The sequence below is a fragment of the Xiphophorus maculatus genome, chromosome 9 (genome assembly GCF_002775205.1).
Source record: "Xiphophorus maculatus strain JP 163 A chromosome 9, X_maculatus-5.0-male, whole genome shotgun sequence".
Taxonomy (NCBI): Eukaryota; Metazoa; Chordata; class Actinopteri; order Cyprinodontiformes; family Poeciliidae; genus Xiphophorus; species Xiphophorus maculatus.
The window spans coordinates 26,674,449-26,746,537 of NC_036451.1; the positions used below are offsets into that span (position 1 = coordinate 26,674,449).

The 72,089-nt window shown below is 41.0% G+C and overlaps 3 protein-coding genes across 4 annotated transcripts; 2 read left to right on the forward strand and 1 right to left on the reverse strand.

The window, feature by feature from the left end:
* Nucleotides 1-9,219: 9,219 nt before the first annotated feature.
* kyat3 (kynurenine aminotransferase 3) lies at nucleotides 9,220-17,185 on the reverse strand. Of its 2 annotated transcripts, none has more exons than XM_014474584.2 (14): nucleotides 17,081-17,185; nucleotides 15,408-15,495; nucleotides 15,111-15,172; nucleotides 14,406-14,550; nucleotides 13,442-13,591; nucleotides 13,276-13,362; nucleotides 12,549-12,671; nucleotides 12,354-12,474; nucleotides 12,162-12,238; nucleotides 11,991-12,080; nucleotides 10,193-10,379; nucleotides 9,973-10,046; nucleotides 9,809-9,895; nucleotides 9,220-9,553 (listed from the first exon to the last, which is right to left on the reverse strand). In XM_014474584.2, the coding sequence occupies exons 2-14, from the start codon at nucleotides 15,492-15,494 to the stop codon at nucleotides 9,497-9,499; spliced, it is 1,347 nt and encodes a 448-aa protein (XP_014330070.2). In that variant the 5' UTR covers nucleotide 15,495; nucleotides 17,081-17,185; the 3' UTR covers nucleotides 9,220-9,496. The 2 variants fall into 2 exon arrangements, with proteins under 2 accessions (XP_014330070.2, XP_023194863.1); XM_023339095.1 differs by having other exon boundaries at nucleotides 17,077-17,157.
* A 1,201-nt stretch (nucleotides 17,186-18,386) lies between these two features.
* LOC102235522 (volume-regulated anion channel subunit LRRC8C-like) lies at nucleotides 18,387-32,405 on the forward strand. Its single transcript, XM_005814154.2, has 3 exons — nucleotides 18,387-18,506; nucleotides 25,816-25,961; nucleotides 28,362-32,405. The coding sequence occupies exons 2-3, from the start codon at nucleotides 25,824-25,826 to the stop codon at nucleotides 30,606-30,608; spliced, it is 2,385 nt and encodes a 794-aa protein (XP_005814211.1). The 5' UTR covers nucleotides 18,387-18,506; nucleotides 25,816-25,823; the 3' UTR covers nucleotides 30,609-32,405.
* A 1,020-nt stretch (nucleotides 32,406-33,425) lies between these two features.
* LOC102235774 (volume-regulated anion channel subunit LRRC8D-like) lies at nucleotides 33,426-39,102 on the forward strand. The gene is made up of 2 exons (XM_005814155.2): nucleotides 33,426-33,917; nucleotides 35,964-39,102. Exon 2 carries the CDS (start codon nucleotides 35,966-35,968, stop codon nucleotides 38,519-38,521), a length of 2,556 nt encoding a protein of 851 aa, XP_005814212.1. The 5' UTR covers nucleotides 33,426-33,917; nucleotides 35,964-35,965; the 3' UTR covers nucleotides 38,522-39,102.
* Nucleotides 39,103-72,089: the final 32,987 nt, after the last annotated feature.

A 72,089-nucleotide genomic window follows, 5' to 3' on the forward strand; every position in this document is an offset into this window, starting at 1 on the left:
AGAATAAACTCAGACAATTCATCTCCAAAATATAAGAATATGTCAACAAAATACTTCAGCCTCCAGTTAAAATACGTTAACAAACTAAAAATAATTGCACTGAATTTATTAGTTTAGCTATATCCTTTAAAGGCTAACATACAGTACAAACAGGCACCAATAGCTGCTCGAGCTAAATTTGCTATTGCTAACTCCAGATTAGCCTCATATATATAAGCTTGCGGCAAAAACGAATTATTTTTACTCCAAATAAATGACAAAACCTCTTAACAATTAAAAACTATTAACTAATAAATGAACTAGATTTTACTGTGTTTTTAACACATGCTTCTAGCATGCTTATCCACACACTTGCAATTACTAATGCAATGTGTAATAGAGTTAGCATTTAGTAACTATATTAATGGAGTTAGCAAATACTATTACTAACTCCAGTAATAGCATTTATATTTTAGCCTCATTAGTCTGAAGTGAATATTTTAGACAGGGCTTCATGCTGTTACCAGCTAAAATAACAAACACAATTTAATACATTTTAAGAACTCGGGGGACCTATACTGTGGAGGTCTGAGGGGAAAAAAAGGGAAAGGAAACCAGAGCTAGCTTGCGTTTATTGTAGGGCTAAAATTACTCTTCATCAGTCATTAACCTTACAAAACAAATATCTGTACCTCACACAGATGGCATGTTTTCACTAAAGCAGTTTGAGCACCACACACATTGAAATACGCAATCAAAAGAAGAGCATTGAAGTTGTTTTATCCTAAACCAATTATATCTCTGCCCAGGCACTAGCTCTTACTTGAACTGTTCTTATCAACAGAAAATATTTTTAATGCAATAAAACACACACATTCCAAAAAGATTCAGTTTTGTCTTGTTTGTCCTCAGAATATTTTACCCGAGTTCTTGGGAGTCGTCAAGACATTTTGGGGCAAAAATGAGATGCAGCTTTGTGTTCTTTGATGCCCTTATGACCCGGTCTCTTTCTTATTGTTGAATTATGAACTTTGACCTTAACAGAGTCAAGTGAGGCTGGTAGTATTTTAGATGATGTTTTGGGTTCCTTTGTGACCTCCTGGATGAGTTGTTGATGCTCTCTTGGGCTAATTTTGGTTGCCCAGTCACTGTCCCATGTTTGCCCTTGTCCATGTGTGGATAATGTTTTTGTAACACTTTTAACACATTTATCAGCTTTGTCTGATATTTGAAATATCTAAGTGTGACAAAACAGCAACAGTGGAAGAAATCAGAAAGGAGGCAACTTTATCACAGCGCCGTGTCTCGACTGTGACGTAAAGAAGTCACTGAATAAACTGACACTGCCTAAACATTTCAGATCTTCCCCAGCTAATTATTTCACATGTGAGCATTCTGCCCGTTTTCATTATTCACAAAAGAAGAGCTGCATTAAACCTAATACAAACTGAAGACCTAGTTTATATTCAACATTTCTAATTAACAGTTTCTCTTGATGCACATTCTCTATCTCTCTGATCGCTCAGATAACAACTTTCATCATCATCTTTTGATGTTTACAAAACACAAAAACCAGGCATTGAGGAGATTTATGCCGCACGCTCGCCTTCCTGATAACATTTGCATTTACTAGTCAATTAAGTTGATTAAATTCATATTCCAAGTGTGATTCACCACAGTTATTGCTCGGCGAATTAAAAGAAGGGGGGGGGGGGGGAAGAAGAGACGCCACAGAGAAAAGCAAGGAACGGGGCTGTGTCAGCTTGCATTAAGCTGTAAACAACACAGGACAATAGAAATGACACGTTTTGACAGTGTAGCCTGGCATGTGAGCTCAAAGACGTGAGGCTCTCCTGCTCGGGCGCCGGGTCTCCTCCGAGTGATGATTCCCGTTTTAGTTCCCCGCCGCGCGGCCACGCCGAGTTCTGTCCTTGGCGTCCGTATTCCCACAAGCCAGCTCTATCTTGTAAATCCCATGCAATTAGCAGCCTTAACATACCCAGTAACATTCGCACGATGATCCGAACCTCCTTTGTCCAATTAACAAAATGTAGGTTGGAAAATAAATGGCAGACGCTGAGGCAAATTAATTATGTGTCCACCAAGCTGTTAGCCTGCGCGCAAGAGAGAAGGGGCTGGCAGTAGGAGCGGGGCACACACCCGCCATATGGCCTGTGTGAGAGAGGAGAGAGGACATCATTTGAGGATGGGGGTCGGGGGGGGGGGGGGGGGGGGGGTCGGCGTGGTGGTGCACCCTTGATATTCTCACAGATATTTACGTCTCTGTCACAATGGGGCGTAATGTGCTGGGCGACTCCGCATAATTAGTCTACCAGAAATGTTTTAATGATGACGGCTTACGCGATTAGCACTTTATTTTTGATCCGTCGGTAATCCCCTTGAGCGCATTTTATTTGTCCGTGGGAATTCTGCTGCTTTTGTTTCGGAAACGGCTCTCGACTCAATTTCGGTTTTTATCCGCAAGCTGCAACAAAAAGGCCTCTCAAGGCCCTTTACGGAGAGGAGAGCGAAATCAGTGTCCGGTTAAATGCTGTGCAGATCGCTCCAAAACACAATCCAAGCTCATAAGTCTGCTCCTTCAACCATCCCTTTAGCTTCCTTGGAACATTGGGTGTTTTTGAAGGGGGGGGGGCTGTGGAGGGACACTCCACCAAGTCTACAAATTGATTTCAGCTCGTGAAATCAGCCTTTTGCAGCTCCTGATCATGTTACAGTGATGATTGCCTTGGCCCAGGCTCTTTATAACACAGAGCTGAGGAGGCACCAAGGTCCTAATGAGGGATAGCAGAGTGCAACTCTGCCATTAAAGAGACAGATAATACTGGAGAGCTAATTGGGATGTGCAGGGTTAAGTCATTTTTTACCCATAGTGCCTTACCACAGATGGAAAATCAGGGTAACTGTACCTTTGCTGCAATAACTTCATTGGTTTTAAAACTGTAAGTTTGTTAAGCAACTATTGACCTTTTTATACTGAAATAAATTTTGGAGGACATTAAATATTAGCCATTGAAATTATTTTACCAATAATCAGCCATATCAGTTTGTAAATGTAATGATCGTTAAGTCCAACTATCTAAACGCTATGAACAGAATTTACCTGAAGATGTTGGATCAGTCAGTCAGTAGTTATCATGTCCAGGATACAACGCAGAATGATAAGGCTGATATATTTATATGGGTTGTGTTGCGCAAATGAATATATCGTCTAAGACAACTACCATAGTGGTTAAGAAAATTTTCTAATAGGAGTAACAATATATGTTTCTATCTGGGTTCAGCAAGGTTAGCAATATTACTAGCATACTGAACGTTTAATGCTTATTGTTCATTGCCTCTCAAATGGCGACTTGTGATAGAAAAGCCAGCACAGAACCTGTTACGACTTTGATTTTATTCGGCTGAAGCATTTCTGCAACATTCCATGCACAATGTGAGTGGCACTCACCAAATAGGAGAAGTAGCAGGGTGGAGTATTAATGCTAACATATAAAATATAATAAACTTGCTAGAATAACTTCTGTTTTAGCTTTTAGCATAGCTTTTATTGTGGCTTTTTGCTTTTGTGTAGTGGCTGCTGTTGATGCATTGCCTTAAAGTTAAAGCTTTGTTGACCATAGAAAGGCATGACAGAATATACACACAGATGGAATATTGAAAACAAAATGTTACATGCAATGCTGAAAAAAAACCCATCAACTAATACATAAGCTCAAGCTATAGTTGTATGAGCACTCCGGTCTTTATCTGCTACTAAATGTTGAATACAAGCAGATTTTCTTATCAGCGACACCTGCTGTTTAAAATAAGAACTGCAGTGGATGTCGTGCACCTCAAGTGGCAACATAAACTTCAGCACTGGGCTGTCAAACTCATTTTCCTCTCGGGCCACATCAAGATCATGAAAGTCCTTAGAGGACCGGTTGTGGCAGAATCTATTCATAAAACTAACTATTAACAAACTATTAAAATATTATGGCTATGGTTGCGTTTAATGACTACTTCTAAAAATAAATGAACATTCAACATTGAAGCAATTCGGCACGATCCAAATAAAAACCGATTTGATTTGAGTGATAAAGTAATACTGAAGCACACGACTTGTTATTTTCGACATTCTATTTCTGTGGCCCCAGCTGCAGTGGGCTGGGATTTGGCCTTGAGTTTGTTTCAGAGGGTTGATTTTGATGTTGGAATTCCCTCAAGACATCTGTTGCGCCCTGCGGCCGGCGTTGCTATGAGCAGCGATCTTTACTTTGCTCGGTGTTAAGTGCCACAAACAAAAACGTGTGCAGACGCTAACTTCAACATTCAATTCATAGCAGATCATTTCAATACCAAGATAATTCCATCGTTACTCATACACATAGCATAAAGTTGTGAGTTTTGTACACAGTTTGTGTCATGGCTCTATTAGACGACTCAAAGTAATACCCCCCTCTCTACTGGCTACATCAGACCCAGTATGATGAAAGGCGATCGGAAAGCATGACCAACAGAGCCACCTAGAGGCAACACGAGGTAGCACAAACATCTGGTGTGATTTTTAGGGCATCAGTAACCTAAATCCTCCTTCATAGCGGGATTGTGACATTAGATTATTGGCACGGCAATCGTAATTAACATAAATTATGTGATGGTGTTCCGCCTAATCCAGGGGAATCTGGGAAATGCACATTAAAAGATGTCTGATAACAGCAGCCCGCATTATAATCCCTCTCCGGATTTTTCTCCTGCAGTAGTTGTGTTTCCCAGCACCGGTTCTCACGCTGCATTAAGAGCGCAGGCCGTTATTTGTTTAGGCTGGAGGGGAAGTTCACCAACACGTCAAGCTGGCTGCAGGTACTGGGTAACCGTGAGGCCTTGGACTCGGGACTGAGAGGCAAAAGAAACAGATCTTTACGGCATGTGGTTATTTATACCCTCCCTTTGGTTTCCGGTTCACTCAGTCCCGACATGCTGATATTAATCTCAGGGGGGTCTGAAGCTGGGGCACCTCCTCACTTTCCAAACATTTGTCTAGCAGAACACAACACCTTCTTCCCTCCCAGCGGCACAATTTCACGCCAAGTAGCTTGGAACGCTAACTATTAACTCTGAAGCTACAATTAAAAGCATTTCATCAGATAACGCTTCCTCCACCAGATTAAGAGCAGCCATGCTGCTGCAGCTGCTGACTGTGACAGCTGGAAATGGCTTGAAGTTGGCTATTTACTACTGCAAATTTACAGAGCACACATTCCACGCTTCAGGCACAGAGCACCTTCGTTATTTGTCCGCGTTCCCGTCAGGTCACACAGGCCGCACGTCAAACAGAAAGATCCCTGTTGTTCATCGCTGACTGACAGAATGGAGCTTTTATTTGGGGCTGCTAATAAGATGTTAACATCTCGACGTCTACCGTACGTCCATTTTCAGTGCAATCACTGGGTCTTCAAAAACCGAACAGGACACTGGTTTACATCTTTCACTGTGGTTTGGATCAGGGATTCCTAAACTTTTTCAGGCCATGGGCTCTCAAACCAGCAGACAGTGCTACAAAATATGTAAAGAAACATCAACTTTTCACTTTCATTCACAATACAATAATTATCACATTCACTTAGCATAAATGCTGCCTCATGCTTTCTGATTTTAGTCACGAGTTCTTAGCATTTTCCGTAGCAGTGTCCTCAACAGCAGGACCGCTGGCAGGTTGTTTTCTGCTTGCTATGCCAGTTTTGTGAAGCAAGTAGACTAATGAATTTGACAGGCAGTCAATCAAAAAAAATGAGGATGGCAAATAGCATTGCAATCAATTATTTTCACTTATAATTGAAAAACAGATTAGAGTTTGTATATATGATTGTATTTATGAATATTCAAAAGTAAAATACTTTGAGTATATTTATTTGAGTACATTTTCTTTTTTTTCCTGGTCTTCCCTCCAGCTTTCTGTGGCCCCCCAGAGCCTCCTGGGGCCCGTTGCCTCCACTTTGAAAAACACCAGTTTGCATAACAATTGTAACCTTTGTCACTTACAGCGGCTTGATAAAGTGTGGATACCACGTCAACCTATTAGGATCCATCAGCGACAAACATTAATGTATTTTAATGGGATTTTATAGACAAGAGTAATTGACAGCGCTAAGACCCGCCTCCTGACTCTGATTGGTTGTTTCTAGTTAGCACTGGGGGAAGGAGGAGGAGCTCGATTTTTCACAGATTATTTGTCTCATTCCATATTGTCACGACATGACAGTTTTAACTAATATCTAAAAATATATATATTTTTGATAAAAGTTACATATTGCAGCTTTAAGAAAAAGAAACAAGATTAAAGCAATTCTGCAGTTGTACTTTGTGACAAGACATCTCTGTGATGACCCAAACATCGAGAATATTTTTGGCTGACATGCAAAATGCTACCCTACCCACCTTTGTGGCAAAACATGGTGGTGGCAGCATCATGCTGTGGGGTTGCTTACGTCAGCAGGGAAATGGCAGCTGGTCAGAATTGTTGGGATCATGGATGAAAAATAGGACAACTGCAGAGGAAGTCCTGTTAAAGGCGGCGAAAGACGAGAGACTGAGGCAGAGCAGGATGACAACAAGCAACAGCCAAAAAGCATATTGTGTTTGAATAATGAATCATGGCCTAAATCTAACTGATGTCCAAAGATATTCTCCATTCAGCCTGAGCTACTTTGGTGACAAGAATTTCCATGAATGTGCAAAGCTGGTAGAAACAATCCATCAATCCATCAATCCATCCATCCATCCATTTTCTTCCGCTTACCCAGGGACGGGTCATGGAGGTCGCAGCTTCAGAAGGGAGGTCCAGACTTCCCTCTCCTCGGTCACTTGTTCCAGCTCCTCCAGGGGAATCCCGAGGCGTTCCCAGGCCAGCCGAGAGACATAGTCCCTCCAGCGTGTCCTGGGTCTTCCCCAGGGCCTCCTCCCGGTGGGACGTGCCCGAAACACCTCACCAGGGAGGCGTCCAGGAGGCATCCTGACCAGATGCCCGAGCCACCTCAACTGGCTCCTCTCAACATGGAGGAGCAGTGGCTCTACTCTGAGTCCCTCCAGGATGACCGAGCTTCTCACCCTATCTCTAAGGGAGAGCCCAGACACCCTATGGAGAAAACCCATTTCTCCGTAGGGTGAAAAACCTCTCCATGGGCTGCCACCTTATCATGGTGGAGGGGTTTGCTGTCTGGAGCTTTATGCCCCTTGTAGGGTCACCCAAGGCAGACAGGTGAGGAACCAGACTAAGCGCAGCCTGAAGACCCCTTATGATGAGTTATAACAATGGACTTAGTGCTCCCTTGCCCGGACGCGGGTCACTGGGACCCCACTCTGGAGCCAGGCCTGGAAATGGGGCACGTTGGCGAGCGCCTGGTGGCCGGGCTTTTACCCATGGAACCCGACCGGGCTCAGTCTGAAGACGAAACATAGGTCCCCCTTCCAATGGGCTCACCACCTGTGGGAGGGGCCAAAGGGGTTAGGTGCAGTGTGTGATGGGTGGTGGCTGAGGGAGGGGGCCCTGGCGGTCCGATGCTCGGTTGCAGAAGCTGGCTCTTGGGACGTGGAATGACACTTGCTGCTGTAATTGGTGGCAAAGGTTGTCCTAAAAATTAACCCTTAAGCCTGAACACAAGCACATGCCACACTTTTCAGAAATGTATTTGTAAAATCTTGAATTATTTTCTTTCTCTTCACTATTATGCACTACTTTGGTTTTGCTCTGACACATAAAATTATAGTAAAATCATTTGTGACTGTAACATGACAAGTTGAGGAATACATTCTTTTGGCAATGTAATTTTAAACGACATATAATTTGTTAAATCTACATAATCTTAGTTCTAGTGTAAATTTGGAGCATCTTCTGCTGTAAACAAAGAGGTTTTTTTTCTCGTTAAGTCTCCCTGATGCTTCTGTACTGTTTTTCCTTCCAACAGCAGCAAACAGGAAAATGAATGCAAAAGTAGATTTCACAGTTTGTTTCAAATCCACTAAATGGTTTTTGTTCTGTTGTTTTCAAACTATTACTGCTGCAGAATTTCAGCAAAACAAGCTCTGTGACAGGACGAAAGTTCTGCCACTGAAGTCCTGTGTACTTTGTCTCCCTCTAGTGGTTCAACACAGCAGTTAACTTTGCACTAGCTCTGGTAGAAAATCTGACGGTATACATACATTTCTAATTCAGAAATGTTTAGATTTAATTTTATAAAAACATGATTTAGCTTCACAATATATTTCCTAGTTTAGTTTATTTATATAGTTTGGTGGTATAAGATATGCTTTTATTTGTATAATTAGCTCCTTTATTAGCTACTTCTCTTTAACCATATCAGTGATTTTTATTTCAACTTTTTCTTCAGTTATTTTCCCACCTACCAGTTTTTGACGCCCTTATGAATCTTTTAAATAATTATGCCTCCACTTGTAGCTTTTGGTTAGGACATTTAGAATTCTAATTATGAACCTTTTTATCTTCACCTTCAGCCTTTTCAACATTTTATGCACCACTAGCTTTTAAAATCTAGTTGCCGTTTTCTATACCAATCCTTAACTTATTTTTTACCCTTTGGGCTAATGTACCTCTGTATTTTTAACAGCCAACTTTTAAATGGCCGCATGCCATGTAAAGCAGAGCTTCCTACTGGTTCATGTTGAAGGTTTACTGGGCCTCTAAAATGAGCAATTTTCATACCTTCAAGTCAAATGTCGGTGGAAAACAAGCTCTGCAGCGTACAATAAAACTGCTTAGAGAAAGATATTTAAGAATCCAACTCACAGCACTTTGCTAACATTCTATGAACAGTTTTTCTCTTAACTTTTTTCAAGTGACAACCACATTTTACTGCATTTACAGCTGCACGTCTCAACCAGCTTCGCAAAATAGCACAAACTCAGAGTTAGTGGAGAGAACCTGTGACCATTGTTTTCCTAGTCTTGCCACAAGTGAGAAAAATGTTACAGAAAGCAACCTGCCCCTGAGAGAAAGTTATTTGCCTCTAAACCTAGTAACTGGTGATGCCACTATTTCTCTTTTTTTTTTTTTTACATTTAATGTCCTGAGTTTAAGTCATAAACTGAGGGTCGGCCATTCAGTTTGAAAGCCTACTTTATGTTGTCAGAAAGGTTCTACTTTATACATCTCTTAACCCAACAGGTCTGACAGTAATCACAGTGAAACTAAACTGAATTTTAAAAAACCACACACACACAGTATTATGATGTCATTGTAGTTAGAGTATTTTTTTCCTGAGGAGGAGCTTCTTGGTAAAAGCCGGTGACAAAAAAAAAAGTTTCTCCCAAAAGAATGGTTGCCACGGGAGATTCAAGGACCCCCCAAACAATCATGAAAGAATCAAAGCAACACTCCAAGTGTGTTTTCTATGATTGAATAACATTACACCATGATGCAAACTTGATTTTACATAATGCTGCTCCTTTAAAAATGTTCTTATTTCCGGTTAATTCCCATTTGTTCAAACTCTACGTGCTGCTAAACTTTCCTCCAGTTTTTTAAGATGTTCCCTGCTGCTTCCAGAGTGCTGTCTTCCTGTAAAACAAAGAGAACACAAATCTCAGCTTAGAAAACCTTCCACTGCTCTGTGGAATAACGCCGACCAGTCACATTCATAAAGTCACACATTTTATATTTTTTTAAAGATCCAGCAGTCTAGATCTAATCCTTCTATTGATCCACAGAACTGAATTTCTCATTTTAAAACGTAATAAGGTTTGTCTCCATGGTAGCAAACCAGAAAGAAATGAATGGTGGCACATTCTGCTCCATGGGCATTTTACGGCCTACCTTTATGAAGCACAGGCGAATATATTTCTCAAACTGCTCCTTGGACTCCTCTCCGACGAACGCTGTGACAGGAATAGCAGCTAATTTCTGTAAGAAGCCACTTATCAGGACTTTGATTTATGACAATTTCCAGCATGAGTAATCTCACCAATAACTATTCTTACCTTTTCTTTAATCATCCACTTAACAAACTTGTAGTCATAGGCTTCATCGTCGCCCATGTGGGACAGGTCCTGATCTAAAACAAATCCAATTCAGGGTTGGAAACGTGGCTCAGTGAACTAAGAACGAGGAAAAACTACAGCGTTGTAGTCTGTGACGAGAAACTCTGACTTCGTGTTATTGTGGCGACTGATGCTGGAGTCAGATTGGTCAGTAACTCACTGAGAGGCGTGACGTCCACCAGCATGAAGTAGCCTCCCTCTGGGATGACCGGAGTCATCCCGGCCTCCTGCAGGATGGCGGCCAGGCGGTCCCTCTTCCCCTCCAGCTCCTCAGCCAGTGAAGAGAAATAACAGTCGGGCTGACCCATCAGCTTATAGTTCAGCAGCAAACCCTGAGCCACTGCCTCCTGAACGGCACCACAGAAAAACTGTCAGGTCCTTCTAAAGTCTTGATATTATTTCGCATTTAGTCAAATTACATCCACAAACTTTCATTTTTCGTATTAGGACTTTATGTTCAACTGAGAACAAAACTGCTCTGGAGAGCAGAGAGGCAAGTAGCTCAGAGCCTGTGGTAGCCACCGCTAGCTAGAAAGTTAGAGTAACGCTTAAGTACTAATCAGAAATATTAAATCCGATAATGCTAAAATGCTATACCAACATGACACGAAGTGGAAGCTAATGCTAAAGAACGCTAATGTCAACCATTTTGATTAGCACCATGTGTCAATGACATAACGTGTTTGATATCACCCACGACAGGGTCAAATTTGGCACTGCACACCTACATGTACGGTTTAAACTTCTGGAAGTGATTCTTTGAACAGACCTTTCACTCATGGCTTCAGTTTTTAATTGTTGGGTTTGGCTAAACCTGTTGCTGATTTTGTCCAGTTGACCACAGCACACAGGTCGTCATCTTGAAACCCCACACTGCGTCCCTTGGATATAATTTTCCACCCTCATGTCTTTCTCATATAATGACAGGGCAGGGCCATGATGGCTGCAGGTCAGGCACCTGTGTTATTGTTCTTTTTGTCTTTTTTTTTTTCTTTAGTTGAGTGGTACTGAAACAAATTTGGTTGTGTTTCTGTACGACGACAACAAAGGCTGATTCTGACGTCGGAAAATGTACACGCTATAGCTCTACAGTGATGCATTCTGGGAACAAATAAACATAATTTGTTGCACCCAAAAAAATTCTCTCAAAATAATTCATACATGTTACGATTTGCATATTCATTTAGTTAACACCTCTGACTGATCTTTTATGTAAGTGTATTATTCTATGTACCTCATATGCTCACCACTTGCTCAATAAAAATAAAAAAAGAGAACTTCAGGAGAGGAAATTGAACTGTGCAAACAGTCTTCATCCACTTCCAAATAGGAGCAGCAATATAAATGTCTAACTACTTGAAGAATTTTTAACAGTCGATAACAAAAACTTCAACATAGATGTCAAACTTTATTCAACTGAAAGTTTACTTAACAGCCGGATAAATGAGTGCTTTAGTATGTATCCGGAAAAATTTTTTTGTTGGAAGCTCAGTCCACTAAATGTTTTCAAAGTTAGTAAAATGCTAAAAAATTAGCTTCACTATTAGCGGAAATGTGCCCACTATTCTCCCATCAGCTCTGAATCATGTTTATTAACCCTAATTCAACCTCATCTTCTTCTGTAAAACATACAGACACATATTTTTACAATAAATATTTAACGTTGGTATTTTCCACCACATTTTATATGCTTAAATATAAAATGTTAGAACATCGAGAGCAAACTGGAACCAAATTGAAAGTCTTTGCATTCACAAACTCGGTCAACAAAAGCAACAAAGATTTGCTTCTGGAAAACAAAGTTTCCATTTCCGTCCTCTGTGAGACTTTGCCCCACCGTGTGACGGCCAATCACAAAAAGTCCTCATAAAAAAACATCGAGGTTTGTTGTTGTAACCGACTAAATATGAAACAATTCAAGAGCCATGAGTTGTTGTCGTTGGCTGTGTGTGACGTACCTGTAGAGGTGTAGGGCAGGTGTACAGAGTGTTCTGCATGACCGTCTGCAGGTGTTTTATCAAGTGCTCAGGTCCTATAGACCAACCCAGCTGGAACAAACAGGCAAACAGTGCACAACATGAAAGAAAAGCTGACTAGGAAACCGAACTCTTGATGGAGCGTTTCCTCACCTTCCAGCCGGTAACACTAAAGGTCTTCCCTGCACTGCCGATGGTTATGGTTCTGTCCCACATTCCAGGCAGAGTGGCTGCAGAGAGACAACCCTGTTCCAGGTTATTATTTACTTTTATTATAAAGCATACACCCAATTACTTTTGTCTTTCCTAACTTCTGTCAGTAAGCGAACCAAAGTGGAAACGCACCGATCTTGACGTGCTGGTGTCCCTTAAAGACGAGCCACTCGTAAACCTCGTCGCTGAAGCACAGCGTGTCGTGTTTGATGCAGAGGTCTGCGATCACCTGCAGCTCGCCTCTGGTGAAAACCTGTAGGAGAAAAAGTACGGTTGGCGCAACAAGTACCACCAGTCCAGTGAGTGGTGGCCCGTGCGTGTACTCACCTTCCCTATAGGATTGTTGGGCGTATTGATGATGATTGCTTTCGTCTTGGAGCTGAACTTTGCAGAGAGCTCGTCTGGGTCGAGAAACCAGTCGCCACTTGAGACTGTCTTCTTTCCAGATTTCTGCAATATGGCAGAGAAAAACTTACATTATGAATCCAAACAACAACCCCAAGGAGTAATATGGATCAGTTACGCATTTATCAATGAATATATGCAAACTTTCCCCCCAAAATAAAGCATGTCTGCTGAAAAATTGTGGTAACTTTGGCGCAAGAGAAGAAAATTAGAAAAAAAAAAAACAACAACATACTGCTGCTGACTTTATATAGAAAAGGGCTAAAGATAAATCTGAATTTCACCTTTGTTTTAAACTTTTGGGCTTATGTACCCTTTTAGTACAGATCCTACACAATGTTTTATAAATGAGACACCAGGACTATCACAAAACATAGAACTGGTTCCCTCCTCCAGTGATGCTGTCGACCCCATTTCTCTTCCAAAAGCTCTTTGAAACGTGTGATGACAACGTCCAAACACTGAGGGATTAGTAGAATAATTCTCAAAAACATGATCGAAATCAACATTCATATGTTTATCTGACCCAAAATGCACCTGGGTTATCAGTCCCCAAAACTACATTTTAAATTCCTGTTTGGTGGGACAGAGAAGAGAGCAATTTCTAATTTTCTACACTTTCTGGGATCGACTTCCAGATGAAACTTACAGGCCGTAATGGGATCAACACAGGCTTGGCTCCGGCCATTCTGACCATCGGTACGTAGCAATCAAAGAAAGGTTCCACTATGATCACCTGTGGAAAGATTAGATGATGAATAAATCTATTATATTGTCACACATACGTGGTTATAAATGTACATATGGAAGTTCACCTCATCTCCTTCATCCACCAGGCCCTGCATGGTGCTAAATAAGGAACCATAACCCCCGACTGTGACCAGGATTTCTTTAAGAGGGTCAACCTGGCGACCGTAAACCTTCCCATACACCTGAGAAAGGGCCTTCACTAAGGATGGGTGACCCTGTTGAATCAGTGGAGAGGAGACAGTTAATATTGAATCTGTCGATATCAATAACTGATAACACAAAGAGTAAGGAGTTTTACCATAAAATATGTCCTGCCTGCAAAATCAGTGTACCTGCAGCTTTCTACAAATCAAATTTAAGGCTTATTAATGCCACCGGGAATGAAATTTAAGACTGAAAAAACTAAATATGGAGAATGGTTGGGGGATCTTGCTGCATTACAATGAGGCATAGAAAATTCTATAAAATTTCTGGGGTCTGTTTGTGGATCTTGGCAGCAGCTTTGTTCTTCTCACACTGCATATGGCGCTAGACAGCCTTAACCCCCGTAGTGCTTAGCTTAAAAGGTTTTTTGTTCTCTTAACCTCGTACGTGTTGGCAGCTCAAGTGAGTCTGAGGCGAAAACAAATCTCATCCAGCCTACTGGAGATAAACTTGCACCGATGATAGATGCAAACAATGCTAGCAGAGGCATATTAGCAGCAAGTTAGCGGTAGCATCAACTGCCTCGAGCCACAGAATGGAATCAAGATGATTGTGGGCACTTCAGACCTTTCTCTGACAGAAAAGTCCCCAGAGGAAAAAAAAAACATTAAATACTCTTGCCACAACAAAAATCTGTGATTAACATACATAAGAACGACTTACAGTATATATATATATATAGATATATATATTTAAGACATTTTAAGACCTTAATTTTCTACACACAGTTTAATACTTTTTGAGGCGTCTTTGCGCCTCCGTTGTTTTAATTTTTTATGTGTGAGTTTCTCTGTGAGAAGGGTTGCAAGAGTTCTTTAAGCCTACAAAGCCTCTGGTGTACTGGTTCATGCGGTCCACTGACACGGCCTTCGCCAAAGCCTCCTTGACGTAAGAAGGAGGGGGGATGTCTGGAAAGCCCTGGCCGAGGTTGACGATGGATGGGTCGGCTGCTACTGACGTGAACGCCACCCTGTGGAGAAGAGGTGAACTGTTACCAGACAGAACAGAGCTAATATGCATTTAGGACTCTGGTTTAAGAGTAAAACACTGCGAAATACTGATGCTTTGAATCGAATGGAAATTCGATTGATTGAACTCTGTTTATTTTCTGTTTTAATGAAATTTGCAGAACCATCCTTATCTGTTTGACATCCATAGGATGGCATGTATTGTTTAGTGATACCAGTAACTAAAAATCACCAAATCCAGTTAAAAACCAGGCACATGAATATATCTGAAGCTGTGGAACTATCGACTTCCAGTGACAGACTTCTTCAGAGCTCGAGCAGCAACAGCAGCAACCACCTCTACTAAAAGGTCACAAACTGGGTGAAGGGGAGAGGAGTTTGCAGAAATAATCAGGCATCAGCCGACAGGGCTTTAGAAAACAAGAAAGAGGAAGATTTTAAACTGAAATCAAAACCAAACGGGTCAACGTATACCATAACAAGCTCTAGACATGCGTTTTACAATATGAACACAGTAAATAAATGTAAAGTTGCTTAAATGCCTTAATTCTTCTTCACTTACCAAACATTTTTGTCCAGTCCCTCAATTCTCCTAGCATGAGCGTGCCTTGACGCCATTACAGGCTGTAAAAGAGAAACAAAATGCATCTCACTGCTCAAAGTGCTAACTACGTTAATGTTTGGCACATTCCGCGTAGAGCGTCTTAGCCAGGCCACAGAGTGCACTCAGAGAGCAGCTCAAAGTGGGTTAGTCATCAACTGTAGGAGTTGGCTATGCCTACAGCTCTGAGGAGAGTTTATTCCATGTCAAACACCAATTGTGCGCTGCTTGTGTGAAGCTGTGTGAAGTGTTTTCTACCTGTGAAGCACAAAACCTCCGGCAGCTTGTGGGAGACGAACGACATGTGAACCTGACGGCGTTCAGGATCCGCCGCGTACAGCTCATCCTGGAGGAACAGAGAACAAAAGCTCAACACAAAAGCTGGAAAAATGAGGACTTCTTTTGGATAAATGTCCGGTTCTGATTAGATATTTCAAAACTTTTTTTTTTTTTTAGTTTACTTATTTTTTCACATTTCACAATAAATGGGAATACAAACAAAAACCTTCATTGACCTGGCTGCAAAACTACACCACATATTTAAAATCTGAATAGTTGCAGAGAGGTTGCACAGGTTTAGAAACATCACAAATAAGAAAGGTATCAATCTGAAGAAGGGAACAGAAAAAACTCAAAGGATTATTTATTAAAAATGACTCAGTAAATGCCGTCTCCAATAATTCAAAAAAATAAATAAATACGGGACAAGAAGATCATTAAAACAAGACATACTTGGACTACTAAAAGGTTTCCCCCAGAAAAGTTGCTAAGCCTGGTGTTTGGGTGCTAGAGCAGTCATTCATCCAGTGGTCCGTTGTGTTCTTGAGTTAAAAATTGTTTAAAGTTGACAGGAAATTTGAAAATATCACTTGATAATTATGTGCTACTGAAATATTGAAAGATTAACACCTAAACACAAACTATAAAGTCTTAAAAAGATGCAAACATTTTAGAAAGACAAATAAATAAGCAACACTTATCCTGGTGGGGGCACAAGTAAAGCCTGGTGGCCCGCCAGGGTTACGATACACCGGGGGAAACCCTGAACTAAGTTGTTGCGACGATTCTTCTTTGTTTTGTACAGCTTGTAACAGATATTTTGTTTTCAACAACTCTGTAAAGAATAAGTGCCCTGTTATATGTTGCAGAAATTTTAAAGGATTTAGCCTTCATTTCATTTATTTTAATTATAATTACCTGCCACTTTGAATTTGTAGCTTTTATTTGTGTATGGAATGAAACAGAAATTAAATGGCAAAAAAAGTAGCCTGAAGGCAACTTATTAAATTTCTGAACATACACAGCTAAATAAGGTGTAAAGTGTCAATTAAAGCTTTCTAGTGAGTTAATTTAATTATACATTTCATAAATTATTATTTATAAAAATGTGGTATTTGTGGGGAGCGCCATAAAAATTACATATAGATTAAGTGAATCAGTCATCTGTGGATAAATAATTATTTTATTTTATTTTTTTTACTAATAAAATATGTAACTATTGCAGTTTAAAGATGAATCCTTCTAGCGGGTCGAATCAACTGTCCCTTGGCTGTTGTTAAAATTTAAAACACAAGGTGGCGCCAATGTGAGGTTTAACATTCAAAGGGGGTTCATGAAATAGGGGCGAAGTGTCAAGTCATGTGCACTGAAATAAACCTTCAGGCTCACATAGATTAAAACTGTGGAGGTTTTCACCAACATGTTTGCAGCACAGCGGCGTTTTCCGTCACTGGCCAAGTCTTTGCCACAGACAGCTGCTGGAAGCTAGCTAGCACTGGCTAATGCTAGTTAATGTTATGGCTGCAGGATCTGACCTCTGTTCGCTATGCAACTCTGTGATAAATGCCTCTAACAACAGTCAGCCCATAAGATACGAGTTCTACGCTCTGAAAGAGCTTCAGCTAGCAGAGCAGCAGCGACAACTTACTTACTGTAGCTGTGCTGTTCAAACTGAGCTCCAGTTTTCCAGCAGGAGGACACTTACTTCTCTTCTCACACGCTGGAAAAGAGAATGCTGCGTTTGTAAACGTCGGAAGTGGCGTTTGGGGGGAGTAAGGGTGAGACATGGTCTCACGGGAGAAAAAAGAAATTATTTAATGATAAGATTGTAAAGCAAATAGAAAGACAGTCGTGTTGACCGTTAATGTCACCGTGCAATATTATAGGTCGCGTTTTTCCCTCGTCTTTTCATTTCTAAATGCAATATTGTACCTATTTCTGACATAGTGACCCGTGAAATAGAACCGAGAATAAAAGGTATCATACCAGTTAGTAACTGTAAGAGCGGTGAATCCTTTTTTGAAAAATAAGTATTTATTTTGACGTTCTAAAGGAGTCTAGGAGTTATTCTTTACGTACCGTCCATGAAGGCAACACTGCCCCGAACACTGACGCTCACTTCGTGTATTTTCGGAAAGACTCGGCGATGAACGCTTAAACCTACCAAAATGAATTTGTGTTGAGACGTAGTAATATCAGTTCTACTCTTGTTCTGTAATTAATAACAGTCCTGTGTTTCAATGCCTGTTTAAAAGTCAAACACCGCGGCAGTCCGATGAAAGTTTAATGGTGTTTCAAATTGACGTCTGGTTATGTTTAATGCTTCTGGTATACGGTCTCTTATTTTTATATTGTTTTACCTTTGTATGAATATGCATGCTCTTACTACGTTCTATTGTAAACCCGATTTCCCCCACTGTGGAATAATAAGGGTCGGTTTATTCAATTAAATTTAATTGAAATATACATTATTTATCCCATAGGAAAATTAAATTGTGCTGTAACTCATATAATTTTCTTCATTATTGTTGTAGATGCTGATTCCACAACACATTTATAGAATACATACACCATCTTGCCGCAATAAACCTTGAAGCAGGTGAGCTCTATTTACTAATATGTTGATATCCTATAAAGGCAACTGTGGTTGGAAAGCATTATATTCAAAGGTGTCAAAGGGAGCTGAATTAATGTGCATGCCACACTTCTCAGATTTTTTTATCTGTAAATAAAAAAAAGTTACAAAACGCCTACTTATGGCCCCTGATTTAAATGTGTATTTCTATTGTACGCATTTATTATTATTATTATTATTATTATTATTATTATTATTATTATTATTATTATTATTATTATTGTTAAGATAGATCGTATCCCCGCCCATCTGAGCGGTTCGTGCATCATAAACTGTAACCAGAGCTCGGTTTCTTTTGAAGCCCACGCCCCTGCAGCTGACGGTCCATGCCCGCGCGCTCTGTCGGGGCCGGGGATCCAGGAAGGCTCATTGGTCAGCGGGGACAGAGGGAGCCCGAAGCGCGTGAGGAACACACTGCGCTGAAGCTCGTTCCCAGAGAAAAGGTAAGCGTTTCAACCGCCGAACGACTATCATTTTCCCCCTCAGAAAGTCACCCTAAGCTGCTGTAGTGTTTGTTGCCGATGGAGTACGTGGCTGAACGGCGTTACCGTTAGTTTTCTCCTCATACATGTAGTGTAAGGGGGGGAAACAGCGCAGAGAAAAGTGGCCGCCTGTCAGCCGCAGCAGGGGTCTCTCCTATATTTATCCTCAATGCTTTAAAGACTACTACTAGTTCCCAACTCCCGAACTTTTCAGTGATTTCACTCTGAATCGCCGCTTCTTTCCAACTTACTCAGCACTTTCTGTGATGTCATTTTTTGTAACGATGTATTCCACTTAGAAAAGAAGAAGAGAAAAAAAAGAAAGTACTCCTGCATTGCGGCTTGTTTTTTTCCACCTCACTGGCGAGACAGTACTTTTGTAACGCTGGAAGTCTGGGTGTGTTCCTAACCATGTCTGTTTTTGGATATCTGGATATCTGGGATTCAGAGAAGTTTCCTGTCAGGAAGGGACCCGGATATGGCCTGGTCAGCTCAATTCAATGGCTGACTCATCCAACAGGACAGTGTTTTTCCTCTACTGCCTACCTGAAACAAGCTGCACAGTCTGCTCATTACACGACTGCACACACGTTCTGACTATTTACTGTTCCCATTATTTCAGCTATGCTCCCCTTCACTCATGTGAAGTTATTAATTTGACATAACCTGAACATGCCTTTGTCATGTTTCAATAAGCCTACTGATGTTACATGGAAATCTGAGTAGGTCTGACTTAGTAACAGTAATAAATCAGAGCAATGATGTACTTCAGACTGACAGGAAAATAACTGCAGAGTTCTGATTGGTGGTGCAGCTTCCCAGCTGACCAATAACAAAGACTCAGGGAAGTTAGAACGCATCATTTTCTGTATTTTAACAACAAAGTTGAGTCCGAAGTAAATGGCTGCATGTTTAATGACACTAAATGTACGGGTAAGATATTTAGCTTTTTACGTATAAAGCACCAAATCATAACAGAAAGTTATAGCTCAGGGCACTTTTAAAAATAAAAATGGTTCAGTTTAAATTCACGTGATCAGTTAGTTGAGTCACACCAGCTCTCTTCACATTAAGCTAAACAAAGCGAAGACTGAAATTTAAGCAAATTAAATTGTAATTCTAATTAATCTGATTCAGCCCGCTGAAAAAAACAGTTTTAGAGCTTTATTCACATGTAACCACTATATGAATCTGTTACAGTCTGTCACGCAAAGATGGAATACAAAATTAATAAAATCAGAATAAAGAATGAAAATGCTGGACAGCAAGGGCACCATTTAAACACTATATTAGGATATATTAGTGATTGATCTGAAACTTAGAGTTTGTTTGTTTAGTCTATGGAAATGTTGCCCCTCTGTTTCATATTTCACCCCCATGACTCATACTAAACCTTAAAAAGTTCCAGTTTCAAAACCACATAAATATTCTCTAATAGTGCTCTGAGGATAAAACGTTCCTCTACTGGGATGTCAGACAAAGTTCTGTTTTAAACAGAGTTTTCTCCAGTTGCAGGGAACCAGCCGCTTCTCCAAGTGTCACTAAGTGGTTGGGTTCTGCTCCAGTGTGGAATGTCTCCATTACGGTCTGTTCCTCACTGTTGTGGCCGTAAATGTGGGCTGGAACGTGGAAACGTGGGCGGGCCGTGAGCGCTCCTGATCCGTGGTCATTGCTCCGCTGATGCTTTTTGCAGCAACACTAAGCAATGGAAAACCTCGAACCTGTGGCTTTCATGGACTCAAATAAACCCAGATATTTCATTTTGTCTTCTAAAAATTCATTTCTGGCCCGTACATAATGGAAACAATTGAGAATCCGAATATATCGTTGCTTATATCGTGATATGTTTTTCAGCCTTATTGTCCAGCCCCAATTCCAAACAAAGAATAAAATGCACATTATGACAAAGGTAGTTCTTATCTCCAGGGACCGTTTGGCATGAGGTAATGTACAACCTGGTCACCAATGCATCACAGAGCATACAGGACAAATAATCATGCTCACACACTTACTGTACTTGTAAGAGCATTTTATAGAGACCAATTAACCTAACAGACATGTTTTTGGGCCATGTGAGGAAGCCAGAGTAGCAGGAAAGAACCAGGCCTACAGAGTGAAAACATGGCAATTCTATGCAGAAAGTCAAAACCTTCTTCCTGCAGGGCAACAGTGCTACCAACTGCACCAGCAGCCAGGGAGATCATATCACACATTTTTGCTGAGTGAAAATGTCACGCATGATGATATCATATTAGACAATTATCGCACTGTGAGACAGTGGGACTCATAGTCACAGTAGACCAGGCCTAGCAGCCTGCAGCCAAAAGTTTGTTCTTATTCCTGTTTACTGAGCGTTAATCGTACATTTTTATGAATGTCTTTCTATCTCATGGCCTCACATTCCAAAAATGTTGCCTCATTAAACTAGTGTGACGACAAACTAGTACTATTATGTCTTGTGCTTGTCGCAAGCAGTGACGTCTTCTTTTCCCCCAATCAATGGATTGTGTTGTGTGTGATGCTACTAGCTATGCCTCAACAGTACAGTACCATTGTCCTTTGGACTTACAACAAAAGTACTGAATTTAGCAGAAGTTTTTAAATAAGCGTCCTAATGACCCAAAGCATGCACACATCATGGGGTTCTGGACTTTATAGAGTAAAACTGGAAGCTTAACAATATTTGTTGGTTAATTGGTTGGCCCTTTGGCTTGTTTCCAGTGCATCCGGAAAGTGGGTAAGATCAGTTACAGATAAATATGTGCTTTTTGAGGCAGGTAGACACCGCATAGGTCATTTCCAATGGCGTAAAATAATCACAGCTCAAAATTGGAATGATATCTGGAGAACTGGATACTTACACCAAAAAATGATCCCAGGACAATTCATCCCTTATTTCATGCTAATCTGATCAAAGCAAAAAAAAAAAAAAAATCCAGTTGAAGACCCTGTAAAGTTTAACAAAATCTGCATGTCAACATTTGTGATGGTCGGACAGAAAAAAACAGGTTTTCTACTGGCATCTCTTCCAACCAACTAGTTGTAGATATTTTATAGGGTGTTATGAAGACATGGAGACCTCAAGTAAGAGAGAAAAGCATTTTTTGTTACTTGTTAGATCAGAAGGTATTCATAAGATCCAGAGTAAATGTGTACTGGCTTTGAACATACTACAACCATGTGTATCTTGATTGATGAGCAAATTGCTTCAAATCACTATTTAGAAAATTGTCCAAGTGTCATACTGGGAGGATGTTTGTATGAACCTGAATAATGTGAGGAAACTTGCAATGTAATTGTGGTGAGATAGCATCCTTGGCAAGCCAAACCTCCTCATGGCTATCTGCAGCAGGAGCTGTTAGACTTCCATGACCCATTACTGTGAGCCATCAGTGGACATTTGAGCACAAGCATCTTCGTAATAGCTTTTCTAAACCCCTGCTGTCATTGTGATGCTGGGATGGAAGAATCAATACTGGCTTTCTAAGAGAAATGCTAACTGATGTCTTTAGAGTAAGACCTCTGAGGTAGCCCTTATGCTTTTAGAAAGCTACTCGGCAGTTACAGCAAAAACATATAAATAATAATGGCTGTACCAGTCAAATAATGATTATTTCTATGACTTTTAAACTCTCAAACATGCACACACACACATAGTGTATTTTTCAGGCCTTTGCAGATTAAAAAAAACTCTGCTTCTGAGATCTAATCCACTGGCAGGAGGAAACAGGATACGTACAGCCGCAGCGCTTTCCCTGAAGTTGACCAGAGACTCAGTGCATCAGATGTGCACGTCGTGCTCACTCTCAACAAAGTCTTATTTTAACAGCCTCTAAAGAGACAAATAGCTCTGAGGCCACAGTTTGTGTACACAAGCAAAGTGCTGAGGTCTGGTTTCTGTCTATTTTCTTCATTATTGTGTTCCAGGTGCAAAGACTCTTTGCAAATAAGTGGGCTTCATAAGATATGGTGATAATAACTCATTACATCTTTCACTAGATCTCTAGGAAGAATTTTTACATTTTCTATTGATGACAATGAATTTCAAATGATTACATTAGCAATGTTCATGTGTATGAAGTCAATAGGTTTAACAAAAATGTAAATATCATTAGTAGGCATTAGTCGGTAAGAGAATTTTATGGCATTTGTTCTATTACTATAAAAATAAAAAATAAATTTTATGGTGCATTATTGCACTTCTGCATTCCAACTACATTTGCTTGAGTAAAGGCCAATTATCATATTAGAAATGTACCCCAGAAATGGGTTCCAGAAAAGAGGTAGTAATTTGTGTGGATGCGTGGCTTACGTCCAAGTAAGGAGGAATTGTAGAAGTGTTCTTCAGCCAGCTGTCTGGCAGAGCGCAGCTGCACACACTGAGCTCCATACCGGCAGCAAAAAATTGGGCCACTCTTGCACACTTTCCAGCATGTGATTAAGAAGATATTTGAACCATAGCAAGAGTAATATAATCTGTTTATGTTGTTTATGTATCTGTTATGTGTTTATGTATCTGTTTATGTTGCCAACTGCCCCTACTCATTGGCTTACCAGCCAGTCACACCTGCAGCCCATTTACCCACACCATACCCTAACCCTAACCCTAGAGCTGGACTCCTTGCTTTTTATGTATGGGGCAAATAGGTCACCAGATGATTTAATCAAAGTGGGACTTCCTCCTGCACCACCTCAACCACCCAGGATCCTGTTTGTGGACTTCAGTTAGATCTTCAAACCACCAACCCTGACATCCTCCACCAGAGGATATTCTTTTCCAACTTTTTTTCTCCCCTGTACACAAATGACTGCACCTCAGAGTTTTCAGCTATTAAACTCCTGCTATTTGCAGATGACACCACTGTCATTGGTCTGATCAATGATAGACCAATGGCAATTGGTCTGTCAGTTGTCATTGACAGACCAATCAGTAGACACCAACACTGTCTACTGATCACTTGCGTTTTCGTGAAACCATTCTATCTTGGGACCTCAGATGATTCTCACACATCGACAGAACAAGGCCCAACAGACACTGGACTTCCTGCGGCAACTCCAGATGTGCAACCATTCACAGGAACTGCTGGTTATCATCTACATGGCCATTTTTAGTTCATCCAGTACACATCCCTCAACATGTTGCTTGGCTCAGCCACAGAATGGAACAAGACCAGCCTGCAACAAACAATCAGGTCCGCAAAGGAGGTTAACAAGGCTGACCTTCCCTTTACCCAAGACTTGTACAGTAGCAGGGTCAGGAAAAGGGCAGCTAACATCTCTGTAGAACCCACACATCCTTGATACAAACGGTTTAGATGTTTACCTTTGTCAGTGTTAGAGAGCGCTATTTGCACGCTAGTTTCTTCCCCCTGGCTGTCTCTGTGATACAACACGATGAACACCTTACACAACTAAGGTGCTGTGAAACTAAGCACATTTCACCGTCACAACTTTCTTTCCTTTTTTGTTTTCCACTTTAAAAAAATTGGGTGTATATACACAAGTACGTGCTGATCTACTGTATTTTCTCTAAAGTTTATATGCTGTGATCGCTTGAAACTGAAGTCAAATTTTTTGTTGGCCCACATAATCTTGGCCAATAAAGCTAATTCTAATGAAGGGAAGCATTTGTTCCTTTTTTTGTCCTTGAGGTAGAGTGAAATCTAATTCCTCATTCCAACCCCAATAGCTGTGTATATTACAAAATAAATAAATACATAAAATAGGTTTTAATTTTTCCATTTCAGATATTAGGTCTGTGTGGCTCAAGATGTGGCATAGTGCTACTTTGGTATCTTGTTCTATAAAAACCCACTATTACTGTGTTAATACAATGAAAAGCATAATCTGTATTTGTAGATATATTTCTGCAGTTAACATGAACTATTTCATGAGGAATCTCATTTGAAATCTAGTAAAACTACAAGCTGAATCCTGGGAGGTGCAGACCATCTCCCTGAGGAGTATCATTAGGATTTCTCAAAGTCTTTCCACAGCATTTCTCTTGGATTACGTTTGGGACTTTGATGGGATAGTGGATTTGTAAACATGAGCATTCTTTTGTGATCTCGCCAAATGTTACATGCCTTCCTCTTAAGAGGCTTTTTGGTGGGTCACCACTATTAGGGGAGTTAGCAAAAGTCTCGGATTTCCTTTATTTGTTTATTGCACTGTTTGTAACTTTTTACGTCCTGTTGAACATGACTAGATCCTATTTTAAGGTCAACAGTAATTCACATTTTTCTTTTTATATTGCATTTCTGCTAACATAAGTAGTGAGGCCCACAGTTTGATTCATTACTGTTGTTTTCAGAGGACGGGCATGTAAGCTACAACAGTGAAGGAGACCTCCTGAAAGTTCTCACAGGGGGCGCTACCGATATTGATTTCAGAGGACAAAAGAACTCTCAGAATTCTTTTTTTTCTTTTCAGTAACCCTGATGCTCTTCCGTACATAACTAAGTGAAACACGTTATAAAGATTGATGTTACTAATGTTCCTAGGTGGGTCAAGATAACAAATTTTGCTGGGTGATAAATTGTCCCAGAAGTTATAGAGATTATATTGTTTTGAGACCATTTTCAAGTAATACAATGGTAATTTCATAATGATGAGCAGATTTTCTAGTTCTAATGTGCATTTAACACTGGGACTGGAAGACATTTTAAATATCAAAAATTAATAAACAATATAACAGAAACAACAAATGAAATTAATTGTGAGTCTGTAACCCCCCCCCCCCCCCCCCCCCCCCCACAAAACATGTCCTTCAAAATAAGGGCTATTTGAGACACAAGCACCAGACTGAAGGGCTTTGTCATCCAGTTTTTGGTAGAAAGAGAAAATGATAAATCATTCAAATGGAAATTATTGAGCTTGTTTTAATTTGTCATGCAGTTAACTGATTTATTATGACATTTGTAAATGTTACATCAGACCAATAAAAAAACAACACATTTCTAACACAGAAAATCTGGTCAATACCTAAGTAAAAGTTTTCATTTTCAAAAGCTACTTGTAATCTGACAAACCAGCCTCATCGGAATAAGATTATAATTTAGCAAATAAGACTATATTGGGATTTGAAGGTGGACTTTAATAATTCCACCTTCAAATAAACAGTTCATATATTCAAAAAGTTCATTTTTTTCCTGAATGAACCCTGAAGAAAGTTGCAAGCTATTGTAACAATCAAATGATGCCAGTCTCAATCAATAACGTCTTTTAAAATGTAAAATGATCAACTTTTTTCTTTGTTGTTTTCTTTCAGCAGGCATCATGATTCCTGTGATGGAATTCCGGCAGTTCTCTGAACAGCAGCCAGCGTTCAGAGTCCTGAAGCCGTGGTGGGATGTGTTCACAGAGTACCTGTCTGTCGTCATGCTGATGATTGGTGTGTTTGGATGCACTCTGCAGGTCAGTTAACACGTATTCATGTTGCCTCAATGTAAAGGTAGAACAGTTTCTCTTTTTTTTTCTTCCATTCCAGCTAGAATGAATGAATTCCCAGGTAAAACTATCAACTATTGGAACATAACTTCTCTGCCCTCTCCATTGGCACCAGCTCAAAAACACTGCTTGTGTTCTGCTCCAGTCTGGCCTGTGTACAGCAAGGGAAGCATTGAGCCCATCAGGGGTTTAGCTCTGGAAACATTTCCCCACCCTGCCTCTTTTAGTAAACAGAAGATTCCAAACCCCCGTGGCCTGGCCCTTGACTTCTCACTCTGTTTGGGATGAGGGACATTTCTTGGCTGCTATTTGTCACCATAGTGGAAATCCTGGAAATAGTACCAAGCTATTTGATGTAAATCTCCTAACAGGATATTTGTCTGATGGTGAGCAGCCATTGTCTTCCCTCTCCTTCCCCAACTGTTTGGATTCATTCGGAGGTTTTCCAAATTGAGTGGACAATTATTTGTATGGCCAAGTTTACTTTGTGGGTCGGAGCTGTATCAACATGCAGCTTTGCCTAATTACTTGTTATTACTATGCTTGTCAGTTAACTAACTCATTCAGACTTTGAAGTAGAAACACAGATTAAAAAAAAAATGGTGCATTTAATGACAGCTTGTCAGATTTTGTCTGACTTGACATTTCATGGCAGTATTTCATGTTTTGTTTTTGTTTTTTATCTACTGCAATACTTTCTCTATTATGCTGCACAGACGTCCCTGATTATCCGCATTTTAGAAGGCGAAGCAGAGTGCCCCATAGGCCCGCCTCTCCTTTTAAAAGCCTGCTACCAGTAATTTAAAGTGCCTATTTCCTGCTATTAGCATTGCAGTCCAACATCTGTTTTTTATTACTTGAACCTGAAGTAAACACCACAGACTTTTGTTCTGTTTACTGATGCTAGCAGCCATTCGGTACAGCACTAGAGAAACCATGTTAAAGTGATAAACTACCCGACACGGGTAACTAGGCGTTAATGCATGTTCAATGCTTTGCAAAGGTACTTTTACCTTTTCCACATTTTGTCACGTTACATTCATTTAATTCTAAAGGTTAAGTTAGGTTTTACTGTATTAATCCAGAGGGAGTTATGTGGTGGTCTGTAGCACACATGGATACGTAACCATGCAATAACATGCTAAACTAAAATGCATTAAAACATAACGTAATGCTGCAAAAAAGAATAAAAGCTACAACAAAGACAATACAGGGAAATAAGTGACAACATAGGAACATGTGTTTAGTATTAACCAGTGCTATTCACTTTTAACACATGACCCACTAATAGGGCTTCTGGTAACATGACATATCAAATTCTATATAAATTATGAAACGCCAAACAAAACAAGAGACAAATAAACTTCTTATTTTGTCCCTTTCTGAGAATAAATTAGACTAAACCTTTCTTGTTTTTAGAACATCTAGAATTAAAAATAAATTCTATTTAATATATATAGTAAGTATGAATAAATATTTGAAGAGGATTTATTTAGATCATTTTTGCTTCCTTTCATTTTGAATTTGACATACATGTCCTTAGTATTTGATCTATTCAGATCTGCCCAAACATTTTCCGCTAAACTGGGCTTTATTATAGCGAGTACAAAACATCGACTGTTTCTTCCATAAGTCACTATGTAATAGAAGTGGGTAAAATATCTATTCCTCAATGCATTGCAAATGATTTTTTTGCAATTTAATATCAATTCAGAAAGCCATACGAACTGATTAGATTCCCTGGTCAGTGAGTAAGCAACACATTTGAGAGCCGTGCTCACTGTCCAGAGACATTTGAGATGTCACAGTTGAGCATACAGTCTCCTACAGTACCCACTATTTCTGCCAGTGGGATGAAGAAGGGGACTGGATAGTTACAAGCTTAACAAGCTAGTGTAGCACCTAGCACCATTTCCTCTCCACCAGGCAGCCATTGCACATCTGTTAGTGCGGCGCAGAGTGTCTGTTCACGATTGCCCACTCTGTGAAGCACACTGTTTCAGCTTGGTTTCACATATGAAACACCTGGATGTGAATTTATCATCGTCTTCTTCTTCTTCTTGAGTATACTGGCGGTTGGCAAACAGCTAATATGTGTGCATTACCACCATCAACTGGTGAGGAGTGTGGCTCAGAATGGCAATATTGTTGAAATATGCCTAAAATGATTCAATTATCTCAGTTTCCACAAGGAGAATTATTCATGTTTACATACACTTTATTTCAACTCTTAACACAGTACTTTCATGTTTTAACTGTTGGTAGCAGAACTATTACCGTAATAACAAACACTTTTAGTTGTATTTATATATTTGTGTATGTTTTTAAGTGCTTACATGTACCCCGTTCTCTTACATCTTGTTGCAGGTAATGCAAGACAAAATCATATGCCTTCCTCACAAAGTATCATCTGGCTCAGAGAACATTTGTGAAGTGAACAGGAGCATCTTCCTACATTTGCAGTCCAATTTCTCAAATGGAGAAATGAGAGGGGTGAAAAATAATCTGGATCTTCAGCAGTACAGTTTTATCAATCAGATGTGTTATGAGAAGGCTCTACATTGGTATGCCAAGTACTTTCCGTATTTGGTTCTCATCCACACACTGGTTTTCATGGTGTGTAGCAATTTCTGGTTTAAATTCCCTGGCTCAAGTTCAAAAATAGAGCATTTCATCTCAATGCTCAGCAAGTGCTTTGACTCCCCATGGACCACACGGGCATTGTCTGAGGTGTCCGGAGAGAATCCAGAGGAAAAAGACCAGAAAAAGAGCGGAACATCTAGGTCCACTACTCCATTGTCTCCTGAAGAAAGCAGTCTGGAGAAGACGCAGTCCCTCAGGTCTATTCCGGAAAAGATTGTGGTGGACAAGCCGTCAGCAAGTGTCCTTGATAAAAAAGAGGGGGAGCAAGCCAAGGCTCTGTTTGAAAAGGTAAAGAAGTTTCGACTACATGTGGAAGAGGGAGATATTCTTTACCTTATGTATGTTCGTCAGACTGTGTTTAAGGTCCTGAAATTTCTTGTGATCATTGCCTACAACAGCTTTCTAGTAAATAAAGTGCATAACAGAGTTTGTTGTGAAGTCAAGGAAATTCAAGACGTTACAGGATATACGGTGTTTGAATGTAATCACACCATGGCTCATCTGTTTTCCAAGCTGTCTTACTGTTACCTGTTTTTGGTGGCTATCTATGGATTAACAAGCCTCTACACTTCCTATTGGCTGTTTTACCGCTCACTTAAAGAGTATTCCTTTGAGTATGTGCGTCACGAAACCGGCATCAGTGACATCCCAGATGTTAAAAACGACTTTGCTTTCATGTTGCACATGATTGATCAGTATGACCCGCTGTATTCCAAGAGGTTTGCTGTTTTCCTCTCAGAAGTCAGTGAGAACAAGCTGAAACAGCTCAATCTGAACCACGAGTGGACCCCAGATAAACTGCGTCAGAGACTTCAGACAAACCAAAACAATAGACTTGAACTTCAGCTCTTCATGCTCCCTGGTCTACCCGATACCGTCTTTGAGTTGACGGAGCTGCAGTCACTCAAGCTTGAGATCATCAACAATGTCACCATCCCTGCATCAGTCTCTCAGCTGGAAGACCTCCAGGAGCTGTCTCTCTACCAGTGCTCTTTGAAGCTGCACACAACTGCTACTTCTTTCCTAAAAGAGAACCTGAAAGTGCTTCGTGTCAAGTTTGACGACAATAAGGAACTTCCGAATTGGATGTACGTTCTGCGGAACCTAGAAGAGCTCTACTTGTCTGGATCCCTCGGTCCTGATGCTTCAAAGAATATCGTTCTTGAGTCTCTTCGTGAGCTTAAGTGTCTGAAAACTCTCTATCTTAAGAGCAATTTGACCAAAATCCCACAGTCAATCGTGGACGTGTCAAGTCATCTGCAGAGGCTGTACTTGCACAATGATGGAACAAAGCTTGTAATGCTCAACAATCTGAAAAAGATGACGAGCCTGATTGAGTTGGAGCTTGTGCGTTGTGATCTTGAACGCATTCCACATGCAATCTTCAGCCTGACAAGCCTACAGGAACTTGACCTGAAAGAAAACAACCTTCGCTCCATCGAGGAGATTGTCAGCTTCCAGCATCTCCGAAAGCTCATTTGTCTCAAGCTGTGGCACAACGGCATCATGTACATCCCAGAGCATATCAAAAAGCTCAGCAGCCTGGAGCGCCTTTACTTCAGCCACAATAAGATTGAAATCTTACCCTCACATCTATTCTTGTGCAACAAGCTGCGCTACCTTGATGTATCCCACAATGACATCCGATTCATCCCTCCCGAAATCGGAGTACTTCAGAGTCTGCAGTACTTCTCCGTCACATGTAACAAACTTGAAAACCTTCCAGATGAACTGTTCTTTTGCAAAAAGCTCAAAACAGTAAAGCTGGGCAAGAACTCACTCTCCATCCTCTCACCAAAGATTTCTTACCTCACTCTGCTGACCCACTTGGAGCTCAAAGGCAACCACTTTGAGTTCCTGCCACAAGAGCTGGGTTGCTGTAGTGCTTTGAAGCGTAGTGGCCTTATAGTGGAAGAGACACTGTTTGAGACTCTGCCTTCAGATGTAAGGGACCAAATGAAGGCTGAGTGAGGTGCCTTTCTATAGCCCCAGTGCCTGTTGTTTGCTCTATCAATTCAGAGCATTTGTTTTATATGAAACCATTCTAAACCCTAACTATTACACTACTTGTAAGGAACATATATCGCTGTATTAGTGTGGCAGCTACAGGGATTTTTCAGCCACCTGACATGGAAATAAGGGAAAAATAAATGTACTTCTTTTGCTGCAGTGGGAAATGTATGAATAATGTTGCTGTACATTGAACATTGATTAGTCACTAAAAGGGCTTGTGGTTTGCAGGTCAAGCAAACCCTCTAGTGTCTTATACCTGTGTTATTCCGATATTTATCTTCTGATTTGTATCATTGACTGAATTGAGCATATTTCATTATGTTGTTCTGCTATTGTCATGTCCACGTATAGTTTTTGATAAGGAAATGTAAATCTAAAATGAAGAAATAATTTACTGCAAATGGAGTAAATGGAAGCTAGAAGTCCATGGTCCTTCAACTATTTTGTAACTTTTGGAAAATGATTGTGTTCAATTTAAGTATTTTTCAGCGCATGATAAGTATGGAAAAAGAAAGTTGATGAAAACAAATATTTTAAGACATTTTCTTTGTGCCATGTTCTAGATGATAAATATCCAAACCATTTTATTGTTAAATTTTAAGTAAAAGATGCACATCCATCAACCTATAAGTTTGTCTATTTATTTAAAAAAAAAACATTCATGCACCCATCAGTCTCTTCATTAGTTTTTCAACCCATTCATTCATTTAACCATGCATAAACTCATCAGTTATTATATTCATTCATAGACTCATTATTCTATCAATAATGATACTTTGAACTGCATATTCGTCAACCTACATGTCCATCCATTCATTCATCTACCCATTAGTCAGGTCCGTCTGCCCTCTATTGACCTTCAGTTTGTCCATCTGTTGGATTGTCCATTTATCAGTCTATTACTCCATCTATCTGTCCATATAACCATTTCTACATATTCATCTTGCTGTCCATACGCTCATCTATCTGTCCATTCACTGACCCTTAAATACATCCAACTTTCTCTCTGTCCATCAAACCATCCATCCATGAGTCAGTCTGTCCATTCATGAAAAAAAAAAAACTTTGGAAATATTGCAAATTTGAATTAAAGATGTACAAGAGCCCTGGTAGCCTTACACCTTCATGTGTATGCAATATCCCAACCCCATTTCCAGAACATTTTGTAATAAAAACCTACATTTAACTTTTGTTAAATCGATCATGTCAGCTACTAATACTGAATAACCACAGGACTTAAGGTCACATGAATTTGTACAAAACATTAATTAATGATTAGATAAAGTCTTTATTTATAATACTTACACTTACACTTGCTTAGTGATCTGTTGACTGCATAACTTTCCAAAACAGTCTTAACTCTATGTTGTATAGATATTTACCTTTTGCCTTCACCCTCTGAGTTTTTCCACTAGGTTTTTTTGGGCTGATTTGCTGGCATCCATTTCTAAATGTATTTATGTTTTCTATTGTGAATAGAAAAAAAGGAGATGATTAATAAAGGTTAAAGTGAATTCTTTTGCTGTTGTCTCTGTTACAGCAAGACTAAAACGGCTTGATATTAAGATAATCCCATTTTAGGTCATTGCTGCTTTTCTGGAAATGGGGTTGGTCTATTACACATCTTTCAAGAGACTTATTTCACACTGGAGTAAAGCAAAGAAAATGGCAGAAACTAGTCAGGACTTGGCTTCCCTTTTCTGCAATGTAGAAATTTGTCATTTAAAGTGCATTAAACTTGGCAAATTACACTGATGTCTTATTTTGTCTTCCTTGTTTTGTAAATATGCACTAGTTTCTACAAAACTAAAACAATAATGCAAATTAAAATATCACAAGAGCAAAACTATATCGGCTCAGTTCAAATAGTAAAACCCACTCATCCAGTTTCATTAAAGTGTTTCATTTCAGCTTTATTTCTGTTCATTTTGATGCTCATGGCTTACAGCTAATGAAAACCTCTAATGTAATTTCTTTGTATATTTTAATAAATATAAATATTGCAGTTATCCATGTAACTTGAAACTTGTGCAAACGTTTTTCTTCCACTAAACATTCAAATATGCTTACGCTGTAACTGTGAGGTTTTCCATGTTATCGCAATAACATAGCTGTTCTGTGTAAAAAATACAAAACATTTTTTTTTATTGGTCACTTATTGGTTTTTATTTGCGGTGTCATTTTGGGTCATTAAATTTATGAATATCCTCAAGGGACGGGTTGTGGCAGAACCCGTCCTTGCATCGATAAAAGCCATTAGCAAACTGTTAAAATCTTAATAGATAACCATTTCTGTATTCATGAAATAGATGATATTGAACATCTTTTTGAATTAACGCAATTTGGCACTATAAAGATAAAAACTGTTTTATGAAAGTTGTTTTTTTTTTTCATGTGGCCCTCTAGGTTCTAGAGAAAAGCTGTGACGGGTCCATTTGGCCCCTGGGCCTTGAATTGAACACTTAACCATCGCCATTGAAAGTAACAGAAAATATATGCCTCTGTGTGAAATACGAAGTTTTCTTTGTGAATTGAATTGATAAATCAGTTCATTCATTCACTCTTTTATTGAGATCTGTATAATCTTCTGTTTATGGACCCATTTGTTTTTGAGATCTTAGCAAATTTTGTGTGTGAAAGGCATAGAAGAAAAATGTCGTTGGTTTGGAAAAAAAAGGATGAATGGCAAAGATTTGTGCACATGAAGAATGACAAGAACATATCATTTTTCCTTATTTAAAAAGTGACATTTTTACTATCTTATTGTCACAGCATGTCTCTAAAGGAACACAGTTATGTGATGAGTTAATGATCTGAGGATTTTACTTTAAATTCAGAATTGACAATTTGCGGACGGTCCCTATCGTCAGTAGGCCATCTCTATCTTTACTGTCAATCGGAGCGGTGTTTCCACAGCACTGCGCGCTGTAGGGTTAACTGCATTTAACTGCATTTTCTGCGCCACCATGTGAGATTTGCGGCCCTGACGGATCGAGCTGCGGGTCATCGGTGAGTTCGGAAGGGACGCGTCCAGCCGGGTCCACCTCCAGCAGCCGGTGCTGCATCTACAGCAGAGGACCCGACCATCTGCGGCGGAGCGGGGGAAGTCTGCTAATCCGCTTAATGCCGCACCGCACACCGGGGGCCCTGCTGCTGGAAACAATGCGAAGAAAGGACGACTTCCTGGGCTCGGCGAGGAATGAGATGTAAAATGGGGCGTTGTTCGGATCAGCTGGAGTACAAATAGCGGAATCAGCCCGCCTGAAGGTGAGTAACCTGCCTGGAACTGGAGGTCCTGCCTGATCTCTGTTTATCAATGTCTATTTATGGCTCTGCAGCGGTAGAGAGAGAGAGAGAGAGAGACAGAGATGGGGCTGTTTATTACACAGGGTAAACACTTACATTTAGAAATCAGATGCATTGATTATGTGAGCAGCGTGTTGTTATAATGAGAGCTCCTCCTCCTTTCCTGCGTCCATGGATGCGCCTTCCTGATGGAGCCGGTCTCAGCCTGCTCTGCTGCCGCTGTGATAAATACTGACCTTGATGTGTTGCAGGATAAACAACCGCACCGATTTTATGGCTTCCTAAATTCTAATCAGTGTTTTCTTATTCTTCTGCATTTTAGCTACAGTGAAACAGCAGCTTCCTCACTTGGCCTCCACCTTTGGGTTTGTTGGGTTGAGGATTTACCGACCCATTCAATAAATTACTATATTATCGAAAAGTCTATTTATTTCAGGAACTTTATCATAAAGTGAAACACATTATATAGATTAATTGAACACAGAAAACCTTTATTTATGTTAATCATAATTTTTCACTCAGTTAATAAACATTTAAAATTACAATATTACGTCAGACCAATAAAAAAAACTATTTTTAATACAGAAATGTGGGTTTAATGAAAAGTATGTTTAATACCTCCTTTAAAGGTTTTCATCTTTAAAAGGTATATATTATTCTGATATGCCGGTCTCATCAGAATGCATATTCTAATTTTTGGAATATCACAGATCTACTGTACATGCGGTATTAATGGCAGAGCCGGCCCAAGCAATAAGAGAACAAAGCTCCTCCTTCAGAACCCACAAAGATCGCTTACATTCTTGCACAGAAGACAATATTGCAAAACTCCAAACCTTTAATTTTAAGTTGCTTAGAATATTTTTTATGTAGAATTTAATATAACTAAAATGCTCGAAGAATAAGCTTTGCATAATTCCTGCTTTTTAAGCGATTTAAACACATTTTTAATACGTTTGAGGTATTGCTGGCTTAGAAGGCAGTGGTAGCAATGCATCATGCTGAGAGGTTTGGATGTTTCAACAGAACTATGAGTCAAAATACACATTAAAACATAAAAAGTAGTTTTGGAATTCATAAAGCAGATTAACATTGACCTTTTGGAACGATGTGACCGTTACCAGAAAATCAACTCTATCAACTGTAATAATAAAAATCCAGCGTCCAGCCAGAATAATGCTGGGAACTTTCTCATGACAACAAAACAGTTTGTCTGGAATCAGCAAAAGTCGACAACATACAAAACATACAGCGGAGGTGTATGTACATATTTGAGCTGTATACTGTATCATAAATGCACTCTGAAATAGGGACACCAGAAGTGAGGTGATATTTATACTGTTAACAGTATGTAAACATTTGACCAGAATAGAGTGAAATGCACAGATGGAGATTCAGATACAACAGTAAAATACTGAGTTTGTGGCTCATACTAACACCCCTCTGCCATGTGCTGCTCATCTCCAATGAGGCGTCCTCTTTAAATTCTGTCTTCTTCAGGCCTTCTGAGAGTTAAAGGAAAGTCTAACTTTCTCTCCTGATCTCACAGTCAGATCTCACTGCAAAAGTATCATTAGATATCAGCCAGTGCAGTGCAGCGTGTAATTAGTCCTATAAAATGTGACTATTTTAATATTCTCATTCATATAAGCCGTAATTATCTTGGTGATTAAATTGAAGACTGATCTTGACTTAATCCGCTATCCCATAAACAAAGTTGTTTTTACTCAGTCGCTGTTCCAAGAGCAAGCTCTTGGTGGTAAACATGGGAGAGGCTGCCACAACCTGTGATTAGGGGAAAAAAAAGCTGCAAGCAGCTCACATGGTACTTGTGTCAAAGCCTATATAAAAAATACAAGGCAGCTGTGATATTCAGTCCTTTTTTTAGGTTCCTAATTAGGCTGGTGTTACAATTCAGCTAGCAAGTATCCAGCCTGAATAATCCTGATGCTTGTTTTCTTATCCTTTCCTTCGAGTCAAGTTAACGTGCACTGCTTCTTTTTGCAGGAATGTTCACCCTCACAGAAGTAGCTTCTCTTAATGACATCCAGCCAACCTATCGGATTCTGAAACCATGGTGGGATGTCTTTATGGATTATCTTGGTATCGTCATGCTGATGTTGGCCATATTTTCTGGAACCATGCAGCTGACGAAGGACCAGGTCGTTTGCCTTCCCATCTTGGAGCAAGCGCAAGATGGGTCAGGGGGCTTCTTGGAAACCCACACACCTGAGCCGAGTGATGGTTTCTGGAACAAGGAGAATGCAATCGGGGAGCAAGCTGCACCTTTAATGTCAAAACGACCTCCAAAAGGCATTGTACCTTCAAATCCCTTCCCACAGTCGTCTGCGTTCATGCAGCCACCGCCTAAAGGGGTCCGAACCAAACTGGATTTTCAGCAGTATGTTTTTGTCAACCAGATGTGCTACCATGTTGCCCTTCCTTGGTACTCTAAATATTTCCCTTACCTTGCTTTAATTCATACTATTGTATTGATGGTCAGCAGCAACTTCTGGTTCAAATACCCAAAGACAAGTTCAAAAGTTGAACATTTTGTTTCCATACTTGGAAAATGCTTTGAGTCACCTTGGACTACCAAAGCCCTATCCGAGACTGCGTGCGAGGACTCTGAGGAGAATAAGCAGAGGCTGGCTGGTGCTTCCACCCTCCTGAAACATCTGTCCACCAGCAGCGAGGAGGGCAGTCCAAACCAGTCAGCCCCAGCAGGAAACAAATCAGGAGTTGCCTTTTCTGCCGAAAAGCTTGTGAGTGAGGTTCCTTCCATGACCATTCTAGACAAGAAAGACGGTGAGCAGGCCAAAGCCCTGTTTGAGAAGGTCCGGAAATTCCGTGCACACGTTGAAGACAGTGATTTGATATACAGACTGTATGCCATTCAGACGGTCATCAAAACTGTGAAATTTATTTTGATCCTGTGCTACACAATGACATTTGTGGCATCTATTGACTTTGACCATGTGTGCGAACCGGAAATAAAGCATTTGACGGGATATTCCAAGTTTCAGTGCACCCATAACATGGCTTTTATGTTAAAGAAACTCCTTGTCTGTTACATTGCACTCATATGTGTTTATGGCATTATCTGCATTTACACACTGTTTTGGCTCTTTCGCCGACCTCTGAAAGAGTATTCCTTTGAGAAGGTCAGAGAGGAGAGCAGTTTCAGTGATATTCCTGATGTTAAGAACGACTTTGCATTCCTCCTCCACATGGTTGATCAGTATGACCTGTTGTACTCGAAGCGCTTCGGTGTTTTTCTGTCTGAGGTGAGTGAGAACAAACTGAGAGAGATTAGCCTTAACCATGAGTGGACTTTTGAGAAGTTACGGCAGCATTTGACCCGCAATCCTCAAGATAAACTGGAGCTTCATCTTTTCATGCTGTCCGGAGTCCCCGATGCTGTGTTTGATCTTGCGGACTTAGAAATCTTGAAATTAGAATTAATTCCAGAGGCCAAGATCACAGCTAAGATCTCACAAATGATCAACCTCCAGGAGTTGCATTTTTACCACTGTCCGGCCAAAGTTGAGCAGACGGCTTTTATTTTCCTCTGTGATCACCTCCGGTGCCTTCATGTCAAGTTCACAGATGTTGCTGAGATTCCTAGCTGGGTGTACTTGTTGAAGAATTTACGGGAGCTGTATTTAGTTGGCAACCTGAACTCTGAAAACAACAAACTGATCGGACTCGAGTCTTTGCGAGATCTCCGGCACCTGAAGATTTTGCACCTTAAAAGCAATCTGACAAAGATCCCGACAAACATTACGGACCTTTCTCCACACCTGGTTAGATTAGTCATTCACAATGATGGCACGAAGCTCTTAGTGCTGAATACTTTAAAGAAGATGATTAATCTTGCAGAGCTCGAGTTGCATAACTGTGAGCTGGAGCGCATACCCCATGCCATCTTCAGTCTGAACAACCTTCAGGAACTTGATCTAAAATCAAACAACATCCGCACTATTGAAGAAGTCATCAGCTTCCAGCACCTCAAAAGACTAACTTGTCTCAAACTGTGGTACAACAAAATCATCAGTATTCCACTGTCAATTAGTCATGTGAAAAACCTGGAGTCTCTCTATCTGTCACACAACAAACTAGAGTCTCTGCCCTCGCCGTTGTTCACTCTCCTCAAGTTAAGGTACCTCGACCTTAGTCATAATTCCGTGGCGGTAATCCCACCGGAGGTTGGCTTCCTGCAAAACCTCCAACATTTTGCCATTACAGGAAACAAAGTCGAGGTAGTCCCCAAGCAGCTGTTCAAGTGCGTCAAGTTAAGGACATTATGTCTCGGCCACAACTGCATCACCTCCATCCCAGAGAAAATTGGCCACCTCTCACAGCTCACGCACCTGGAATTGAAGGGAAACTGCCTGGATCGTCTACCGGTTCAGCTAGGTCACTGCAGCCTCCTCAACAGGAGCTGTCTGCTCGTAGAGGACCATCTCTTTGACTCCCTGCCTATTGAAGTCAAAGAGAGCATAAATCAGGAAGCTAGTGTTTCCTTTCCAAATGGGTGTAAATGTTTAATGGAAGGGCGGTAATTTAGTGAAATTTTATGTCTTTTTTCCTGTTGTTTCCAGCACACAAAAGAAATTGTAGTTTAACCTTGAGCGCACACAACAGATTAGCATAGCCCAAAGCCTATAAGTGTGGTGTTATGAAGATAATTTAGTGAAAGCCCTAGCAGTATTATGGCCTGCCTCATGTTTGGATATAATCTTCTTCTATTTTTGTGTCTGGATCATGTGAAAACATATTGAGAATTGAAACACGTCTTTCCTAATCTTTTGCATGCCAGCATATGCTTTGTGAATTTAGGGAACTTTATAACCACAACACAAATCCCTTAATATCACTTGGTTTTAATTTACATTTTTGGTAGATTAGCTAGTTTCCCTAAGGCATGTTTTTTGGCAGTATTTTTCAAAATGTACCAGTGCACTAAATTTCAGTGAGTACCACGTTTTGGTCAGTAAAAAAAATTGACCTAGGGGTTTTCCTCTGCCCATGTACTGTATTCCACCTAAGCTTTGGTAACTTGCTAACAGTAGCTTTCTGGTTAACATACCTCAATTTTCTGATGTACATCCCTACAAAAATGACCCGTCTTCCCAATATGTCATAAAGATTTAATATATATATATATATATATATATATATATATATATATATATATATATATATATATATATATATATATATATATATATATATATATATATATATATATATATATATATATATATATATATATATATATATATATATTTTTTTTTTTTTTTTTCTTTAGTTCAATTTGTGATTATTTTTTAACAGACCTCTCCCATGTCTGTTAAAAAAACAGTGGACTTAAAAGTATAAGTACACTTACTTACACTTTTAAGTGTAAGTGTATACTTACTTACACTTACTTTAACACTTACTTTCAAGTACGTGCTTTAAGTGTTAAAGCACTTACTTTCACTTTTAAGGAAAACATTCTTTTTTTCTTTTGGCAATTTTCATGAACAAACTTTTTATATTGCATTACTTATAACTGGCTGTTCTAAAAGTAATGTGAGATAAAACCAAGACTTTACAAATGGTTCAAGAGAACACTATTAACCAGCCTACCTTCTTTGTTAGATATTGCCGACCGATCATTCACTCTATCCTTTATGTACATGTTTAACTACAACACCAAGGAGCACAAGCAAAAAGTACTTTCTCATTAAATACGTTTTCCACTTTGTGTTTCATGTTCTGTAGGATTCATTAATAACTTCAGTTTAACTATTTCAGTCTCATAATTTGGATTTTATTTTTGTTTAATGTCTCCTGCTGCAATGATGTGTTTTATTAATAGCCTGTTTGCTTTTTTTTGTCAAGTAATTTTTAGTGTAAAACATTTTTTACTGTCTGTTCTGAGGATTATATAATGTTAGAATTTTTCTGCTGCACTTTGCCTGGTTTTAGATCTTGCTACACAAATAAACAGATTCCTATTCTCTACAACTGCAGTTATTAAAATGCTGTTAATACATCAGTGTTTCTATTCAAATTGTGTTGTTTTCACCCCAGAACTTGTCTTTTTGTTGGAAATCATTAGCATAGTTTTAATTAATCATTTCTTACTTAAACATGTAATTATTCTCTGTTAGCAAAGGATATAGAGTGGAAGTGATCAAATGTTCCTTCCTGTGTACTACAGACTGTGTGGGAGATTGAGGAAATACATGAATAATGAAAACTGCACAAAATCTGCTTTAAAAAAAATACCAAAAATATATTCGGCATTTCATTTTGTAGAAATGTATCTACAGAATGAGTGTGTTTCTTGTACCTGCTCTGGAGCCTATGCTTTTTGATAAAGAGATGACAGTGATTCAGCATTTCTCTCAGCAATAGGAAGACAAAGTGACTTGTTTGTGACACTGGACACATAACAGCTCCTTTTTATTTCTCCATCTCACTGTGAAAGTTGACCACAACTTTCCCTCCCAACCCTTAAAATCTCCTGTCACGACTACGCTAAAAATAAACTAAATAAATAAGTTTTATAATGCATGCAACCACACAATATTATGAAGGGAGATTGAACAATGAAGGGAAACTTTAAGCAAATATTTTAGGCTATGTTGCCCTCTAGTGGACGGTAGATGCTACTGCAAGTGTGACTTCACATTGAGACAAACATGCAGTTGCAGCAAATTGAATTGGTTTCTCAAGAGCAGATGAAATTAACAAATGTTACTGGGGTTATGTCCATATTCGTCACCAAAATCTACTTTCCTACCCATCAAAGCACCTGATGCCACCAACCAAGGCCCAGGTTAGTTGTACCAGAGGTGCTTCAAGGCCCTGAATATTCTTAGAGATACAGTTTAAAAAAAAAAAAAAAAAAAGGTAAAGGAACGGGAGCTACGACACTGAGGTTTCTGTAGATGTGTTTCTGTTGCAAATGTGCACAAATCTTTGTCAGTATTTTGCTAATGTTGAAAAAAACACATCTTTGCAATTGCCATGTTTAGATTAAAATCACACATAAATAAACTTGCTTATTTGATACGTCACTCAAAAATCCTGTCAGCAATGGATCTAAACAGTTACATGAGATAAATTCATAATTAGTCTGCGATGTTGCAGAAGAGTTATGGATTTAACATGTGTGAATGACACACAACTTTCTATGAACTGGGCGATGCTGTGAGAGCTCTGGTGGAGCCAGCTGCACATTGTTACAAAAAAACAAACAAAAAAAAATCCATCATTGTCTGGTTGCCTTCTTCATTGTTTCGCCAGTAGCAACCTCTGGTTGTAGTAACTTTAGCCTGATATTGCTATCAAACCGGGACACCACTAATTTCCAATGCTGCTTTTATATCTTAGAAAGTATTGGCAGGCTAAAGCTTTCTAAACGGCCAATATTATGTATTTTCCAGGGATATGGTGCCAGTTTAGAAAACAATGAAGAACCTATATCAACTTTAGTTGTTATGAGAATGCTATATATCTAAAATGTCTTAAAAGAAATTTGACTTTGTAAGTTAACGCTTTGAAAGCTGAGCCTCTGTCTCTTTAAAAGCTCCTGCTCTTCCTGAAGCTCCGCCTTCAGAAAGTCATCACAACATGGCTCCTCTAATCACCCTCTATCAATGTTTTTACCAGCGTTGCACTGAGAAGTGGCTCGTATAATGAGCTCAGCAGATGGCACTTTCACAAGTGCTTGCTAATTGCTGCTGGCTAGTCTGAAGGAGCTGAGTGGAGGAGTTGAGAGGAAGAACTGATCTGTGAGACGGAACCTGGGAAGCTCGGAAACTGCAGCTCAGAGGAGGAGCTGTGTCTCGAAGGTGGAGCTAGGTCCACCCAGTTGTTTTGCACAGCTGAATGGTTGCCATGGAGATTAAAGGATTTCTCAAACATGCATGAAAGAATCAAAGCAACGCTCCAGGTATGTTTTTAATGAGGGAATAACATTATAACACAATGTACAGCTCACAGCTGTCGATTTTACATCATACTGCCCCTTTAAATCCAGACATCACAAATGTGGTTTTAAGGCACCGAATTGAGGTTGGTGCCTAGTTTGTAGCAAGCAGCATTTCACCATTAGATGGATTTCTGTGCATGGTTCATGTCTTACAGCACCACTCAAAACAGTGTTGCTAAACTGATACAGACTATTTTCACCAACCTTCTCCACCCCAGCTCTCAACTGGGAGTTGGAGGTGGGGGGTGAACGTGTTGCCTGATAACTCTGGGCAGAGGAGCACCGAGAGGAACGATGACTTTAAGCTGTTATGACACCGGGGTCATTACGAGTCTGCCGTCAGGTGGACGGACAAACCGGCGCGGCCCTCGGCTCAGCCTTCGTTCCTTCCTTGGGATCAAGCTGTGGCCTTATCGGTCGTCATAAACACTTAGCGCCTCCAGACGAAACTACAGGAAGTTGTCATCACAGCCAGGCCTCACCGCGTGTTGGGGGGAGACTCCGCCATAACATCCTGCCACTTTTTAAAGACTGACTCAATCTGTTTATCCGAGTCCCGCGTTCAGCTTTGACACATCAGTCGGAGAAGCGAGTTATCGCTTTAACGACCCACCCAGCGCGTGAGCAGTCTCGTTTTAGGCCCGTTTCGTCGTTGGCAGTTAACAGATTTTTAATAAAAGCCAGGTGCCAAGCGAGGATAACAAAGCGCCCTAATTGGAACTGCAAGAGAAACGCGGCTCATTCCCAATGCCGTCGCCCCCCTCCTGGTGTTCTCTGGCAACAAGACGCTTTCTCTTATTCTCCTGCACATGGCACGCGCTGCGAATTTCTGGATCTGCACGCGGCCTTCCACTCCCGCCGATGACCCCGGGGGAAGCGGCGGAACGGCGACAGCGCTTTGCAGAGCACTCGCGCGGCTGATGAGCTGTAATTATGCTTTTAATTATTTCTGCGGGGCGATATGCTCTGTCGACGTGAAATCCTCCCCTCCCCCACGCATGTCCTCCATCCTCCGTGCAAATGAAGTCGTCGGGTATTTTGAAAACATTCGGTGATGAAACTCTCCAGTGAAGTCCGCTAATTACTGCGCAGCCTCGTGTCAGCGCCCTTAGAAGGGAGCTTTGATGTCTCCTTAACCAGGCTGGTAATCAAGGCTGCGCATCGCGTGTGATTGGCTGTAATTGGGACAAGTTGTTTAGACTTTAAAAAAAAGAGAGAGAGGGAGAGAAAGAGAGGAAAAAATACGTTGGTTTTGTGAGGGTTGGTATGGTTGCTGCTGTATGACTGACGGCTGCTTCGAACAGCCACAGCTCCCAGACACCACCACCTCCTCCCCCACCCTGTGCCCACGGGGTGAGGAAGCCTTGTCACTTATTAAGGAGGCTGTTGCCATGAAGTGACAGATGTCCTGATGTGATCTGTCTGCATCTTTGGCCTCCATCTGTCTTGTTAGTACACATAGTTAAGGATGGTGTGAGGAGACAGAGCTGTTCTTCTTTCATATATGCTAAATGCATTGGAAGCCCAAGCCGGCTCCCCTGGCAAACTCTTTGACAACAGGCTCGCAGCTCGTCTTCTTCTTCTTCTTCTTCTTCTTCTTCTTCCACCTCCTTCATTTTCAAGGCTTCCCTTCCCTCCACTACTGTGTGGCCCTCTAGTTCAGGGTTCGTTGCCACTGAAACGTCTCCAGAACTCAGTTTTTGTTGTTGTTTTTTTCTACTCGGTCTTTTGCTCCCTTCTTGGCAGAGCGAGCGGATTACACTGGTAAAACAAACTGTCGCAATTCAACCAGTAAAATCACTGAAATCGTTCATTTGACGAGAGTTTAGTCATTATTTCGGCAGAGCTTTAACAGCTAAAAAATAACATAAACAAAACACTTTAATTTGTTCAGTTTCATGTAATTATTTAAAGGGGCAGTATTCTGTAGAATCGACGTTTTGGGTTTTACATCACGTTATAATGTTGTTCCCTCATCATAAACATATCTGGAGTGTTGCCTTGATTCTTTTATACATGTTTGAGAAATCCTTTAATCTCCCGTGGCAACCATTCAGCTTTACAAAACGCCTAGGTGGAGCTGCAGTTTCCATGCTTCCCTCCTCCACTCAGCTCCTTCAGACTAGCCAACAGCAATTAGCAAACATCTGGTGGAACTGCACATCTGCTGAGCTCGTTATAGGAGCTACTTGACAGAGAAACGCTGGTAAAAACGTTGCTAAAGGGTAAATAGAGGATCCATGTTATGATGACTTCCTAAGGTGGCCTTTCAAAAAGGGAACGAGTTTTTAAAGAGACAGAGGCCCAATTTCAAGGCATTAAATTACAAAGTCAAATTTCTTTTGCTTGCAGTTGTTTTTATAAACAACTGAAGATAACAGTTACTTGACTGTGCTCTAAAATGGAACCATATGCCTGGAGAATAGATGATGCTGCCCTTGTAAATAACAAATCCAACATTTATTTACATTTTAAACCTAGTCTAGATAGTTTTATTCAAATGAATATAATTACTCAACTAAATCAGGCTACAGCTTTTCTACTCTAACTTCAGAGCAGGGATCTGCAACCTGTGGTGCAGGAGCAGCAGGTGGCCCTTTGGACCTTCTGCCATGGCTCTTAATAACTTTGGCTAAAAACGATAATGTACCATCTAAAGATTAATTTATAACAAATGCTAGTTTTGGCAGTTTTTCTATGTGTGTTTTTTACATTGAATGTCAACAGCAGAATGACACTGAAAGTGCCAGTAATATGTTCTTTACATCTATATTTCTTGTTAGGTTGAAAAGTACGTGCTTTACTTTTACATCATTTTCCACAAATGATGTGGATTCATTTTCCCATTGAGAAAAACATAACCATCTTCTTTTTGCACACGTTTTGTTTTTCAGTATTTCGAAGCCTAAAATTAGAAAGAAAATGTAAAATAATCGATGTCTATAAAAAGTTCTTGGTTGTTTTTCTTCATAAAGCCACGTAAAGGACTTTTATTTAGCAGAAGCCCATTCACCATCTCTTCTCTCTAGTTCATCCTAAATTTTAGGAGAAAAAAAAAGGGAACTAATCAGTGATTTAAGGCATAAAAGTTACTGAAATCACACCAATCATTTGAAATCTTCTCCAATAAGGTAGAGAGTAAAACCTTGTTCCTGACAACCACAGGTGGGATGTGTTGTTCCCAGGCAACAGTTGTTGTTTAGCTTGCTGGCATAAGATAAAGCAGTAATGGAGGTATCTACAGGTGGCCTAAAAAGATGCTAGAAGTTGCTAAATGACGTCATTGAATAATTTACGCCACGGCATTGGGTAACAAATATCCTAATATACCCTAAAAATGTCTATTAGTGCAGATTTTTCTTTGATTTAATTGATTTCATTTTCCTTTCGTTTACCTGAGTTTGGTCTTCTTTTGAACCTTGTGACCCAGTCAGGAGATTGCAACTGGTTACATTAACACAAAATAGTTTTTAGCACTGCTTTGGTACTTATGAAAGTTAAAGTATGTCTGGTACATGAAGGAGGCCTCTCAGCTCGCCTTGAACATGACCATTCTGGGATTCAGCATCCAGACCTTTAACTTCATGAGCACAGCACCAGACCTTGGTCTGACCTGGTCTCTAGCTGTGATGACTGCAGTTGGGTTTGACTTCTGCGTGTAGAGAGTAGAAATGAGAGCGCCGTAATTAGTCAAATGTGATAGTCTGAGCAGAAACTGCTTGTGTGTGTTGGTGCTGGTTAGGAAGAAAGAGAACGAAATGTGCTTACACAAGTTTCCAGTCAAATCAGAAAAACTCGCTTATGTTTGTCGCTATTCGCTATTTTGAAAAAAGTCACAACGGGTGAGTGATTTTTAGAAAACGAAAACACTAAGTTGGAAACGCCGCATGCTGGCAAGTGTGTTCCACACTACTCTGGTTTCGAGACCGGATAGAGCTGGATAAAACATTTTAGTTCTTGCTCCACAACAGAAGCAACTCATTTCTTAGCTCTTACTACGTTAATATATTGATTCATAAAACAACCAATAAAAACATCTCAGCCTTCCTGTTCATAAAAACAACTGACTGAACAAAGATTTCAATTCTAATTTAAATGTTTAGTTAGGATTTGATAACAAACACACAGCTCATATTTGGATTTAACTGCTAAATTACATTTCCAAACTAATATGCTTGATTAAAATGGCTAATATTTGAAACCCTGCAAAAATCCCTTTTTACAGTGCAGTGGCTCGGGTCCTAGGGTGCGCATCTCGTCCTCACCTGCCCCTCCTCCCCCCCTGCTCTCCTCCTCATCCATCCTAGGAGATTCAAATCCTTTTAGCTTCTTCCTCAGGTAAAATTGCCAAGGACCTTGTGAGCCCTGGGTTCCCCTGGAGGTAAAATCTATAATGGAGTTTTGATATGAGCAGGAACAGCCTTGAAAATGGACTTCTTTAACTAGCTGGCTGCCTCGCAGAAGGTCAGCAGTACTCCAGGTGGACACAACATGCCACAACTGTGTTAGAAAAAGGCAGAACAAAGGAACAGTTTTACTCCAAAGACAGTGACCTGCAGACACTGTTGTAAATAAAAAAATAATAATAATAAAAAAAAAAAAATCAAACCGCTGTGATGCTTTTCTCCACCGCTTTCTGAGGGAATTGTTTCGACATCACTTCCAGTATCACCACCAGGTCGAATGCCCAAGTGCGTCTCAGTGGGACAGACGGCCTCTCATTTAGGGTCATCTCCTTGTAGAAATGTTGGAAACAGTCAACAAAATGTTTCTGCAAAAAAAAAAAAAAGAAGAAGAAAAAGGAAAAAGACGAGGCAAAAAATATAAATAGATTATTACTTTACATTTGGTGAATATTCTTTCCTCCTCTTTTTAATACTTTTACCAACAGACAGAGGGCACCAAAAGCTCAGTTTTGAACCGAGGACTGTTGAGACATCTTTGACAGATGATCTGAAGCTCTGTGTGTATTTAACAGTAGCTGTATATTGAAATGTTGTGATAGCCTTTAACTTTAGCTACAGGGTAAGAGTACACACGCACACACACAGAGAGAGATGTGGTTATTAAACATTTAAATGTTTTAGCTCGCAAGACATTGTGTATTAATAATGAGATAGCATCAATCTATCCATAGCTGCCCAGCCCTGCTCAGGAGAGCAGTGTGCGCATCACAGTGAGCGCAGCGCGCAACACGGAAACGAATGGAGGGAAAAACGGCAATGCGCCAGAGAACATGTAAAACACACACACACACGCACAAAAATGAACAAAAGGAGATGGAGGCCACTAATAATCCTGAAGTGGCAAAACAAACTAAACAAAAGCAGGAATTAAATTCAATATGTAATGTGGTTCCTATTTTTAAAAAACACCTTGATTTTCCCTGTTAGTTCACTTCTAGAGTATCTTAAATCTGATCAAATGATGTGGTCACTCAAGCTTCTTCAGCCCTGGCTAAATAATGACGTGAGCCCATAATTTACATAAATGTTGAGATTTTGCGCATTGCCTTGTACCGTTTGGAAAAATGTGTTTAATATCTTTTATGGAATAGAATTTGTTTTGACAAAAACAGACTGGAGGATTTTTCTAAATTGCCTGGTTTTACTGCGCTGTAGTCATATATGAAGAGCGGAGCATGGGAGGAGTGAGTGACGGGGTTTTTAAAAGTGGTATGCACTAAAGGACAAATAAATAAAAAAATTACCAACAAAAACATATGTTAATTAAAAAGACACTAAAACTAAAATAAGAAATGACACAACGCATGATTCAAAGAGGACATGGAAACGGCACAAAAAGTTCCTACTGGAACTGAAGACCACCGGAGTCTGAGTTGACATTTAGGAGGAAATCCACTGAATGAAAAACCTGTATGGCACCAAAAAAAAGGGAGTAAACAAATATTTTTACGACACTATACATGTATGTCTCTTTTAGCGCAAAAAAACCCCTCATGCAAACAAACCACCCTTACCGCTGGAAACGTATGTTTGATGATTCACGTCAAGATAAAGTTACCGCCGTCATGTGTCAAGAAACGAGCGCCAGCTAATAGCAGAAACACTGAGATTTAGGAAAAACACACCTTCGGATGAAACCTTCCTGGATCCATGATGCAATGGCTCTGTGATACGAGGATAACTGAACAGTAATAATAATTAGATCAGGGATTGAGGTATGAAACATCCCATCTGAACAGCATGATGTAACGATAGAAACAGCAGGCAATCAACCGCTAGTTTTAGGGCCAGGAGATACTCTGCTGCAGTGAACACGGTTATAGATATATGTATAGTTTTTTGTTTTTTTCTATGAATTTCATGATGAAGTAAGAATTAGAGATGGTTTGAATAAAATAGCTAGGGTTAGCGCTAAGGCTAAGGTTGGTTTTTGCAGTTTTTGTTCATTGAGATTCTCTTTAGCATCAGCAGCATGCTGCATCACCTATTCTTCCTGGGGTCAGCTTACATTAAAAAAGACAGATTACATTTACAAAAAAAACCAAAAACAAAATATATATTACAGATGACGTATTAAAATATCACATTGTATTTTCCATCGCTTAAAGAAAACCACAGACTTTAGTTTAAGATAGGGAGATATTTTAGATTTTCCTTACACAAAAAATGTATACTGTCATTTAGAGTGTAGTCTACTTTGTCTTGTACTATAATACTCTAATACATGAAGCACATACAGTATATGTACATACATGTGCAATAATATCTCTACTTTCATAAATCCGCAAGCGCCTACATAGTAGTAGTAGGAATTACCACGAGACGAGTTTGAGGCTTTTAGACTCATTTCTTTCTGTGTGCTTAAAGACCACGGGATTAAATGAGGCGAAATAATTTTGTCAATAATTTTAAAAGACGAAGTTCAAAAAGGATATTTTTAAAGAAACACAAGCCGAAAGAATCTCTAATCTCTTACCCTAATAAAAAAAGAAACAAAACAACCAAATTTAAAGAATTAATAAGCGTGGGAAGTCAGAAGCTTTCTGCTCTGTAGTGAAGTATTTGCTAAACATGACTTTAAACTGGTGGTAATCGATGCTGTGATGTTCTTTGAGTTTTGGTTCACTAAACAAAACATGTTTTTGACATGAGGAATTCGGTGGTTCATGATGGTGATAATAACGTCAATATAAGCCGATAGGAGTGGAAGCAAAAGTATCATTAATGCATGCCGTACACTTCAAGAAGAGGGACAGAGTTTGAAAAATGCAATTTTTTTTGCACAAATATGCCTCATTACCACTTTATTGATGTACCCTCTGCTGACTTTCAATTATTCATCAGCCACTCAAAAAACTGTTTGCTCTGCCTCAACTGATGCTCCGTATCAAAACAGAAATCACATCCCTGCTGCAGCCGTAATCTTAGTTAATCAGCATCATTTAATGCACTTAGCCGCGCTGTTTCAAATTCAAATGAAACACTCGCGCAGAAAAGCAACCGCCGTCTGCCCCAGTTCTCATCGACGGGAGGGTTTGTCAAAAATGATGCAATTGGTCATTACGTCACGTCAGACGCCTCGGAGACATAATTCCGCCTGACAGTTGGATTCGCGCTCTGACAGCCTCAAACTTGTTGAGTTTTCTCTAAATACTTGCCACTGCAATGAGTTAAACATCCCCCGGAGGCAGCGCAGAGTTTTCCTTTTGAACAAACACCCGAGGGACGCCAAGCTGGGACTGCACGAGGAACTGGAGGTCTTACGGAGCGGGCTGTTTGGGTTTATCTGACGGTACAATGGGTAATTTCTTCTGCCACTGTAGAAGGAAAGGAGGGAGGAGGAGGAGGGGAAAGAGAGAGATGAAAAGTGAGAAGAGAGTATGTTTAAGAGAGAATCTTTATCTGGGCTTAATTTCCCATGCTCAAGCAGAGTGGAGGATTCTTTTGCTGTACAGATCTCTTTTGTCAGATCCTACCTACCCATGGAAGACCCAGGGGCACTCTAAGAACATACGCATCACCTAGATTTGCCTCGCAGCCCAATCCTCTCCAGCGATCGCACCCTCTCCCCGCCGGCTTCTTTGTGTAGAGGAGATGAGCGAGCGTTTTGGAAATCAAATCTCAGTTTGTCGCAGCAAAAACTGGAGCAGACTTCCAAATTTGAAAGGTTGGGGGGTTGGGGGGAGTCATCTCTGCATAATAGTTTGGAGCGCACACACACACATCCTGTGATAAAAAACCGAGAGCTGAGAGCTTCCCAGGCAGACGCTGTGGAGCCCTGCTCAGCCTCCCCCACTTGAGCTCTCTCCACACTGAAACTATCCACTAGGCTTAATTTGGATAAGGAACAAAACTAGTGGAATTAGCGTCCCCGCTTCTTGACGACGTCCCAGTCGGGCCCTTGATGCCCTGAGAGGCCGAGCGCAGCTGGTCTCTGAAGGCCGAACCACTTTGCAAGGGAGAACTCGGGCAGGTACGATAGTCATCATTGTCAAAAAGGAAGTGCACAACACTTCTGGGACAATGGAAGGTGCGAGTGAAAACACGAGGTGAGTGGAACAGGCTGAGGTGGAGATGGAAGGGGTGGAGTGGGGTGTTGGGGTGGAGGGGGTGGTTGCTCAGAGTCCCAAAGCTCCCTGGCAGTGATGACCAGAGTGTCCATCAGCGAGGTCTCCCGGGTGCCCACTGAAACAGCAGCGCTGGCAGAACTAAAAAACACCCACCCTGGGAAAGTGCTTTTTCTCCCGCCAGACGCCTAGTGATGGATTGGGCCGGCCGCTCCGCACAATGCATTTGTGAGGAGAAATACAACGGGGAGGTGGAGGGTGGAGGGGTACGGTGGAGAGGAGAGTTGTTGGGGCTCGGACAAGGTCTGTCAGAAAAACACTTCCACTTTACTCCTAGAATGCACTGAAATATTTAAGAGTTCGATATTTATTTCATTATTCCACACGTCGGATGGTGTGAATGGACGTACACACAAATGGAAGCAGGCAACAAAAGGTTTAAAGTCACGCACAGTTAAAGCCTTCGCAACGAGGAGAAGGCAAAATACGATCTGGGATGGAGACCGTCGGCCACGCTCGGGTTTTTATTCCCGAAAAGTCGGAAATTGGACCCGATTAAACAAAAGGCGGGCGGCGGAGGCGCTGGGGGTCGATCTCCGCAGTGGTCACGTCGAGGTTTTCCTCCTGAATGATGGTTGTGCTGAGAGGTATGCGCCGCAACCACACCTGCCAACCTCAGGAGTCAACAGTATTGATTAAAATGCCGCATCCTCTCAAATCCATCCCCATTTCCTTTGAAGGCAGAAATCATCCTTGATGCCTGCCAACGGCTTACTTACTTAGGGATTTCTTCCTTTCCATCTAGGTTGAATTAATTAATACATGCTTTTTTTTCTTAAATTAGCCCTCAGAGGAGCTATAACTCAAATTCCTGTATTTATGGAAGTAATGGGTGGAAAAAAAAAGAAGCTAAACTGAAATAATTATGCAGCCCAACACTTTGCTTTGAGAATAAACCGCAAGAAACCTGATGAAATATGAATGCGGATTGGGTGTAAAGATGGTTAAATATTTACAATCTTATGTTAGTCCACAACCCGAGTAAAGATGCTAGTCAACTGCAATAATTGCTTTACTACAAAACTTTGCGTTTGATTTGGTGATTTGGGGATTCGCTGGGTGTCGTACAAGTTCAGAGCGCTTTCCTTTTGGAAAAAAAGTAAAAAAAAACTACATCCATTAAAAATACATATTTCTGAAACTGCGAGCACATCCTGCAATTGTGTATGCGTTTTATTTTAGCTTAATGTAATCAGGCAGGTTAGTTGCATCCTAAGCGAGAGGCGATACTGCTGGTGAGCGAGGGCACAGAGCAGGGAGCTGAGCCCCCCTCACCCCCCCAGAGGGACCGATCCTATATCAGGAGACTGGATTTTTCTACGTTAAAGAGGCTATTCAAACCCACCAATGCCTGAATTATTAAAGACACTGTATGTTTTTCAAAGCCTTGATTTAGCTTTTTAAGGGTTGGTATATGTGCTGTGCTGCTTGCGTTGTGGTTAGGGGCTGCGGGGTTGAGAGGGGTGTGGGGGCACGAGGAAGCTGGTGGTGGGAGTCGCAGGCCATCAGGAGCCGGATCGTTTCGGGTCTCTCCGCCGCCCCCGCCCACCGCCGGGCCTCGTCCGCTAAAATGGCCTTTTACTTTCTAAGCATGCTTTTACTGCCTTTGAAGAGTTATTTTCGCTGATGAAAAAGATATGCCGCCTCAGTTTAGAGCGAACCTCGGCTATTCACAAGGTTGTTTAATACTTTCCCCTCAGTTTGGCTTATAAATTTATCATCAGTCGAGTAGCAGTGGTCTCATGCAGCAGTACAGGCTCCCAGCGAAGTGGCCGAGGTAAAGCGAGCCAGGGAGGAGAAGGTGAGGCGAAAAACAAAGAGCGAGACAGGATGCGAAATAATTCACCACCGGTCGATCCGGCGCTGGAATAGCAGAGTGTGTACTCGAAGGTTTTAAGGCGGTAAAACGTCCTAAATTGGCGTTATCGATGCTTCCCTTGGTTCTTAGATACAGTACAGAGGCCTCACTTGTTAACAACTTGTATGTTAATGACTTGAATTAGAAGTGATCAATCTGCTTTGCATGCAAGAGTTTCTCATCGCTTTGAAGTGAAGGCATTGATTGGTGAGAATATAAGTGAATGAAAAGAATCGGTGGTGCTGTGGACTCAGTGGGGCTGACTGCTGTGGAGTGGCCATTCTCCTTTCTGGTACCAGATCACAGAGCAAAACTGGTGCTAGTACAACATATGTTGTGCATTTGTGCTGTAAATTAATAGATGGCAGACATATAAGCAAAAGAAAGACATGCATGTAGTCAACAGCAAACATCAGATCTTTCTGGTTTTAAATATTTAAACCCCTTAACCTCTAATTGGTACCAGAGGTTGTACCAATTAGAGGTTATGGTGCAACCTCTAATTTAACTTTGCTTTGCTTGCATTTCATGATAGACCAACAGTAGAAATGTACACAAGTGTTCTGTGGATGGAAAATTAGGATTTTACAAATAAAAATCTAAGAACGTGTGACCATTTTATGCCCATAATGCAGTCTTAACTCTTTTGCAGCCTCTGACATGCTATCTTTCAGGATTTTGTTCAGGTAAGAAAATTACAAGCCTAGACCTAGAACATTATCTTTTCCAGCTTGGAATTTCCTCACCATGTACCACCTGCCTTGATGTTCCTGATTAAAGTCTATGGAGGAACCAGCTGACTTGTGTTTCTTTAATCGAAGCAAATGTGTAAAGTTTTGTCTTGAATTTAACTCTTTCCAGCTTCTAGTGGAGTGTGAGCGCCATCTGTGGCCCTGTTGAAGAATGAACCCCCATATCACCAGGTTTCACCATGGGAGTGGTGATGCACAGTATTAGCTTTCAGTCACACATTGGATTTTCTATGTAGGCTAAAAATATATATTACTGCCTCTTTCCCCCTTCATGAACCTTATTTGATTCGACTGATAAAATATCTAAGCACATAATTGTTTTTTTGAAGTTCTATTTCTGAGGCTCAGCAGGATTCTACACTGTGGCTCCTCACACCCACTATAGAACATTCTTATGGAGAAACTTTATATACACTAGTGTGCTCACACACAGATAATTGGATTAAGTTGTTTACAGATATTATTGCACTGTGTTTGCCTCTAAATACATCTTGACTTAATGAGTATCATGTGCTTTTCAGTGACTGTTATGTTTGTGGTTTCTCACTTCTCTCTCATTTTTCTCTCTTTCTGCAAGTGCAGAAGCAGACTTCTATGTGTTTTTTCTTTCTGTATCCATCTAGTTTTCTCACCTCTCTCCCTTTCTTTTACATTTCTGTGTCAATTTCAAAGAGCTTGTTACATACAGCTATCAACTCAGCTACCAAGTAGAGAATTATAGCAAAAGCCACTTGGGAAAGTAAGTCTGTTGGGTTTCTTCTTGGCAATCAGAAAACAATCCAGAGTTCTACACTGGTGGATGCTAAAAAAAATAAAATAAAGAGTTTAGAGAGTTCGTGGTTGCAATGTCATTTTTTTTTCATATTTATTGTTTAGTATTTATTTATTTTCAGTCTAACTTGGGTTATTTTATTATTCCATTCCAGGCCTCGATTGATTTAACACTACAGGGTTGGGTTATGGGGTCAAATTGAAGGCCCGGGGGCCAAATATGGCCCGCCATAGCTATTTGTGGCCCTCATTAATATAACCTTCAAGCTAACAGTGGTGTGCTTAAATATTATATTACAAATCAAATCAAAGCAGTTTTTATGTATGTACTGCCAAATTACATCAATGCGAAAGATGTTCAATGTAATTTAATTTTAGGAAGTACTTACTGAATGCAGAGACAGCTATTTATTAATATTTTAACGGTTTTATCAATACCTTCTGCCACAATCAGACCTTTGAGGGCAAAATGAAAATGAATTTGACACCTTTCATCCAGGAGTACGAATGGTTCTGGGGCTGCACATTAATATAGGACAGTAAAATGTCCTATATTCAGCTGGAAATGTTAGAAATCAGAATTGATTTCAATATGCTGGCACAAACCTTCTAGATAACCCCATCCTGCAGAGGCACCCATCCAACACCACCCCCTGCTTCTTTGGCTCTGTGTGGAAATAATAACGACAGGATATGATATTCCAGGTGGAATATAGCTGGTATGCTGCCCACCAACCAGTTGTCTCCTCTGAATTTGTTACCTCAGGATCCTACCTGAATATCAAATCTAGAAAAAAAATGTAAAAAATCTCAAGATGTACCCAGTTCTGATTTATTCCACCAGTCTGCACCTCCAGCCTAGACAACAACATGCAAATCAATTGCATCTGTTACTCATTCATGGTATATACTATATAGCAGCATGCTAGCTGGATGCTTTATTGATTTGTTTCCTACAAGGTTATTGTGGATAAATAAATGATTCAGGCTCAAATTAAAGGTGCGGCGCCTGTTTCTGATGCCACCGTGCTTCTGGGACTTGAATGACTTGAAGGAAATCTTTGTGCCTCTACATAAAAAAAAAAAAAAGAGGACGGTTGCAGATGAATTGCAGTGATATAACGCGCTGCTGCGCCATTTGTCTCAACGATCACAATTACATCATTTCCTCTCTTGAGGTGGGAGGGTACAAAAGCAAGTGGGACCGGTGATATCACCTCCTTATGCTTCTCCTCCTCCTTCGGCCCAGCGCTGGGCCCGGCCTTTCTTTATTGATAGAGGAACGCCTGACAAAGCAGACTAATTAAAGCAATGGTGTCGGCCGGCTCCCATTGATAAAGATTGGAGCCGAAGCACCTCTCTGTGGTGTGTCAGCGCTACAGAGCACCCGTCCCCTGGATCCCTCCTTCGCCTTTCATCTCCCCCACTCAGCCATGAAAAATTCATCCAAGACCTCCAGAAATATTTATTGTAAAATCTTAGGCAGAAGTGGTAGCACTGAAAAATTCATGGCCTTACTCGCCTCCAACAGCTGTGGACCCCTTAATTAATTTGATTGCTCACATTACACAATAAATTCATTTATACAATATTTATTTGTTCTTCAGCTCAGGCTTGGTCTAACCAGAAACACACACACAAGCCTCTGCAGGTTTCACTGTGTGTTTCAAACGCTCCACTCTGAAGATAATTTTATTTTTTTTTCATTTATACTTTATTTTCTCTCAGGATTTGCTGGTCAGTTAAAATGCAGACTGGTAATAACAATAACCTGTTTCCTTATTGTGAATCTTTGGAGATTTAAAGTTTAATTAAGAGGCATCTGACTAAACAAATGGACCCGGCATCACCTTTGCTAACAGGGTGGGCTACATCATTTACTCTCCTGCTAAAGTAATCTGCAAGATTTTAGATATGTGTCAATATATCCTCCATTTGTATGTAACTTATGTAAATTATGCTAAAGCCAATAACGTCACTTGATCTCAAATTCAAGTTCATTTCTAAAAAAATAGGACATTGTGTATTAATGAATATTCACAAAATCATTCATTTAAATTATTAGTTAAAACTTACTTTTATAAAGAGGCTCTTAATTTAGAATTTCTTTCATATTTTATTTCAGTTTCTTTACCATTGTTATGTATTTGAATTGATTTGGTATACTTTTGAGTTTCTTGTGTCTTTTATTATATTGTTTTAATTGATTTTTAAAGTAAAGCACTTTGTAACATTTGTTTTATAAATGATATACATGTAAAGTATACATTTTATTATTATTACATGTAAATACATAAGATTATAGTCAGGGATCTAATTTCCATCTCTAGTGGCAGGTTGATGTTAAAACACAATAATAAATAGAGATTTAAAAAAAATTATTTGAAAAGTGAAAGGTCTCTTATGTTACTCAGAATTGTATTCCAAGCCGTTTTCCTAAATGGAGTTATACAGTCATTCCTAGAACCTGGCCTATCTCATGCTACACCATGCAGAAGCTCCGTATGCACCGATGAATAGTCTCTCACTTTAGCTGAAAGTGTTTATCTGTAGGAATATCATAACCACTATGTGATTAATTCTAGTAAAACCTTGACCTCTTGATGACACTCAGACTGAGCTACAGCTCTGAACTTACAGCCCAAGATAATCAGGTGATCGTTAAGTTTAAGTATCAGCAACGGCTAAATGGGCTGTTAACGTGTCCAACTAGACAAAGTGGCTAATGTTAGCAACTGTTTTGGTAGTCACAACTATAATGTACCTGCAATAAATTTGGCTAGCGTTCATTTCAAACCGTGAAATTGTAATGTGTAATCTTATCATAATAACCAACTTATGTCAAGTTGATGATGGGTAGTTAGCTAAAAAGTTACCGGGTTTATTAATTGTGGTAGCAATTTCGGTCCAACTCCTCTCCCTGTCATGTCGGTTATGATATGCTTTACACAAAACGTTGAGCAAAGAAATTTAATAACTTCCCACTGGGGAATAAATGTTAACATTGAAGAAATCTCTGAACAGCAACGCACTTAAAAACACAAGCGTCAGGCTTACGGCTTTATGAATGCTGCGTATTCCACAGAATGTTGACATCAAATATCTTTCCCTCTCTTATGGTTTTTGCTATTTACAGTTCTTTACCTTTGTAATTCCTTCGCCTACTCTTCATGTAGTATTTTGTCTTTGAGACTTGGATATTGGTGTGCACCAAGGCAGGGGGAAGATATACCTGCAGATTAGATTTGTCTTTTTTTTTTTTCCTATGAATTTCACATGCACAGCAACCAATCTGTAGAAAACCTTGACAGCCAGAAACAGCGAGTACCAGCTCCATGTGACAGGTGCCTCAGCCTGGTTCATAATCACAGTGTGAGAACCCATGCTGTGCGAAACAGACAACAACAGTTTTTATAATGATGGAATATTCACCGTGTGCACAACCTGGTAATGACACACTGCCTTCCAGAGGCTGAATTTACAGTTACACAACTGCAGCAGATTAGAGATAATAGTGCTTCCCTGACATTTCATTACCTATGGGGTAGGGGGGGGAATTCAGTTTTGCTGCCCACTGAGACTTGGTACCGGTCCAGTCTTGTACCAGGTGTAAGCCTTAGGGTGTGCTGGATCGGGGTTAATGGCTTTAGCGTGGTGTCATGTTCGGCTCTGCTGATGGCCACCCTCTCACCCCGCAAAGAGGGCAAAGAGGTCAACGGGGAAATTAGTCTCAGCCCTCCTCTTCATTAGCCTTGCTAATTACAGGGCGTATCTGCAGGGAAGACAAGCCCCTACCTGGGAAGAGGCTCATGTTCTTTCTGCCGCTTCTCTCTGCTGCCTGCCACCATGGGCCCTGCCTTTTGCCAAGCTCTAATGTGCTTTGATAAAAGAGGTACCTATTCCCGACTCAGCAGCTTCTCCAGGCGGTTTAGACGTTCAACATGTCAAGTCAACACATATCGAAACCCGAGGATCAGTCTGCAGTCTCCGACATGAAGACCTAGAATCTTGCACGCTGACAAGCTCTATTTTGTCCTGGTAGAGGGCTCTGTTCCAGGTCCTTTGCGCCGCTATTGATGGAGTGGGTGGCCTGTGACATTGGCTTTGGCCCCCATCGGCTGTTGTTGGTCTCTGTAAGATGGCTCTTCCAGGGCTGGCAGTGCTCTGCCGAGCCAGGCTGCCTGCTGGGCGAGGTGTCAGAGTGATGATTGCTTTCTGACCTTGGCCGGCTCTCCATAACATTCATAATGAAACTTGCACTTTCTCTACAGCTGCCTCTAAATGGTAAAAGGTGCCTCACTGGATGTCTTTGCCTTTGATTTTACAAGGTTTCTGGCATTTAATCCTTTACTCATTTCTACTCATTGTGACCACTGACCTCTGGCTTTGCCTCCGACTTGCCCCGGCGCTGTAGTTGGGGCGTCGGTTTTCATTCATCTCTGCACTGTTGGTAGGTCTTTGATTAAGCTAGGAGAACAAGTGCAGGGAACCTTTAAGAGCACCAGATCCTTTATAAGCGGATGTAAGCCCATGACCCAAACAGAGAAAACTAACCATGCCTTTTCAAAGAATTTGCTCTCTGTACAAACTAATAAAAATGTCACTCGATGTAGTAGATGAAAAGAAAACAGAAAAAATAACTTTTGCCACATTGTCACCTTTCTAAGAATAATGGTCTAAGTCATTTTTTGTCAAAAGAGATTTTATTTTATTTTTTTTTGCCAAAAACATCTTTTAGAAAGAAAGAGGGAGTGTGTTTTTTTTGTTGTTGTTGCTAAAATCACTTAAGACAAAAAATGACTTGGGCTATTATTTTAGGAAGGTGACGATAATATATATATTTTAAAGATATAATGAAAGTATTAGAGAAAGTTACATTTCAGCTATGCAAAGGTGATACACTTTCTATTTGTTTCTTCGCTCTTAAACCTAACAAGCGGGAGTCAAAACCTAATTATTGCTAACAATTATTAGTAACAATGTAGAAGGTGATAAGGTTTAGTTCTTTCAACATCCCAGTTAGGTTGAATTCAGTTTGGTGTGTGCCTTGGTTGTAACGTCACGGTTCGGTATGTTTTCATTCAGAACCAAGTTGGTCAAAACACAAACAGAAATAAATTGTGTTTTATCTCAAACCCTCCAGCGTTCTTAAGAGACAGGGTTAATTTTATCTTCAGTCGTATTGATTATTGCAACACCGTCTTCACAGGTCTGTCCAACAAATCAATCAAACAGCTGCAGCTGATCCAGAATGCTGCTGCTGGCGTTCTCACTAAAACCAGGAAGTTAGAGCACATAACACCAGTTTTAAAGTCCTACACTGGCTCCCTGTAGCTCAAAGAATAGACTTTAAAATACTGTTGTTAGTTTATAAATCACTGAACGGTTTAGCGCCACAATACATTAAAGATCTGTTGTTGTATCAACCTTCCAGACCTCTCAGGTCTTCTGGTTCTGCTCTGCATCCCCAGAACCAGAACCAAACAAGGAGAAGCAGCTTTCAGCATCTATGCACCACAAATTTGGAACAAACTTCCAGAAAACTGTAAAACAGCTGAAACACTGACTTCCTTTAAATCTCGACTAAAAACCCACCTGTTTAGAATTGTATTTGAAATGTAATCAATTACAAATTTATTGATGGAACTTGACTTAATGCTTTGTTTTGATTATTGATTCTATGTTGCATTGTGTTTCTGTGTTTGATATGATGTAAAGCACTTTGAAATGCCTTGCTGCTGAAATGTGCTATACAAATAAAATTTGATTGATTTGTCCCTACAAGCTTTTTCTCCTGTGTGCGGTCCGGAGGGTTAGAACTGTTTTCCCTTTTTTGTGTGTGGTTCTGGGAACTGATGGTCTGATGGGACGCCCTGTGACTTCTTCTCTGATCCTTCAAAGTGTTGCACTAAGACTGTGGGGAAAATTCAATGGGCGGCATTATGTATCTTTCAGGCACAAAGCACAATCAAATATGTTACCTTCAGTTGTTATAAAAAATGCTGTTTATATCAAACATAACCTGAATGATCTGAAAGATAAAGACATTCAATATTAAGTTATTAAATCCATGTGGAGCCAAAGTTTGAAAATCCTCAAATTGTTTGAGAAACTTATCGTGGATACGACGCCCCAGGTGGAAGAGTTTCCTGTTCACTAGCACAAAAAAATCTAATGAAAGAACTGTCCTGATTAGCATCATTAAAATATTCAGCAGCAGGAAAATCCCAGTTATTTCAAGATGGGAAAAAATGTTTTGTTAATTAAAATAAAAAATGACATAATTACTGACTTAAAACAAGCTCCTATATCTTGCTGAGAAGTTACTTATGTTAGTTTTGTCCTTTTTCAAGTAGACTAATTTATTTGCACTAGAAACTAGACCAAAAATATTTGGTGAGATTTTGTGTTTTTGCAGTGTGCAAACTTCAGCAATCACTGTCCCTACACTAGCAGAGCAATTCAAAACATGCATTATTAAGCCACCATTTGAATCTTTTACCGGCACAGTTTTTCTAAATGAGCAATGTTTTTTGGTGATAAAAAGGGATCTGAGCAGACTGCGAATGTAAATGATCAGCATGCTGCAGAAGACACTGGGAGTATGAAAGAAAACGGGTTAATAGCAAGAGAGACGGAAGAAGAAGGGGAGCTTTTAGGCTGCACTCCTGTCTGAAAAGTTCCACTGATCAGCTCAGCATCTCTTGTTCGCCGCTAACCGCTATCCCTCATCCCCAACTGTCAAAAAGCCATCAAGATCAAATCCCTCGTCTGCGCGGCAGGCCCAGAGAGAGAGTTTTCTCTGTGATACCGTACAACCCCAACAGACAGGGGAGCCACAGAAAGAGCCCAGCCCAAATCTAGGACTGCTGCCACGTCTTCGGCAGCCATTACTGCCTGTTTTTTTTTTTTTTTTTGTGTGACATGATTTTTTTGATATGTCACCTTCTGATCCAATGAAGGTTTCTGCTGGTCTCGCCTCAAGGGGTCGTGGAGGGTTGGGAGGGGTGCAGGCGGCTGCGCTTGCTGACAAAAAAAAAAGAGCATTTTGCATTCAATTGCTCCCCGTTTGGTGCTTGTTTCCCAGCCACATCTGAGGAGGGGAGCAGACAAACAGATATCCAGAGGAGCTTTCCCTCCTTTTTCATCCCTGTTGTCGAGTTAATCTACGGCAGATTCTTCCAGGATGCGGCGTGCCATGTGAGTTATTGATTAGATCCCGGCAGGCTCGCGCAGCCGTCATCCTGAGCCTCCATGGAACAATGAAGGAAGGGTTGAGGGGGGGGGACCCCCCAACCCCACCAACCCAGCCCCCCTCCAGAGGAGCGGTACCTACAACTCCGAACACACCACTTTACACTTGTAGTCGCTGTCGGGAACATACAGCGGAATTCAATTTACGCCGCTTTTAGACAAACGTAAACACAACGCGCCCAAAGTCACAGCTGCAAATCTCAGTAGTCTTGAATGCGAGCGGCGAGGTGAGACTCGACTTAAATTTTCGGATGTGAAAATTAGAAAGGAATATGGAGATTTATATATTCTAAATAGTGATAAAAATAATAAAAAGCTTTGCAAGCATCTTCATGTGGACGGTTTTTCACGGCAAGAAAAGCGGCATGACTGGCATACTGAAGCATGCTGGTGTTGGTTTTAGAAGCACTTCAGATTGAGTCGGTGTTAATACAAAGACAAGTTAATTAATTGCAGGAGAATGTCTGATTGGTGAGTGTCTACGGAAAGGGGTTTGAGAGTAAAAAGGAGGACAGTGGAACAGTGTCAGAAGGTCAGAGCCTCCCTGACTCATGTAATCCCTTCGACTGTGACGTACGGCCTCCTGTGATTAACTGTCTGATTACCAGGCAGAAAAGCTGCAATAAAACAGGTCAGAATTTCACGTCTCAGTCACTTTGATGAAGTCTTTTTTTTTCCCAGTTCTTTCTCAACGTCCCTGGAGTCAAACGGCACGATCAGGAAAAACAAACACATGCCCGGCTGGTTTAATACATGTTGTCCTTCCCTTTTTCTTTGTTTTTTTTGTATATTTAAGAACAAAGCATGAAGTCAGTCATATCGAGGTACGGTGTAGTGCAGCTGGACGTACCGCACAGCACTCCTATCCCTGCCCCGTGGTTGTTTGCTGACAGTTGACTCCAACAGTTTTATACAGCGTCATCAGACGAAAATCAAACGGAGCGGTTGTTGTTGCTTCTGATGTGAACAGATTAAACCATCAAAGATCTTAATTGTTCCTAAAACGCTTTCAAATCCTTAGTATTCCCTTTGCTGACGCTGTCTTCCATCTGTCTCCCAAATGCTGAAGCATCCTCACCATGCAGTGCCAGTGGGAACAATGTAAAGCCTACTAATTGTTGACAATTAATTCCTCATAAAAACGTATAAAACTGCTAAATGCAATCCACTTTTAGCCATGGGTACAAATATCACTGCTGTTATTGTCAAATGTTCTGGACATAATCCAGAACTAGATAATACAAGGAACTGATGGTAGACAGAAACACAGAGAAGAATCATCCTTCGACCCTTTAGGAGATAAAAAAAAACCTCTAGGGAAATAGTGATTTGAACTGCATTTCCATTAATGCACACTTTGACATTTAAGAAAAAATAAATTAGCCTAAAGGACACACGGCAATTTTGAAAAAACTCTCGTTTTTTTGATAAATGCTTTAGGCTCTAGGATGAGGTGGGTTTTTTTTCAGCCGCATTGAAATTGGTTTATTTAGCAAAACTGCAACGGAAACACGTTTTCAGCTTCACACGAGTCACATGATCAACATCCGGATGCCACTACTGGCAGAAGTCAGGAAGAAGACGACAGCAAGTAGCTGGAGTACGATGACTCACCGCGTGAACAAACGTATTCACGTGTGATTTTAACTGTGTTTCTTATTTAATGGAAACAAATGAACTGTAAAATGGTGGGGTTTTTTTTTACATTAGTGGGAAAGCGACAAAGTTTTGCACACATTTGTAATGGAAATGCAGTTGGTGTGACGGGTTTCAGAGTTAAATCTAAGTAAAGCTACAGCAGAGGATCTCCTTGTGTCACAGTTCATAGGGGAGGTTTGCTGCTGAAACTACCTGCTAATGTTGGTAAAACTCACAGGAATCACAATCCAATCAACTTCATCTGAGTCCATTAAACTGTTGATGTATTTGGAACTGACAGTACAAAGCTAAGTGGCACCAGACAGATGGAACCGCGAGATTTTTCTTTTTTTAGATAAATTATTCCTCATTTGAGGCTGAAAAATAAAACTCTTTAGTTTAAGGTATTCTGAACAGCATCTATGTGACATGACAAGAACTAATACATAAAATTTAGGCTCTATCAAGATGTAGCATAAAGTTGTGTTGTGACATGGAATAGGCCGTTATGTCTGATTGGCTGCTTCAAACAGCAAGTCAAGCTCCTCCCGAGTTTGTTATGATTCTGAGGTCAATATCTTTGCTGGAAATTGCGGAAAAAAATTGCAATTTTGTAATTACATTTTTCCAATAAAAAATTGCAATTATGTAATTACATTTTTCCAATGTATTTACCACAAACTAGATGAGCAACTCCAACCGCCATATATCTCTAGTTTGGTCGGAAATATCTCCTAAAGGGGCAGCATTATGTGTCTCATCAACATATTATCATTTCATTGTACAATCAAGAAACTAAGTTACCTTCAGTTATAAAAATGCTGCACATATCAAACATGACTTGAAAGAAATTTGACGTTGCATTTTAATGGTTTAAAATTGGGCCTTTGTCAAGAAGTTCCTGCTCTTTCCGAAACTTCAGCACATTATCAACATTCTTCTGTTAAAGATTTACAAATGTTAGTTTTGGATTTATCTTTTGAACATTTGACTTATTGAACTCAATCTTTCTGTGCATTGGTGTAAATTAAGCATTGTTACTTTTTGCATTCAGCTCTCAGGCCTGCTTCCATGTGGTGGTTGGGCTCTTTTGCCCACCCTAGGAAGACTTGGGCAGGAGTTCACGCTGGTGTCATCAGGCTGTTCAGCACACGGCCTCGGCGTGTTCTGTTTTTACCATTATAGAGCTCTTGCATCATCAGAACTGTTTTCACAATAATCCAACGGGTTACAAATACCTCTGTTTTCCACTTCCACTACCTAAAACAAACAACAACTGCGCTCTTAAAGACACTAAACAGTTCGTACTTTGTGGAAAAACACAGAAGAACGTATGCCACTCCTAGCCACTTCTCATATATCAGAGGCAAATCGGGGCAATTAGGAGTGTAAAAGTTGCTGGAGTGGTAGAAGTGGCAGAACTTTGCGCTGGCAGTAATCTTGGCTTCACAGTGGGTCTTGGCCCCAGCTTCAACCTCTGTCTTTTATCTTCCCTTTGTTGCCGTGGCGGAGTTGAAAAAGAGATTCCACACTCCTCCTCCTCCTCCCTCTTGGAGTGTGACTCCGTGAAGACGATTGCCTTCAAGTAACAAGTCCTCCCTGCCCAGCATCACTGCTACCAACAAGCACCACACCTCGCCCCACCTCTTGCACTCCCCTTTTCTGCCCCCTTCTTCTTCTTCTCTTTCTCTGTTCTCCAGCTCTGTGCTTAGCTAACATCAAAGGGACCTATCATACCCCAATGGTTTAAATCTTTTAACAGGGAATAACAGCCGGAGTACATCCAGACCCCATCGCGTCCCACAGTCATGTCGCCATGTGTTCCCGCAATGATTGCCAGGGGAGAGGCTCTGGCCGCGTGGAGAGCTCTTCTGGTGGTGTGTGTTTTCTCCGCAGGACCACGAGGAGCCGGCCCCCCGAACCCATCCACCCCCACCCACCCCCACGGCCCCGCGCTGTGATCAGGGGCCAGCCCAAATTCTGTTTGAAATGTGAATGGGCTAATTTTCATCACCCTCCCTCACGCAAGGGGAAGGTCCCAGGTGTCACAGCATGCCAAGGGTCATCATTAGAGGGCGGCTTGCTCGCCTTCAAAAAACAAAAAAAACAAAACAAAAATATATATATATATATATATATAAAACACTCGGCGGCATCTTGTGGCAGTGTTTTCTCTTTCATTCTTTTATTACTTCTCTGTTAAATTCATAATCATTAATGAATAATAACAAAACTCACACAGCCCACATGCTCCTGGCTCCCCCCCAACTCATTTTCACTTGATTCTTTTCATTGCGCCCTCCTTCCCACCGCCCTCGCTGCTGAATAAACAAACAAAATAGTGACTGAAATGTGGAGACGACCTAGCTTGAGATATGGGGAGAGAGGGTGGTGTGTGGGCGCGTGCGTGTGTGTGTGTGTGTGTGTGTTGGGGGGGGATGCATTAGAAATTCAGACGGATTCCATGATCAAAGCGTGCTCAATATCTCTCAGCTGTTCAAAGGGACTTGTAGAAAACAAATGCGATGTGACCAAGTGAAGAGGAGCACTCATTAAGAGCTAAAGCATATAATGACAGGTAAGATGAGGAGACGGCGCCGCGCTCTAATTCTCTCCCCCCACTGAACAGGCATTTGTTTGCTTTCGCGTGTGTTCCTGTGTCTTCCTCGCGCCCGTGTTTTTTGTTGCGTTTGATATTGATTAGGGAGGGAATAGGAGAAGAGGTACGCTGGGGTTTGAGACGCCGCCATCGTGCTCCCTTCGCTTTTTTTCTTTTTTTTTTTTTTGCCAGAGACAGCCCTTAACTTGGAGCTGTTGTTCTGAGCCCAGGCGCCAAGCGCAGGGAGTTTGGGTTGCTTTGCACGCAAAGTCGCAAGGAGCTAAACGCCTCCCTTTTGGGTCTGCAGGGTATGAAAACCGCCCCATTGTTTTCTCTTTTGTGCTGTTAGGAGAAGAGAGCACATGTGAGTTTGGCACCTAGCTCGCCATAATAAGAGCTGCTCTGTGCATTTAGGTCTAAAAGACAAAATAATATTCTAATGAAGGTCCTTTTCTCCAGAGTGCATGTTAAATACTTCCTGATGGATGAATCCGAGCCGATAATCAGGGCAAAGAAGAAGTGCACCGAGGCCCTGGCGAACGGCGGTAGACGGTTGATGCGTCTTTCGCCTTTCCCTATCTGCTTTCAGGTCTTGACCTTCTGCAGGCACACACCTCCAAATGAGCTGGCTCAGTTTTGCAGTCTTTTTGTGCTTGGAGGAGCCATGAAATATTCAGGCTTAGTGCTTCCCTGAGACCAGGCTGGTGGCTGTGGCTTTGTTAGCACCCCAACCCCCCACCACCATCACCACCCATTACCTCCTAATGCCTGTCCGGAGTGACCACTCTCCACCTTGAACCACGCTTTGGAGAAGCTTGGATTCAGGAGCGCATCCCCTCCAAACATAATGTCCCGTCTTCATCGAAGGTTTCTCCCTAACCCACTCGACGGGAATTTGTTGTGCCGTCATGCATTTCCTCCTCCCCCCCCATCTTCGCTTGATTGTAGCACATCTGCTTGTATGGCTATTTCCAGCAGGTAAGGGTGCGGGATATAGCTCTGTGTGGACTTTGTCAATTCATGACCAATGGCGAGGTCCTGCATTATACACTAAGCTGAGCAGGAGAGCAGGCTTGTTTTATTCACAACCTCATGGATTCAAACAGATTGCTCAGACTGGGGAATTGAAGCAGATACTATCATACAGGTCCAAGACATGGAGAGAGAACAGGTAGGAATAAACTATGTATAAAAGCACTGGTAAGCTTTAGCCTCAGGCAAACCTACACGGGCTACAATGTTACCCTCCCTAAAGCCACAATCAATTCTTGGCTTCACCATATCCAAATGTTTATTTTTTGCTCTGCTGAAATATGACAACAAGTCGTTCTGAGATACAATTGTACCCTTGGCTCACGCTTGTATTACAGGCACCGTAGTTAGGTTTGCCGACCGTGACTTCAGAACTGATCGGATCTAAGCAATTTCTAAGTACCGACAGTTTCCGTCTCCACTGTTCATCACAGATTTGAGGAATGCGAGTGCTTCACGCCGTTCCCTTTTGTCTGCTACAGAACCGAGCGAGCGGGCGGAACTAGCAGGTATCGACCGGTCTTAACAATTCAAATCCCTCCGCACTCTAAACCCTGCATGTCAGAGCTAACAGCTGTAACATATTTCCACTCTATCCCCCCAACCCGCCCCTTTCACTTTCAGAAACATTATCATCTAATTCAAATTCATAACTCTGATGGCTTTCAAGCATCATCTATATAATCCTGGAATCATTTTTTTTTCTTCCAGCATGTCCGTCTATGTCTTGAGATGTAAATAACTATCCCGTGGTAAATTCCTGGGTAAAAGGGCAGGATGTAGATGACATTGTCCACGTGGCGCGTCCGTCCCGTGTGATACATAAAGCTGGCTATCCGCTCCATCAGGCCTGACATGCTCTTAATCCAGCCTGACGAAGGGATGTGCTCTGGTGGTTAGCGGGGGCTTCGCCGAGGCGACGAGTGCCAGCGCCGCCCCAAATCCCACCTCCACCACAATCTTTCTGTCAGCCTCAATCACGCTACATCTATAAGCATTCCATTAACCCAGGAGTGAAGAGCTAAATTGGTAAAAGTGTGTGGGTGTGTGTGTGTGTGTGTGTAGCTTTTCTTACCACCCTTTTAGAACCTGTCTTGGTAATAATCACTACCCTTGTTGAGAACGGCAGATCTTACGCCCTGTTCTGATGTGGTGGGGCACAGGTTTTAGGGTTAGAGGTTATGATAGGGTTAGGGCTATAAGTGTATTGATTGATGTTAGGGTTATTTAACACAAATACATCAAAAACAGCAGAATGTGCCAATAAGAATCAATGTCTGAGCCTTGCTTTTTTCATCATACGTGAGGAAACATGACTACCTCCCTGCGTACCCTATTGGCACTTGGTGCACACAAAGGGAAGATCTAATTATAGTGTGCTTAGGCCACGGCTGCAAGCTCTGTATAAGTGGCCTTCCACTGCAGTGCCCCTTTCAGGCAGCAGTCTCTTGGAAAGCAGCTCAGGGTCTCAGATTCAGGTTGGGGATGCTCACCCGTTTGGAAACGGCGCTACACCTGAGGGCTTGGACTATACAGGAACCGCAGAAATCAATGCTCATGCTGAAATCTCTGTGGCTGTGTAAATACTAGTAAACAGAACACTTGGCTTCTATTTATTTTGTGGCCCTACCCAGGTGAGTAATGAAGATATAGTGAATACAGTCAGTTTAGCAAGAATGAAAGCAGATGTAGCCTCTTTTTCTTTTGCATGACTCAGATAAACTAATTTAAGGAAGTTCTACTGTGGCTTTATCTGGTGTCACGCAATAAATTGTGGACATTTCAATTTCTTCTCTGATTTATTACCACACTGTACCTCTAAAGACCAACAGACTCTCCCTGAAGATTGTCGACTGTTGTGCGGTAATACTACACAACCCCACCAGGGGGCAGTATGTGACTTAAAAAGATGCTCTGATGGAGCCCCATGCTCCGACTGGGGCCTGTGGTCCAAAAAAAAAAGAGAAAAGAAATACAAATCCTAATCAAAACAGTGTTCTTTTCCACAAAAAGCAGCCCTTACGGCAAACATTAGCAAGTCTCCAATGAGCTGTGGATGCAGCTTGGAAATTGAACGACTTCTAAACAATCAAGCCTTCCTGTTTTCAAACTGCGTGTGTCGTTTCTAAGAGACGGCTGGACCCTCCTTACTGTTAATTGTTTTCTTGGGATGTCCAATTTAATGCAGCTAAGTTGTGATGATGGACACAATAATAGAAAGTATTATTTTTGTGTTAGGTACATATCTGTTCATATATTTCTATGCCTCTGAGTTTGATTCTGATGTCAAATATTCTACATATGCGCCCTAAACAGCCAATCCAGTAACTGCCTTGTCTTTTTGCTACAATGCCAAAAAAAAGGTGAATAGATACTTGTCCGATGCGCTTGAAGAACCAAATAATGAATGTCACAAGACATCGGTTCTCATCAAAAATGCAGGTGAGCGTGACCACGGCCCTGACACGTGCAGCGGTCTATAAACAGAGTCAATTAGGAGCGGCTGTGGATTATTTGTTAATTAAATAGGGGGCTACCTTAACCACAGAGGTACAGCCACTCACACCTCGCAGTGCAACACTAACAGCTGCCAGGCCTTGTTCTGAGAGAGAGGGAGCGGGTGAGGGGGGGGTCGTTCATTAAGCAGCACCGTCTCTCCTGGGCTTGTCCACCTGCCTTGATCACATTTGCATTAATAATGCATCGCAGAGTGCAGTAATACAACCATTACGTCCGCCGCGCCTCTCAGCCTCAATCGCTGGCAGTTCCGCCGCCAACACTGGCTGGGAGGGATTGTAATCTTTTTCTCCTTTATCCGAGGCCTCCTCTTCTATTGCCACCCCCAAAAGAACACGTTTCTGCCGTGCGCACACACCAAAATGGCTTTACCCTTTCTCTTTTGGGTTCACTAGACTTTGAAAACAATCCGCAGCCTACGCCAGATGAAAGCTGACCATTTGGAGGAAGGCCGGGCTGCAGCAACGTCCATTCCTTCACAGGTGCCCATCTGGTGAGGCATCCGCTGCGGCGACGGGAAACAAAAGACGGGATCACGTGCCTTTCAGACCGTTCATGAATCTCCAACCAGAGATTTTCCCGCCAGTTGTTGGACTCCGATCGGGAAGCGCTGCTAAAGAGTCAAACACCTGCGATCATATCTGCGGGCCTCGCACGAAAACGACGCAAACCAGGATGAAAAGGCGACGCTTGGACGGATCACTGTCCGTAGCCGTCTTTGTGAAAGGAGAACACGGTATCCAAACGGTCAATAGGAGGAATTGAGGCGGTTGTGGAGCAGGCCCGGCTGCTTGCCGCTTGGGTAAACATTACTTATTATTTTCTAATGTAGCACTCCTAAGCCCGAGCTCAGATTTCCATTTGGTGGCAAACATTAAGGAGATCCAGGAGCCATCCAAATGGCCAAGTAATTAATGTTACCACGCACGCCCAAGATATTAGAATGTTAACAGTGTTGGAGCCATGTGATTCCGAATACAGAGTGAGGGCTTTATTACGGCGGCCCAGACAGGGGGTGACATCCCTCCTAATTGGGGACATCAGAGTTCCTGCTGCTGCGTCTTATCCTCAGTTCAGATCACTCCTCTCTCTCTCTTTTTTTTAATTTATTCACTTTTCCCTCTCCCCCCTCTTTCTTTCTCTTTCTCTCTCCCGCTCCTTATCACTGGGATCTGCTCTCATTAGCAGGCGGCAGCGGCCCCCCTCCTTTGCATTTCAAGTGCGGGCGTTGCGCAGGAGCAGCCCCGCGTTACTGTCAGGAAGGGAGACAGAGAGAGGAGGAGGATGGAGGTGTGTGTGTGGGCGTGTGCATGTGTGTGTGCAGGAGGATGGGGGGGAGGTGGTGAGCCAGGCGAGAGTAGGAACCATCGCACACAGTTGATGCTTCATCACGCCGCCGCATCCCGACATCTGGGGCCGTCTTTTTTTCCCATGAGCACCAGTGTGTCATTAACGGGATTAATCTGGGCCCTAATTTCCTAATGATCGCTGTTTTAATGTACGTGAACGAGCCCAGTCTCTTGACTCATTACCGCCAATTTGCCTGAGACACACATAATCAGACTCCCTAACAACCCACCAACATTTATTTTTGCTAATGTGATTTTTTTTCCCCTCTCTCTTTCTCTCTTTGCGGTTCCCTCTGTGGATAAAGCAAACATGGGTTTACTTCTGGCTGAGTGGATTCCCAATCAGAGCTCACTGTACGCTTAACCAACACCAAATAACATGCAAATGAGCAAAACCCAAACTATGACTACGATACAAGCTGCAAGGCTCCAAACACAGACTGCCTGGTGCGTCTATCCATTAATCTTGACAAAACTCCACAATATGGCACAGTGATTGGAAAGGGAAGGCCATTGATCGTTACCAACAAGTGTAGCCCTGACTGGGGAAGCGGTCCTGGTCCTTGTGGTCTGTGGTGTGACGCCAACCTGCAAACACTGAGATGTATTCAAGCCCCGGGGCAGCTGGGGGGCAGACCTGTGAGACCTGGCCACACCGTCCTGGTTTAAGGGAAACGTCTCGAGGATTCGCACCCAAGAGGGATCCTGTACGGCTTCTGTGACAGTTGACCTTTAACCCCCCCTTCTCCCACAGTCATTCGCCGTGGGGGGCACTGGGGCAGCAACAAAAACTAGAAAAAAAAAAGAAAGAAAGAAAGAAAATTAATTCAATTAGTTGCGTCTTTGCAGGTCAGTAGCCCCCTGTGTGATTCCCAGAAGCCGAACATGGGCAGAGAGTAACAATGAGATGTTGGTGAAAAATCCCCGGAATCACTTTATTCCCAAAAATATGGATAATCAAGGAACAAAATTGCATATTATCAACAGAAAAACAAAAAAGTGACCATTCTAAAATCATACTGCTGCTAAAATCCATATTGTTTAATGTGGTAACAATAATGTTGTCCGTTGCTCTTTAGATTTTGATAGGACTTCATTAAGCAAAAGTATAAAATAAACGGCTGCAGTGATGGTGTAGGGGTAAAGCGAAGGTTTCAGTCCTCGACGCTTTGACTCTCGACCTTTGCCCCCTCTCTCACAATGCACTTTCCTGTCAATTAAAGGCCACTAGAACCAAAAAGAAACTTTTAAAGAAATTTACATGAACTGAAATAAACACCAACTAAACTTACTAGTAAATTTCCAGAGCTTATCAAGCATAATATTATGCCTTTAGTGGTTTTAAAAGCAGAACTTCTTAATCCCTTGGTACGCCCTGATGCAGCTAACCGTCACCCAGTTCTATCAGTTGTTTTTTGCTGAACTGCTGACTGAGTTGGCGATCTCATTTAAAGTTATTTATCACCTAAAAAACAAACCACTGCCTCGTGCTGTTGAAGGTTGTTATGTATCATTAGGATACAATAAAAAAATGCCCTGAACTTTAACAACTTTACTTGTAATATTCAAATCGGATCCTGGAAAAAAAACAAGAAAAAAAAAACACACACACACACCGCCAACTTCAGTCTTTATTTATATAATATAAGTAAGGCCAACGTGGAAACGTGCAAAAAAAAAAAAAAAAACTGAGCAAGGCAAGTTTATTTGTAACACACCACACAATCCAGGTAATGCAGAAACAAAGGGAAACTTTCTCAAAAACTGAGAACAACTT

Coding starts and splice junctions, on each gene's coding strand:
- kyat3 (XM_014474584.2), bottom strand. CDS start 15,494: ATGAGCTGTACGCGGCGGATCCTGAACGCCGTCAGGTTCACATGTCGT. Junction 13,363..13,441: donor TGGTGGATGAAGGAGATGAG/GTGAACTTCCAT, acceptor ATCTTTCCACAG/GTGATCATAGTGGAACCTTT. Junction 12,475..12,548: donor CCAACAATCCTATAGGGAAG/GTGAGTACACGC, acceptor TTTCTCCTACAG/GTTTTCACCAGAGGCGAGCT.
- LOC102235522 (XM_005814154.2), top strand. CDS start 25,824: ATGATTCCTGTGATGGAATTCCGGCAGTTCTCTGAACAGCAGCCAGCG. Junction 25,962..28,361: donor TGTTTGGATGCACTCTGCAG/GTCAGTTAACAC, acceptor ATCTTGTTGCAG/GTAATGCAAGACAAAATCAT.
- LOC102235774 (XM_005814155.2), top strand. CDS start 35,966: ATGTTCACCCTCACAGAAGTAGCTTCTCTTAATGACATCCAGCCAACC.